Consider the following 72,089-nt stretch of genomic DNA (forward strand, 5'->3'; position numbering starts at 1 on the left):
GAGCTGACTACATGGTAAGAGGATGACTTTTTGGCGACAATTGGTTGAAGTAAGCAACTAATCATCAAAATCTAATACCATGATGTGATCGACCAATCTCATAGTCTAATCATGAGCAAATAGTTTGTTGAATCACATTATACGATGTATTACTTCATGGACCATAATTCGACTCACCAAGCATTGAGTAAGCCTCACCCAATACTTTGTGTTTGTATTTTTGACCGAAATGAGTGATTAAACCATTATTTTGAGTAATAAATATATAGATTTTGATTAAATATTTTTTTTATTATTTAGAGGAAATTTTTTTTTTAATATGATAAGGTACCAAATTTAAAATAAAGATTGACAATTAGAATAATTATAGTGACTGCAATTTTTATAATTATAGTTTTATTATGAATAGGCCTGGCTCAAAGACGGTCCACTCAGACCTACATAACAAGGTCTAAAAAGACAAAAAAATTATTCTAATTCTTCTTCCCTATTTCCCCGATTTCTCATAAAATACTATGACGCCTTCACTTTTTCTCTCAAAATTTCTATAATTTAATATCCAAAGAACAAAATATATTCTCTCCACTTATTACTCTCTTAAGGTATTTTAAATTGATTGAATTATTTCCTCTAATTGTGACTAACAACAAATAATGAGAGTAGATAAGGATTCTAACATTATATATGATAAGAATATTAAGAGATTATTACATATGTGATAAATTAAATATACATCTCAAAATATCTACTAACAAATAAATTGACTTCATTTTTTGTTGGTGAGAATAAATTGACTTCATTAGTCTCTATTATTACAAGTTACAACATGTCCATATATGCGGTGTCGTTAAATTTGGGATAATAGCAAACCACAGTTTTATAATGGTATTTTGCAACATCCACGGAGTATTAACACTAAAGTCAATATAACCCCACTTACAATTAGCTTAGTTAGTTTCCACGGAAAATTTTCTTTATTTAAGTATTTTCTTTATTTTAAAGATTTTTATTTGAAATAAAATAAGTGTTTTATGAAATAAATATGATTTGAATTGATGAACAAAAAATTTACTGTTTAACTATATTAAGAAGTGGATTTCGCGTGCAAAGCGTGTTTGATTTTTGAAACAGCGCGAGACGACAAGACCTATCGCCTGACGCTAGTGCTTGTCGTTTGGTGCTAACTCCTGTCGCTCGCGACATGAGGTTTTATTTGTGCATTGATATTCAACCAAAATTTAAAAAAAAAAAAAAAAAAAAAAAAAAAAAAAAAAAAAAAAAAAACCCAAAATTCTCAAATAAAGAAAATTCTAAAAATTTTGTTGTGAAATAAATTCGGATTTTAAAGTGTAAAATCTAGTTAAAATGTGTGTATGAGTTTAAGCACATAAAAGCTATAAAAATCAAGAAATTAAAGGGAGAGGAGAGAGAGTATTGAAGAGGGAGAAAATAAAGAGGTGAAATGAACATTACATATAAAATAAAGAACGTTACATATAAATTTCTTCAAAACATTGCATATTAATAAAAAGAACATTAAATTTGTCTCAATATTCTTTTATTTATATCTAATGTATTTCTGGGTGTACCATCACATGGTACGCCCCCTCTACCATGCTATTTTCATATATTAAGAATTAACTTCCAATTCCATATCATACTACTCCCTCCGCCTTTAAATTACATTATTCCTCTTTTTAGCATTAATTGCTCACATAATAGAGAGAAAGAGGAATGTAATTTAGGGACGGAGGGAGTACTACGATTTTATTCTTGACCAATCTAATACTTCGTATCAATTTCCTAACTAAACGCCCCCTTGAAAGTTGGGAAGGGGGTGGTAAAGTAAATATTATCCACTACCAAGTATGGGTACTTCTACCTAATACCACAATATAAATTTTTTTTTTTTTTTCCTTTCCTCTTCATCTTGTTCCTTCCTTAAACCCTTTCTTCACCTCCATGGATAGCTCCTATTGCCGGCCAAACCTCCGCCCACCACACAAACCCACCACACCAGCTACTACCTTGCTCAAAATCCAAAAACACGCAACTACCTCCTTTAAAAATCACCGAAAACCACCCAAAAAAACATAACCCAAAAACAAGAGACACAAACTTATGGCTCTAGCCATTAAAAACGGTGAGTTCTATATTGACAATCGTCTGAGTTCGATTGAAATTAACGACGATAATTGTTTGTGGGTGCTCAAATATTATAAATATATATACTGTTATTATTGGTTTGTATACTGTCACTCTTGATCTGTATACTGTTATTATAGTGTTGAATACTGTTGTTGAGAGCTGAGAGACTGCATTTTTACAACATAAATAAGTAATACATGAAATTACATTTTTGCCCCCGGTATTGGCCCAACAAGCCCATACCTGGTAGTGGTCTATCACTACTGGGGGTGGTAAGGGAATCCTTAGTAGGCTTATGCAAGCTAGCTAGGGGTGTTTCTTTTGTACTCTCTATCTATGATTTTACTTTAGTTATTCCATTTGATTTTTTTATAAATACTACACTTGTCTAATTGTCTTTAATTTATTGATCATTTTAAATGTTATATATATGTGAATTAAAAAAAAAAAAATAGTAAAAGCATCTAATTTGGCCAAACCTAATAGCGTTATTGAAAGTTCTCTTACCATCGAAAGATAAAAGACATTTTACTTGCCATGGATTAGAGGAAATGAAAACATTGTACTTTGTCGTACATTGTCAAAGTCTCATAGATGTAAATTGTAGAGTCCCTATATCTAGTATTCTCGTTTTCTTTTTTTTTGATAACTCGTATTCTCGTTTTCTTGTGCTGTTGCTCTATTCTCAATAGTATTTCCAACGGAGTATTGCACTGAATTTAGAGTTCCACATTTTCCAAACTTGGAACATAAATTAAAATAAATAAATAAATAAAAAGCAACATGTCCTTGCATGATCTATACGCTACAAAACTACGATGTTATAATAGTGCAACTACACTACTCTTGCTTGCAACTGTCAAATTAGATCCGTTTTGCAGGTTTATGTTTCCCATACTATTCTAAATTTATGTTACACTTTATTTAACAATGTCAACTTAAGTTAGCTGGAACTTCTCTAATTCTACAATTTCAATCTAACAACTTGGTTTTTTTGTATAGTAAAATAACACAAATTGACATAATACCACCAACCAGGCTATCATGTTTTGCATTACTTTATATTTCCCAACACTCTTTAAATTGTGACATCTCTTTTTCAACACTCTCACACTTCATCACATTCCACCTCCTCTAACATGGCTTCCTTCATTTGCTCTCTCCTCCTCATCATCTTCTACACAACCTCCTCGGCCTCGGCCTTGACCTCGACCTCGACCTCGACTGCCTTTCGGCCTAAGGCTTTAGTCCTTACAGTCTCAAAAGACCCCTCCACACTCCAATACACAACCAAAGTCATCCAAAGAACTCCCCCGGTACCCGTACTCTTAACACTAGACCTAAGCACACCTATCCCATGGGTGCTTTGCGGTAACCGTTACGTCTCCACCACGTACCGCCCCGCTTCTTGCGGCTCTCCTCAATGCATTCTTGCCAACACCAAAAGATGTAGGACATGCGGCCCTACCCCCTCTAAACCCGGGTGCAACAAAAATACATGTAGAACACTTTCCCTTAATAACCCCTTCACCAACGTCTCTCCACGTAGAGGCGGCGAGCTAGCTACCGATGTTATCCGTATCAACACCACTGATGGGTCTAACCCGGGCCAACTCGCCACCATGCCTAAGAACCTCTTCGTTTGCGCGCCCATGTCCTTGTTACAAGGCCTCGCGAAAGGAGTGTCCGGAGTTGCTGGCCTCGGAAACTCTAAAACATCTCTCCCTACTCAACTTTCCTCGTCTTTCCGTCTCCCTCGAAAATTCGCCTTGTGCTTACCTCCACTTAGAGAAAACGGTGTCGTATTCATTGGAAACGGGCCTTACAATTTCTTCCCTGGTGTAGATGCCACAACCTTGCTCTCTTACACTCCTATCATCGCTAACTCGGCCCGACCCAACAACTACTTCATAGGAGTACAAGGAATCAAAGTCGGAAATAAAAATGTAACACTTAATAACTCCTTACTATCTATAAATCGTAAAGGTAACGGTGGAACCATGTTAAGTGTCAATCACCCTTACACTCTTTTACAATCTTCTATTTACAAGGCGGTCACGGCCGTCTTTGACGGACAACTAAGGAACTCATCTTTTCCTGCTAAAAGAGTTCCTCCGGTTAAACCTTTCACGTTGTGCTACGACCCTAACTCGTTAAGTTACACGAGGATCGGGCCCGTGGTACCGGACATCGACCTCGTGTTACAAAGCGAGAAGGTGTTTTGGAGGATAGCCGCGACTAACTCTATGGTTAGGGCTAGTGATAAGGCGTATTGTCTTGGTATATTAGATGGAGGTAAAAACCCGAGGACGTCGATTTTGATAGGAGGGTTTCAAATTGAGGATAATTTGCTACAATTTGATATGGCTAAATCTAGGCTTGGATTTAGTTCTTCCTTGATTTATGATCGGTTGAGATGTTCTTTCTTCAACTTCACTTCTAATGCATTATAAAATTTATAAATAATAAGTCAAGAAATATGGCTTAGATTATGCTTGTTTTATTTTCTAGTAACATGATGAATCTAGAAGTTGGCAATTTATCACAAGAATGCAATAAAAAGTTGTGAATTTCATGAGAAGTAAGCAATATAACAAGTTTCATTTGAAGTGAGAAATACTATGTGCTTGATGTTTGGCCCTATAAAATGGCTTAAGATTAGGCTTCAAAAGAGCTTTATAATCGACTTAATTAAAGCTGACAAATGGGTTGAATCGTGCTAAGTTGATAAGTTAATGAGTTTAACCCCTGAATAGGATCTCATCCCTTAAATAATATAGGGCTCTCGATCTGACTATTGTAGCTTGTTGATTATTATGCATGTTAATTCCCATTTCAATCCAACAAGTTTAAAATCAAACAAACTCCTTGATTGCCTTTACTTAACCAACTTTACTTGTAAACAAAACACAATAACCACATAAGTACATAACCAATGCGAGTAGACAAATTAATATTTCCTCCGTGTTACTCATATTTTACTTTCAACGGTTTAATGTCAGCTCAAACGTTCTTTATTCATAAAGGTCTCTTCCAATTGATTTTCCACTCCCTCCATCCCTAAATAACAATCCTACTTTCCTTTATTATGTGAGGAATACATGCTAGAAATAGGAATGTAATTTAGAGACGGAGGGAGTACTTAATAATATAGACTTAGAATTTATACGTCAGTTTAAATATATAGATATTTACTCTCTCTTCAAATGTAGCCACCATATTAAAATTTAGGGGCTGCTATCAATTTTTATCGATGGTAAGCCCTAAATTCTTCTTTATTTTAATTTCTTTGGTCAATAAAGATCACCATCATTATAGTGATTATAGTCGGTCCCTCCGGGTTTAGTATTGTATGTTCGTTTGTTTTTAGTGTGTGTAGGGATACAAATTTGGAAGATTCGTCTTGTAAATTTGTGGAATTGTGGGTCTGTTAGTATAGGGGTGCAGATTTAGAAGATTCGTCTTACAAATTTGCAGATCTTGATAACCAAACAAGTTTTATTATCATTTTTGCGACTATACATCAATAGAGCTCCGTCAAGAACGATGCAAAGACATCTAAAATTATCCAGGAGAAGTTCAGAAGCGATGCCATTAGTTTAGGGGTGTTTAATTCTTGTATTGAGAATTTTGATCTCTTAAAAAATGATTGTAAGTGCCGAATGGCGATTATTATTTAATGAATCACCCTCCCTATTCCATTTAAAAAAAATTAAAAATTAAATATTAAAAAAGATTTATATCATGGAAATAATGTAATAACTTGGGGAATCGCACGGGCCTAAAACTAGTTTTAGTTTTACAAAAGGTCATAATCTTAAACCCCGTTAATACAGTACCAAAAAGGTATTCTTAGCGGCTAATTATTACTCTCCTTGTCCTTATTTTTTTGCTACGGTTTGAAAGACGTGTCTTCATTCTTCAAAATGCATATATCTTCGTAATTATATTGTAATATACGTAATGTTTATAAAAAATTGATGTCAATTTAATAAAATATACAATGTGACGATTCCAACAAGATTCCATATAAATATGTAAGGATATATTTGTAGGAGTTTATAGGTACTACGCAGCAGAAATAATATGATTCATATTCAATTAAGCACCTAATCTCAAAAATCACATGCATAACACACAAGACACATAATTATACCTTTGAAGCGTGAATTCCACGTAGCTATTCGACATGCAATTAAATCAGGGAGAGAATAGAGCCCCAAGTGTTGCTCCTCTACTTAGTCCACGAGATTCGAACGAGCCGTCCACCAATACTAGATTGGTCGAGTGATTGAGAAAAACCGCGATCACCACCTTTTCGGACAACCGACCACTGCACGAACCACCACCACCACGAGACACCACCGTGTGCCGAGGAGGAGGAGAGAGCCGTGTGATAGAGGACTTTGAGAGGGGTTTGGGTTTCGTGTTTGCTAATTTGGATTTGATCAAAAGATCAGTAAACTGCTTGCTTGCAAACCTAGGCACCTAGTCTATTTATAATCTCATTATAATTAGACTAGGCGAAAAAAGCATTTGCCCACCGGTTCAAAACCCCCTTTTGCCACCGGTTTTGAACCGGTGGTTTTTTGGGGGGTGGCAATGATATTTTAAAAAGCCACCGGTTCAAAACCAGTGGCAAAAACAAGTATTGCCACCGGTTAACCGGTGGCAAAACTAATAGTATTGCCACCAGTTTTTGATGTGAACCGGTGGCAATAATGCCCTAAAAAACAAAAAAAGATTTTTTTTTTTTTTTTTTTTTTTTGCATTTTTTCACTTAAAATGTAGCAGACAGGTATATAAATACATAATATACATAAACTACATATATATTCATCAATAATTAGTAATCGTACACTTTTTAAGAGTGAAAAAATCTAAATTTATAACTACAAATAAATTACTCATACAACAATTCCAATTTAAAAGAACTAAATTAATCAAATTTCACCAAACAAATGGTTAAAACATCAGTATTCTTCAAAGGATGGTAAAACTTATTCTGTAGAGCATCAATAGCAGCAGCATTTCCTATTTTCCTGATAAACAAAAGATGGTATACAATTAGTATGGATTAGGCTAATTGGCCTAATTTCTAAAACTAATTTTCTAAAAAAAAAAAAACAAAAAAACCACCATAACCCACCACCCACCACCTAGGAACACACAACCCCCTACCACCACCAACCGTCACCCCACACCACCCCAACACCACCAGCTCCAACCCCATCCCAAACCCTCGCCCAGAACACACGACCCCCCTACCACCACCAACCGTCACCCAACACCACCCCAACTCCACCAGCTCCAACCACAGACCCACCCAAACCGCATCCAAGCCACCAAGACCCATCACCGAAACCCATCACCCAAACCCACCACGACCCGTAACCGAACCCACAACCAAACCAAAACCCTACCCAACGCCACACCCACCACGACAGCAACCACAACAGCAACTAAAACCCCACCCACCGCCAAAACCACCACGACAGTAACCAAAAAACAAACGGAAATTTAAAAAAAAACCACAAAATGTTTTAACACCACCGCCGGCAACGAGATAGCTTTGAGATGAGAAAGGAGGAAAGAGAAGTGAGACGAGAGAGGGGTGAGATGAGAAAGGGTTTTTAGACGCGGTGACGAAGCTAAGCTTTGAGATGAGAAATCGCGTTTTTAGACGCGCAGGAGAGAGAAAGGGTGAGAAGAACAGGAGAGAGAGAGAGAGAGCAGTACGAGAGGGGAGGGAAGAGAGAGGCTAAGAGAGGATTTAGTTAGGGTTAGGGGTTTATAAAGGGGAGGGGGCGGTTTTTTTTATTAAACAAAGCCACTGGTTTTGAATCGGTGGAATTAATATTTTGACCACCGGTTCGGTTTGAACCGGTGGCAATACCCTTCCCACAAAATCCCGCCCATTTTTCTACTAGTATAGAGTGATGAGGCCCATGATGGGTCTCGTCCACTAATGCTCGATCTAGCCCCTTTGTGTGACCTTATAGGATCCGTCCAATTGGGCTTTGGCCTATTTTACTAGTCCAAAGATCGTAAGTACCTCTTGCTATAGCAAAACGACGACCCAAATGTCCGGACTTAATTATCTCCATAATTTGAACCAATTATATATCTAGTAATTGCACACGACGAAGACATAACTCCTTCAATTTTTTGTGTAGAACTACCCTAAAGATAGTCTATTTTATGAACAACTACACGTTTTTAAAAATATTGTTTAGAAAACCCATAAGATAGCAAAAGTTTGTCTAGCACTACCCATAAGCGGTTTTCGTCCAATTGAACCGTTTGTGGGGCCCACTCCTACGGTTTCCATCCATTAACTCCCCTCCTTAACTATATCTCTCTTCCTTCATTTACTTTTCCTCCATTTTCACTCCTTTTCTTTGACCTCCACCTTTCAACATTTTAATTTAACCTAAGTAAATCTCTAAATTCATCCCCTTTTCAGATGTTTATGTAATTTGTGGCCTTTAAATTATAGATTAGTGAGCATAATGTGGGAAACCCTACTTTTTAATGGCTTATATTAAAACCCTAATTTATTAATTGACGAAATAAGCAAACCCCTAACTAATCCAATTAAAGCCGCAAACCCTAAAAATTAAATTCCCCAAACACAATAGAAGTCCTAAACCCTAAATTGAATCTCTAACTATGTTAATATATTAATGAATTGAAGTAAATTAAAAACCCCTAAACCAATTAATTAGACAAAGAATTAAAACAATAGCTTAAATCATTACCCAGTTTAGTGAGAAATTGTGTTGAATTGCTCAGATTATTTTTTCTCTTGGATTTTTGGATGAGTTTGGAGGGAAAATAATTAAAGGAGGAGAGAATTGAGTCGAAGTCCGTAGGAGTAGGCCCCACAAATGACTCAATTGACAGAAATCGTTTATGAGTAGTGCTAGACAAATTTTTGTGATCATCTTACGGATAGTTTTAAACAATTTTTTAAAATAATGGGTAATTGTTCACAAAACAATTTATCTTTAGACTAGTTCTACACAAATTTTCCAATATGTAATCAATTATTGATTAATGAGAATTAATGATCAAAGTTTTAAGAGTTTAACCCAAGTATATACAATAGGAAAAAAAAAGATTGGAGGAATGGAGAAAGTAGATATTTGGGATATACTCGTGCCTTATACGGCAATTTGACAATTGTAAGGATCTATAAAATAGATAAGGAGTAGGTGAGTGAGTCCTCATTGACCTGAGCAATTTCGATCACCTAGCAGTCTTAGGCCCCGTTTTTTAGAGCTGCTGAGCCCTGCTCTGCTCTGCTCTATATTCAAATAATAATTAATAATAACAACAATAATAATTAATATTCAATAATAATAATTAATATTGTATTGATGATAATAATTTATTATTTTGAATAATTATAATAATTATTAATATTAAAAATAATTTTAATAATTATTAATTAATAATTAGTATTTATTAATCATAATAATAATTAAAAATAATAATATTTAATAATTCAAACTATTAAGAATTAATCTCTAATAATATTATTAATTGATAATTTCTAATACTTATAACAATTCTTTCAAAAAAATTAATAATAATAACAATTTCTTTTATAAACATTTGATATTAGAATCACAATGTGTAGAAATATTTAATGTGGGTATTGATTGTTAGTTCATTGAGTTAATTTATTTTTCTAATCTTTTCATACATTTTAAGAATTAAAAAAAGAGGTTGTTTTCAAGTAGTACTTTGTATATTATTATTATTTTTAGGGTTAAAAATATATGATTAAGACAAATTTATAAGTAAAATCATTATTACTCATTAAACCATTTTATTTTAAAGTTTTTGTGAAATAAATATAAGTAAACTGCTGTCTTTTAACTTTCTACGATTAACATATGTTAAATATGGTTCACATATATTTATATTTTCACTCACCTAAATCGTATATGCACTTAGTAGTAGTAGTAGTAGTAGTAGTAGTAACAATAATAATAATAATAATAATAGTAATACTAGTAGTAGTAGTAGTAGTAGTAGTAGTAGTAACAATAATAATAATAATAATAATAATAATAATAATAATAATAATAGTAATAATAGTAGTAGTAGTAGTAGTAGTAGTAGTAGTAGTAGTAGTAGTAACAATAATAATAATACTACCTCCGTTACATATTAGTTGCAACTTTGGAATATTTTATCTCTCACAAATATTGCCCAAAGTTGCAACTAATATGTAACGGAGGTAATAATAATAATAATAACAACAACAACAACAACAACAACAACAACATTAATAATAATAACATTAATAATAGTATTAATAATAATGTTGAAATCTGCTCTCCTCTGCTCGGCTTGGTTCGGCTTTCCTGAAATCTACTCTGCTCTACTCTGCTGAATTTAATCTGTTTAACTCTGCCCAGGAGCTCAAAAGAACAGGGCCTTAGTAGTTAGTACCATGGGTTATCAAATAAGTGGTACTTTATAAACATCCAATGATGATGTTCAACAAACTCTCAATGGTACAATTATAGTGTGATCTCCACCACTTCTTCGCTCTCATTTCACATGAATTTCAGTATGGAATATAGAGCACCGCATCACCTATCTCGATCTTACTTCCATATTCAACTTTTTTTTTTTTTTTTGAAAAGATCCAAGAGCATAAATTAGTATATTCAACATCTACTTCCCATATTATTTGCAATTTTTGTCAAAAATAGATGCAAAACATTATTTGCAATTTGTTTCAGAGTCTTTCATTGCACTTTTAATAGTTAAATTTCATCAATTTTGACCATTAGTCCACAACGTACTTCTCATTAATCAACAAACAAAATTGATATGTGATTTTTAGTTGGATTCATTTTAATTAATTTAAATAAGTATAATTATTAGTCATTTATAATTTTATATATAAAAAAAAAAAAAAAGATATCTACTCCATATGATTTAAAGATGAATCATGGAGACAATAACAAATCAAACATGATGCAGTATATGAGACGAAGGGGAAATAATTTTGGCACACCCTTAATTGATTTTGGCACATCTCTATGTGAGAGCACAGTTTTCAATGCTCTTCTCACGTAGGGGTGTGCCAAAATCAATTAAGGGTGTGCAAAAATCAATTTTCGAGACAAAGACAATCCAATTGACTAAACAATTAAAATCAGTGGTCCGCATATAAGTACTCTGGGTATATAACTAGATAGGGTGATACACAAGATTACAAGAGGTGTGATAAAGGATTTTGATACGCACCTTCATTCGGTCATTCCCTAGGCGTATTCTGTGACATGCAATTGCAAACACGTATGTAACTTGGGAAAAGAGTGTTGCGAAGAGAATCGAAACGTGGCTCTATTCCAAAATTACCAATATTTCTGTAATCCGTACTACATTCAGGCACTAACTTCGAGTATGACTCATTACTTGATTTACTTCCACATAAGACTACATATAAAAAAAAATAATAAAAAAACCTACCTTGTATTGAACTCGTATTTAGTTATTTACACTTCAAAATCTACCTCATACGTAGTATATTTTTTGGAAAATTCTCTGCCTGTAATACCTTGAATCTTCAATAATTTTACTAATGTTTCTTGGTATAAAATCGTGGTAAAAAGTAAGTACCACTTACTTTAGTACCAAAATACTAGTTTATTACTCGTAGTACTAGCAAATGCAATAAGCTTTGTTGGTATCATCAATAGACTTCTTTATTGATTTTAATTTAAGATGATCTTATGTAAACACAAGTTAATATAAACAGACGCACAATTTATTATCAATGGAAGATCCTACTGTCTTAGAGTCATTTCAAGGTGATAGAGGCCTCTTTGATTCAAACACTTATTGGTATCCAACACAAGAGATGGATATAGTTAGAACAATAAGCATGTAGTGTTACAATTTTTTAAAGGGAAAACATTCAAGTTATTAACACTTTAATTTTGAAAAATTAAAGTCTTTATATAAGAATATTATTTATGTCAAGGCACACTAAAGACACAAATTTTTTATTAAAGCTAACTTTCACTACCTTAATATGTCTACAGGCACCTTGAGGGGCAATCGCCCTGAACCCCAAGAGGAAGGGGCCCAAAACTCAACTTTCTGTAGTTAGGTCATTACAAAATTATGCTTACATAATCTAGTAGTAATGTTTAGCTCAACTGGTTGGATAAGTATGCTATTTCATGAAGTTTTAAGGGGTTTTAATTTATTCTTGTTGTGGACAATTTTTTTTCTGGGTATAAACAAATTCTAAAGTTGTAACTAATAATTCGGATGTTGTATATTAATTTAGTTAAAGCTAATATTTTATAGACATTATTGTTTCACATATGGGGCTCTTATAGTCTTATACTGCGTACATTATTTCTCCTTGTATCTATAATTAACCCTATATATCTATTTAATATTAGATTTGATCTTAACCTAAAATCAAGATGAAACTCAACCATTTCTTAAGAAATAAAAAATCATTTGTTGGAAGATTGTGAACCAATTACTCAAATCGAGTACCATCATACAGTTTCTCTAATAGTTTACCCCACTAATTGTCCACCAGCCGTTTTATAAATATACTCGTTCTCAGCTCCTCACATCTGCCATATGCCAAACTAATTTTGTCGGGAAGAATATGCTTTTTTGTGAGTTTTGTCACATAAACTTCTCCAAAAGACACCATTCACTAACTATGTCACGTTTTTAATTCCATCTTTTATTTATATTTTTTTTCTTTTTTTTTGAATTAAGGTGCAATATGGAAAGGCATATAAAGATATTGTTGCTTTAAGCTAGTGGTTTGAGCCGCTTTCACTCTTCGTAAGATAAAGGTATATGTTTATAACGTTTATTGGGTTGAAGGCAACCTAATTATTTTAAATTAAAATTGACTTGTTCAAAGTCTCAAGTCAAGTGAAAATTAATTATTTAGGGGATGTATGTATACATTTTTTTTTTCTATTAGAGCCTTAGAGGACCAACAACGATTAGTGGAAGAATTTTTAGGTTTTTTATACATCACTTAATGCTTTTAAAGGTGTGATATGATTGATCATTAGGTTCGTTGGTTGAAATCTTCATAGGTAATATTCAATACTTGAGATTTAATTATATCTACTACTTGCCTAAAAAAAAAGCCACTTTTAAAGGTCCAAAATAATAAACACCATGCTTTTTTGAATTTAGTATGTAACTAGTTTAGATCTCGCAAAAATTCTTGGGTGGACCTGGTCCACAATAAATTTATTGTGGACCTTAGGGACTCACGTGCCACATACCACTGCAGCCCATCTACTACTAACTTATTTCACAGCCCAGTCCACTAACTTATTTCACAAGCCATTTCTTCTGCCACAACCTACTTATTTCACGTGTTCATTTGTATCTCAATAATTGCAGTTCGTCGCCATTAACAACTAAAATAGAGCTCGAATTTTCATCTCTCTCCTTCTAATTCTACGCAATTCTAGGTTTAATTTTCTACTTAATCAATCAATTTCTTCAAATTTCATGGAGAATTCTTCTATACAATCAATTGAAATGGATCTAAATCGAAGTATACAGGACACTATAGAAAACTTCGATATTAATGTCATCAATTTCGATCTGAATGAAGCTGTTGAAGATGAAGAACAAGCTATTATTGAAGCTGAGGATTATAATGAAGTTCATGACGAAAATCAATCTCTAATGAAACCTCAAGGTATTATACGATATATTTATATGCAATTCATATAAGAATTTGATAATGTGAATTAAACGATAATGCAATTGTTTGATAATTTAGGTTTTAATTTGATAATTTGAATTAGGCGATTATATTATGCAATTGTGAATTAAGCGATTATGCATATTTAATTTATGTTGATTGAAAATTAAGTAATTATGCGTAATGTATGTTTATTGAATTATGCGTAATTGTGAATTAAGCAGTTATGCGTAATTGTGAAAGTTAAGCGATTAAGTGTAATTGATGTTGATTGAAATTAAGCGATTATGCATAATTAAGCAACTTTTAAGTAATATAGTTGCCTTTAGTAATAGTATAGTAATCTATTTTTAAAAATAAATACATTGTACTTATATGATGCTTGTTAAAGCTTTTCTGACATGCAAAGCCACTTTTAAGTAACATAGTTGCCTTTAGTGATAGTATAGTGATCTCTTTTTTAAAAAAACAGGTGCAAGTAATAATGATGAGATTAGTGGTTGGTTAGTAGGAGAAACTCGAGCAACACTTGCGGAAATACATGAATTGTATTGTCAACATGCTGCTGCAGTTGGTTTTAGTGTTAGAAAAGCAAAACAAACAAGCAAAATTGGAACTAAAGATATCATCACCAAAAAGTTCTTTGTATGCTCTGCAGCAGGATTAAGAAATTCTGGTAAAAAAAAAGGAAAAAATTGCAGAAGAACTCTTGACAGAGGAAAGTTCTTCAGTTAAAAAAAAAAAACAAGACAAAGTAGGAGAGTTCCAATAACAAGGACAAATTGTAATGCTTTGATAATAGCAAAATTGAATGAGGAAGGGCAATTTGAGATAGTTCAGCATGTGTTGGTGCACAATCATCCACTCACTAGACCACAATGGAACCATTTCCACCGTTCAGAGCGTGCAATGACTGAATTAAAGGGCAAGTAATTGAGGCCATGCAAGAATCTGGACTAAGACCTATGGAATCCTTTAATTACATGTCAAATGAAGCTGGTGGAGAAGATGCTATTGGTCATACAGTGAAAGACCACGTGAATTATTGTTATAAACTGAAAATAAAGGCCATTGAAGGAGGAGATTCTCAAGTAGTTTGTGACAAACTACAGGAAGCTTATTCTGAGGACCCTAACTTCTTTTTCAGAGTAAGGTTGGATTCAGATGGAAGGGTTTGTAACTTGTTTTGGAGAGATTCCATGATGCTTGAAGATTATAAAATATATGGGGATGTCACTGTATTTGACACCACATATAGGACTAATCGTTACAACCTCATCTGTGCACCTTTTGTAGGAATAAACAACCACTGGAAGAACACTATGTTTGCTTGTTCTTTTATGGGAGACGAGACCACAGATTCATTTGTGTGGTTATTTGAGACCTTCAAAAAGGCAATGGGTGGTAAATGTCCTGTATCACTGTTTACAGACTAAGATGCAGCCATGGCAACAGCAATACCAAAGGTAATTTCTAATTTTGAAGGAACTTTTTGAATACCACTACATCTAAATATGTTTGTACTAAAATTATATAGTTACCTATATTTTAAATGCAATAACCAATTTTGAAACTATAGTAACCGTATAAAAATGTGCAGGTATTTCCAAATACTAGACATAGATTATGTCTATGGCACTTGATTCAAAATGCTGTAACAAGATTTGGAGTTTTGAAGAGTGATGATACATTCAAAGCTGCTTTCATGAAATGCTTGAGTGGTTGTATTAATGAAGCTCAGTTTGAAGTATGTTGGGATTCAATGATGACAAAGTACAAACTGAAAAACAATAGTTGGTTCAAAAGGTTATACTCACTGAAGCACAAGTGGTCAACAGCTCTAAGTAAGGACTTTTTCTCCGCGGGAATCTTGTCATCACATAGAAGTGAGAGCACAAATCATGCAGTGGGATTCAAAGCAAACAAGAAAACAAGTTTGACAGAATTCTACAACATATTTCAGAACACAGTGAAGACTTGGAGAAGGAATGAGGATTTTTATGAGTTCAATAGCATAAAATCAATTCCTACTTCAAGCTATCCAATGTTTGCCTTACTAAAACATGCTGCTGAGGTTTATACACATACATTATTCAGGGACTTTGAAGAAGAATTCAACCTAGCCATTGGATCACAAACTAAACTGCTATTCATTAATGGAGACAAAATGGTTTACCAAGTGTACCTTGAAGGCAGAGATGGCACAACTCAAGCAGTAACTTATGATCCTGTTAACCAAACAATTCAATGTCCATGCAAGAATTTTGAAGAGTCAGGTTGGTTATGCTTCCATAGCCTTAGAATCTTACACATGCATTCTGTTGAAAAAATCCCAGAGCAATACATATCTATCAGGTGGACTAAAGTGGCTAAGGATAAATTTTGGGAGAGTATTGAGGCAGAGCAAAGGAAGAAGGGGACATTAAACAACTTCACACCCTGGAGGCTACACATAGTGAGGAAGTATTATAGTTTAATCCTTCAGAGCCACAAGTTTGAAAAAGCAAGGAAAGTGTTAGAAGAAAGCTATGCAAAAGATTCAAGTGCAATTGATGAGATTATTTCTGCTATGAAGTCAACTGACAACCATTCTGAGAACACTACAGGTGTAGAAGAAAATTCAGAAGCAACTTCGTCTAATGTGGTTCAAGTACTAGACCCAGCTCGTGCAAAAACTAAAGGAGGCCAATCAAATAAAAGGATTCCAGGAAGCTATGACTACATGAAAAAGGGGAAGAGGAGGAAACATAGAGAATTTGGTGCCAAAACACCAAATTTTAATAATAAGTATATGCTTTGATAGTTTTAAGACACCAAATATTAATATTTTTTATCATAGTAACCTGAATTGTTACATGGTTACCTTTTATTTGTAATTTCATTCTTGGAAACTTTATATCTTTTAAATACTTATATAGTTTCTTTTTTTTAAGATATAGTGTCTTTTTTTATGATATAGTGTCTTTTATGATTGACATAGTGTCCTTTGTTATAGTATTATGTCTTTTGATTTGATCTTAATTGTACTTATTGCTTTTCAAAGAAACAAGGAATAAAGCACATGAGTACTGTAACACCTTATACACAAACCTTTTTTCTCTAAACTTGTTGTTAATTGGTAGTTTGCGGTCCTACACAGAAGGCTCCTTTTAGTTGTTTAAGCTGTTTCAATGTTTCCTGTGATCAACAGATAACAAATCAAGAAATTGAAATGCTTAAATCTTAAATACTGATTATTATGATATAGTATCTTTTATGATTAACATAGTAACCTTTAATTTTGAGGTATATACTTCTTGGAATAGTAATCTTTTTTTATAATATAGTGATCTTTATTTTAATATAGTAATCTTTATATAATACCCTTATATATATTGTTAGTTTATTACCATTAGTTAACATAGTCCATAATTTTGACTTAGTTACCTTTATATTTAGAATAGTAACCTTATTAATAAAATAGTGACTTTATTTTAACATATAGTGACCTATGGTAATGAAGTGACATATTAAACCAACTAAAGACCTTATAAATGATATAGTGACTTTATTTTAACATATAGTGATCTATGGTAAATGTGACCTTTTTGAAACAAACAATGACCTTATAAATAATATAGTGACTTTATTTTAACATATAGTGACATAAGATAACAGAGATCTTTAATAATTGAATTAAACAAACAATATACCATTTTCATAATATATTGGCAAAAGCTTGTTTACACAAAATGAATATTTTTCCATTCTTCATTCAATAACCTACACAAAAGTTGAATGAATACTAATTAGCTATACATTCTTCAAAGTACTTTGCTTAGTTTAAAAAATTATGATAACAACTAAGTTTAAAAATCAGTTTCACAATGTTAAGCCTTTCCTTGGTTAGTTTCAGAAAATTATGATATCTTAAGCCTTTCCTTTCTTCTTCTTGTCTACAGTCTGCTTCTTCTTATTCTTCCTCTGCTCAATCTCTTTCTTCCTTCTTTCTTCAACCTCTTTTGAAAGATGCTGCCTATCAGGTTTGAATTCAGCCACCTTACCAATTACATTTGATCTAGCTTCATTCATATCAGATAATAGTAAAGATGCAGCAATTTGAACCCGGAGAATCTTCCTATTTGAAGCCTAAAAAAATATATAATCGATATAAGATATTGTGATATTAATTAAAAGAAATAAAAGAAATAAGTTAAAAGGAATAGAATCATAACTGTTTTTAAAATTTCACATTTAAACTCATCAGCTCCATTGAATAAAAGCATACTCATCATAGTATAAACACCAGAATCTGAATTATCTTTGCTAGATCTCCAATTCAAAGTAGGAAACTCCAAAGCATAGTCAACCATAGCTCCAGATTGAGTAAGTCTTTGATCAAAGAAGGTACTGATCATATCACACTACCAAAAAATCATATAATCAGATCACAGTCACATTTGTCCAAATCCTAATTACTAAAACTCACTGTAAAAACCTTTAGACAAGAATATAGTGAAAATATGGAAGAGTGAGAAAGTAATACCAAGAGACTAGATAACTTTTTGAAGAAGTTACGACCATTCTCATCATAATTCAGATTATCAATAAACTGAATTTTTCCTTGAGTCAAATTCACCACAAATAAGCAATAATGATTGCCACTTAGACAAGGTAAAAATATCTGCAACAAAGATATCATAATTAGCAAAATTATTTTTCTTCCCTCAAATTCTCTTATTTGAAATTATTTTTCTGTACACAGGTTCTTTGAGTAGTTAAGTGTTACATATAGGAGTTAATACATACCAAAACACACATAATTAAGGTCACAAACCAAGCTTGCAACTGTTTACAAGATCAGCCAAAATCAAATCAATAGCTAAAGGGCGAAGAGTTGGATAAGTGCATTTCTAAAATCGTCCCCTTCTATTCATAGAGAATATATCTGAAAGTCAGAAAGTATGCCAGTGATGGCACCCACTGATACTCTTCAATTCAAAACCATTCATTCATTCTGAAAATGTCAAACTAAAAATGGCACCCTTTATCAACTGATAATTAAGGTCACAAAAAATTTATAATGTAGACTTTCTAAGAGTAATTTTACAATATGCACTCTCATTTAAATAAAGGTAACTACAACATAAAAAAAAGGAACTATATTATCATAGCATCAAAAAAAGAAAGTATTACCAGCTCCACTTCTGACAAATCAAAATCATGAGCTATTTTCATCCACTCCTCCAATTCTTGATATACATTGTCCACTAGTTGTGAATTGTCATCACTGCAGGCAGCTTCTACTATTGTAACCTTCATAACATTTAAACAAATACAAAAATAAGTGAAAAGTAAACACATGTATAAACATTGAAATAATAAAAAAAAACTCACACTAATTGAAGAACCAAAGTACAATTTTCGAGGTCCATCCTTAACAAATTTCTGATTTTCATTGAGAAGCAACGCCCAGCAATCCAAAATACTACTGCTCATGATTTCAAAAGGCTCTCCTAATGTGTAAAACTCTTGCCTTTGAATCAAATGATTTTCATGAAAGCATACCAATAGTTCACTGTGTCAAAGAATATAAAATAAGAATTAAAAAAGTGTTTCATAAATAAATAAAAAAATAAAAGAAAAACAATGTAATCAAGTAAAAGCTTACTTACTTAGGAGGCAAACAAGAATCATTGATAATGCAATAGTCAACAATCTCTAAGACTAATGGATCCAATAGCTTCATTTCCTTGTTATTTGACTTCAAAAAGTGTGAAATAACAATAAGCCTTTCATCAGATTTCCAATTTAAAGAAATCGAACACCTGGACCCTCCATTTGTAATAATATTTTCAAAGCCAATCACAGGTAAAGTTCCCCTAATTTCCTCCCTCCCTTCATTTGTCTTGTTTTGCTCAAATGCAGAAACTTGATCCAACACCTCGAGCATTTTTGTCACCCAAATAGCAAGTTTAGAGATCTCATCAATCACAGATTGAACTTGAGGATCCAAAAAAAAACGATCATCCTGAGAATCATTAACACCGGTAGCATTTTGAATCTCATTGTGGCGTGAAAGAAGAATCTCCTTTATCTTGTCATTGTAAAAACAAGATATCACATTCATATCTCTTTTCATGAACAAAAATTGTTCATGAACAGGCTGCAAAGAGATTAAAAAAATCATGTATAAATATTGAAATCAAATCCAATAATTCAAAAAAAAAAAAAAGGAATAAAAGTCAGAAATTCCTTACATCAATAGCAGATGAATGAATCTCCTGATCTGACATAGAACCTGGTGGGAGATTAAACTGTATTGTACCATCATTACCCTCCCTAACATGTTCAACATTTCCCACACTTCCTGCTGTAGTACATACGGGAGCATCCTGTAAATTCAGCTTACGACTAACAGGATACACATCACAGAGCAAAATCCCTGAACCAAAACTTTTCGACAACTTTTCCTTCTTAATTCTGTCCCTAATCAACTCATCATTCCAATGTTGAATTAAGGGTAAAGAAGTACTTAATTCAACATTCCTAAATCTCAACCTATGAAAGTAAATAATCTCCAACATCAAAATACAACCACAACAGTTTTGAATTTCTCCTTTTTGGTAACTTTTAACACCTTCACACAGTTTTTCAAGAACATATTTACACCAATTCAAATTTTTAATTTGTTCAACATCATCAATTGCCTTAGAAATCCTAAGATCAGCAGTTCGGTTAGAAGTAGGAGCCAGAAAAGAGGATACTACATGCATAACAAAGAGTTGCTTAAACTCATCACCACCTTGATCTAAAGTAGGTATCCTATCCTCTAACAAATTAAGTGGAATTTGGTCATTTTCATCTGCCAACCCAAAATTCAACCTCCAATTATGTTTGAAAACAAAGTCAGGATTACTTTTATTAGCAGATCGAGGTATCTCCTCAACATTATTAGGGTTTAAAGGAAGGCAAAATACGTCATAAACATCATATTCAGTGACCACAAACTCCTTACTATTGTCTATTGAAAACATGCAGCTACCATAGTCAAAACAGTCAATTAGCCACCTATACATACTAGTAGGATTCCTTTTCAATTTCAATGATAACAACCCTCCAAAGCCGATTTCATTCACAGAAAGTTTTTGAGCATCAGTAAAGTTAGACATCAAGTCAACCAATTGCAAAGGCCTACATTTAGTTTTAAATGGTCGCAATCTGCAAAATAGAAATAATAACGCAAAGTCACACAAACATGCACGTTGAATCTAATTTTTTCAGAACACTACAAAGTAAACAAAGTTACTTACATAGGTACATCACCACCAGCTTCAACTGCATTTGTTCTTGTCCTTTGCCTCTTAACACGTACAAGAGCAGTAGCGCGAACGCTAGATTCAGGTTCATCTTCTCGAGTTCTCTTTTGCCGAGACGAAGGTGAACCAGTTGCCTGATGCTCATGAAGCTCTCTGGAAACATCTTGTTCAGGAGCATTCTTTTTCTTTTTAGCTCTAGTTTTCTTCTTTAATCCTTTGACAACATTTGTATACAAAAGAAATCAAAATGTATATTATAGTAACCTTTAACAATTTTTATAATTATTATATAAAGCACAATTAACAAATCATACATGAAACATATTGCTATCAAAATTACATTCAAACCTCACAAAAAACTAGATCGAGAACAACACATTAACAATAGTTCAATTAAACAAAAACAATAATTAATCAACTCAAATTTACACAAATCTTAATCGAGAACAACACATTAACAATAAAATTGAATGAAAAATAGGAAACAATAAAATTGAAAGAAAATAAAAATCGAAAATAGCAAAACCCTAGATCTTCACCACAAAACAAAATTAAAACAAAAATTCATACAAATAGTTGAAATTAGAGAAAAACAACAAATAACCAGTTCAAATTAACACAAATAATCATCGACAACAACACATTATCAATAAAATTGAATCACAAAACAAAAAACAATCAAAATTGAACGAAAATTCATACAAAATTGATCCAAATAATTTCAGTTAAAGAAAACAACAATTAATCAACTAAATATTGCAGTAAAAAAGAAATAAACGAAGATTACCTGAAGGTTGTGGTTCGTCGACTTTTGTAGCAGAAGAACGGAGGCCGCGTTTTCGTTGAAATGTACCACCTCCTCTGGTTCTCGCCATTGATGAGCTCGAGCTGAGGAGAGAGAAAATGGAAGAAGGGAAGAGAGAGAAAATGTCAGAGTAATTGGCAAAATAAAGGAAAGAATTAAATTGGTAATTTGGAGCAATTAATATGTAAGAAAATAGGAAAGGAGAGGAGTTTGTCTGGCATTTTTTAATTTATATTGACATCAACTTTATAAGAAATTATTTGTATAAAAATTTTATTTATTAAATTGATATTTTTATACATTCTTCTTTTTGTTGATTTTTTTTCCACTTTTAGATTGTTTTAACATAGAAAAGGTAAATTTGTTGTTATTAATAGCTAATGAAATATCATGTACATATCTTGATCAGAGGTTTTTCAGTGCGGTAGGGTTACTTGTAGGGTGTTACTTGTATTATGGGGTTACTTATATGGGTTACTTGTATTCTGAGGTTACTTGCATGCGTTATTTGTAGGTATTACTTGTATTATGGGGTTACTTGTATTCTGAGGTTACTTGTATGCGTTACTTGTAAGTGTTACTTGTATTATGGGGTTACTTGTATTTTGGGGTTACTTGTATAGGTTACTAGTATGTGTTACTTGTACTCTGAGTAATTCTTACAAGTAACCCCAGACCAAAATCACATACCAAACCAGTAACACCCTATAAGTAACCCCTGACCAAAACCAGTAACACTCATACAAGTAACCCCAGAAGGCTAGAATACAAGTAACCCCTGATAAAACCAGTTACCAACCCCCTACAAGTAACCCCTACCGCACCATGTAGCCAGCCGCATAAAAAATTTTGTGTATCTTGATTTATTTATTAAATGAAAAAGATACTATTAGAATTTTCCATAAAAATAATCATTTAAGATACAATAAGATTTAGTAACAATATTATAATAAAAATAGAAATTTGGAAAGAAAAAAAAGGCTTTTTAATCACATAATGACACATGTCATTTAAGGTTCGCCTTTAGTACAGGTTTATAGTTTAAAGATTGATGTCATTTTAGGGTAATCAATCACTTAATGTATTTAGAGCAACTCTAATGGCAAGCTAATTATCAAATTAGCTTGCCATGCCACCTAAGATTGCAAAGCTATTATTCCTTCTAGCTAATTCATACCACAATGGTTAGACACTTAGACTAATTAACACTTAGATTTTCAGCTCTATTTTTTAAATAATTAGTATTTTATTAGAAACAATAAATTTCTAAGCTAATTAGCTTAGCTAAGCTAATTTGCTTGGCATTAGCTTGACCAAGCTAATTATTAAATATACTCCAATGGTTGTGCTATTAGCTGAAATCATTAAAATTACAAGCTAGTCCCTAAAAGCAACCATTGGAGTTGCTCTATTTACTATGTATTTAAAGCTATTGATGGTAAGAGTTGAATAAATTTTATTTTAAATTTTTTTGAGTGGTTTCTTAACAATTTTGTGTAAAAATATTATGTGCTTTATTTTTTAAGGGGTTGTTTGTTTCCTACTCCGTGTTATATCATATTTTATTATATTATTTATGATAAAATAAGTTTTAAACAATCAATTATAGTAATTTTTGAAATTTCAAACAACTAAGTTGAGCAAATATAATTAAAAAAATAGGTGAAAATAACTTTTAATTTAAAAAATTTTAAGTTTAATAATATGAATAATTTATTTCAATAAAAATATATCAATTCAGAAGAAAACAAAAGTTTCAATTCAACAAAAAATAAGTTGAATAGAGCAAAACCTAAGTTTAAACGAAGTATATCCCAAGTTTAGGTACAATAATTTCACTAAGGGCCTGAATTAATACAATCTTTTCACTAATAAGATGAATTAAATCGGCCTGAATTAATACAATCTTTTTACTAAGGGCATGTTCACATTTATTGAACAGGCTGAACTGAACTAATTGGAGTTTAACTAAACTGAATAGAGTTGAAATATATATTTTATGAGAGAAGGAAAAATTGAACTGAAATGAACTGATTGGAGCTGAACTGGACAGAATTGAACTGGAATTAAGCCGAAGAGAACAACCCTAAGTGTCCAACTTTAGCAATTTAAACCTATCTACTCACTTGAAATTCTCTAATTTGTCTCATATGAAATCTTAAGAAATTATAATGTAAATGAAATATAGTATTTTAATGGTTTTTATATAATCCCTCTTTCTAAATAATTGACACGTTGTTATCACGAAATTGTGAAATAGGTATTAATATAAAGTTTTATTATATTAACTTTTTAAATTTTTTTACTAATATTAGATTATACTCCCTTCGTCTCCTTTTGATAGTCCCTTATGGTCAAATTTTAGTCCCAAAATGTTTACCCTATTTGCTTTTTCCAACAACCATTAATATTAATTTTTTACCAAAATTCCATCAAATTTGCAACAATATTTGTGCAAATTTAAATTTCCTATGTAAATTTTGTTTCCCCAAATACTTTTATTACTTTCTCTCTCGACTTTTTTGCATTCCCAATGTCAATTTACTTTTTCAATGTACTTTTACTATTTTTATTTGTGTAATTGTGTTTATTAATTCCCGTGAAAAATGCCCATAAGGGACTATCAGAAGGGAACGGAGGGAGTATATATCTAAAGTTAAATTAATACATTGACAAAAGTATCATATTTGACCGTGTCAATTATTTAGGAGAGGAAAAAATACTTCAAAATTTAATCGTATGGGATCTTATTAAATTCGTATTAATTTTAAATATATATATATACATATATATATATATATATATACATATATATATATATATATATATATATATATATATATACATATATATATATATATACATTGGGTTTTTCTACACAGTAACCCTGATTTTTTTCACTTTTCTACGTTGTGCCCCAACATATATGACTTTCAACACGGTAACCCCAATATACTTTTTGTTTCCATACGGTAACCTTGCCGTTATCCTACCGTTAAGAAATTCCGTTAGTGGGGCCCACTCTCCATTTATTAATATTATTTTTATCGAATTGGTATTCCGTCAAAGGTTTCGGGGGCTATTTTGGTCCTTAAGGGTCCAAATTAAGCTCAGATTTGGCAAAAAAAAATTGGGACATTTCTTAATAAGCAAAACGAGGCATCTACGTTATTTTTTTGCCAAAATCTGAACTCAATTTGGACCCTAAGGGCCAAAATATCCCCCGAAACCTTTGACGGAATACCAATTCGATAAAAATAATATTAATAAATGGAGGGTGGGCCCCACTAACGGAATTTTTTAACGGCGGGATAACGGCAAGGTTACCGTATGGAAACAAAAAGTATATTGGGGTTACCGTGTAGAAAGTCATATATGTTGGGGCACAACGTAGAAAAGTGAAAAAACAGGGTTACTGTGTAGAAAAACCCTTTTTTTTTTTTTGAAAGAAGTCCTAAAGGACATTAAATTTCGTTAATAATAGCCATACGGTATCTACAATTGACAATTAACGATAATGAAAACGAATTCAACAAAATCAAACAAGAATTAATCAGGGAAGGGCTAAGAATCCAAATACATAAATATAACAATTCGGCACATTCTCGGTTCGTTGTCTCATACAATTTTTTGAGTGGATCCGCCGCCGCTTCGCAATTTTGTGAGAAAGTAAATTCTTGTGTTGATTCCGTAATCCGAGCCATACAATAGTAGCCCCGCACAACCAGAGACCACATTAAGCGCAAATAAAACCTTGTCTTTCGAAGGAGTCTGAAAAACCTTATCTTTCGAAGGAGATCGAAAAAACCTTGTCTTTCGAAGGAGATAAACCCTTTCTTTCGAGGGAGACATTATTGTAACCTACGAAACAAAAAACTTAAAAGAAAATAAAAATTGGGGCTTTCCACCGGTGAAATCCGATGGAAGCACTTTCAAAATTGTCAATGGAGGCTAAAGTTTAGGAGAGAGGAGGTTAGGGGTTTTTTTTTAGCCTAACATTTTTTTTTTGAAGGGAATTTTTTTTTTATTTTTTTTATTTTTTTTTTCCTAACATTATATACATACAGTAGCATTATCTTTTTTCATACATAACTTTAAAAAATTTAATTACTCCCTCCGTTTCTTATTTCTTGCAACAAAGGAGGGTAGCGCGGTTCCCAAGTCAAAACTTTTTAAGCATACTTAATAAAATATAAGGGCATGTAAATGATGTAATTAAGGAGGAGAGAGGGTGAATAAATTATCCAACTAAAAAAGCAATTAAGCAACCAAAGTCAAGCACCACCACCGATGAATGCACGCCACCCACAACCATCGCCCAAACCACCAGTCTACCACCCAGACCCGTGCCACTAAACCCACGAAACCACAAAAACCACCCCTCTACCCCTGCAAAACTAACGACACCACCAGATCTAAACCCACCGACACCACCGACACCAACTAAACCACTAGATCTAGTACCACCAAAACCACCCAAATGCACGCCCCAAACCTACGAAACCACCAAAACCCTTCATCTATCATTGCGAAACCACCGAAACCACCGATACCACCACAACTACGACCAACAAACCCACCCAACGAAACCACCGACACCACCAAAACCAGCAAACCCACCAAAGAACCCACCGAACCCACCTAGCACAAACCACAGACGACCCACCAAAAAGAAAAAAAAAACACCAATCCCGACAAACCACCAAATCCACAAAGAATGGTGAACCACCAAACCCGATGAACCACCAATCCCGACACCACTGATGACCCACCAAAGCCACTAACAATCAGAGTTGAAGAAAATCCACCAAACTAGTGATTTGATTATTATGAGAGATGAGAGATGCATGAAGAAGATGAAATGAGAGATGGAGGAGGAGAGAGAAAGACTATGAGTTTGATTTTTGGGTCTGATTTTTGGGTCTGATTTCATTGATAAGTAATCTAGATTAGAATTATAATGGGTTGTAATTATGTGTAGCATTATGTGTTAACAATTTTTTAGTAAGGGTATATTGGTCATTTTGACAGCAAAAAGTTTCCAAATAAGGAAAAATATGAGTTTGTTGCAAGAAATGTGAACCACCCCAAAATGGCAAATGTTGCAAGAAATAAGAAACGGAGGAAGTATAAAATTGCATTGAGAACCATGTTGATATCAATGGGACAAGCATTTGAAAATAGAGAGAGTATCACATTTATGTGCTATCTATATTATTATTAAAACTCCAAGACAAGGAGTGTCATTTTGCCATTTGTTCTTTCTTTTTTGTTATTTCGCCACGTCACTTTAAATTTTTGCCACGTCACTTTTGCTATTGTGGTTAAATATGCTTGATTTAGTTAACACCTTAGAATAATGATCAATTGAAATATTGATTTCAACTTAAAAGAAAGAGAAGATGTTACTTGCAAATCAATAGACTAGCCATTATTAGTAATTAGTTTTGTCATAATTGAATAATTAAAATGTTTTTAAATTGCTTTGACCCATTTAATTTGTAATATATGTAACTAATATGTATTCAATATATTTATCCCTATAAATTAACTATCCAAGGAAATGATACACTAAACATTCTAAACCACTTGGAGAAACATTTTATTACTGGGTCAGTATTGTGTTAGGTGAGTATATGTTTACTCTACCTTACATGGCATGCAATAGATATATTTTGCATACTTAACTCATATTTTTTACACATTTAATAAATCACCCTAAATTAATTATGGCCTGATGATGGTGTAATATGTAGGATTTGCTATAAGTAGCATTTTGGTTTGATGATTGTGTAATATGTAGGATTTGCTATATATTAATACGAGATTCCATTGGTTGATTTTCTTTATATATAATTCACTCAAAAGTTAGTGCGTGTAATTTTTTTTATTATTCACTATTTATGCTCAGGGGTTGAATATTGGTTTGATGATTCATTTGTGCGTCCAATTTGAAAATGATATTACATCTTTTTTTAAAAAAAAACGATATAATCATATAATGCATGTAATTATTTGTCATGTAATTGAATATGAAGAAGAGAAACAAGCCCGGGGCATTGCCCGAGTCACTAACTAGTTAAATCATTAAAACTCCTTAGCTACATGTTAATACTCCTATTATAGAATTTACAATCTTGATATTCTTTTGCGCATATATATACAGTATGTCAAATATTTATGGCAATTTCTTAACTACATATCATCTTCCTTTAAAACTTCCCATTTACAAAACCATTTAGAATATGCCAAAAGTATATTCTTTCACATTTAATTTGTACTCCCTCCGTCCCTAAATTACATTCCTCTTTGAAAATTTACACGGGAATTAAGGAGGGAAGAATAAGACAAATAACAATAATTAGATAGTGCAATGGGAAGTACAAAGATAGATTAGTTATTACACATGACATGTCATCAATCCTTTGCAAAAAAAAAGGACCAATCACATGCTCCTAATTGAAAACTTTTAACCAATCATATTCATTGTAATTTGGCACAAGGATTATGAGTGAGGTTAGGTAAGGATGAGTGAGAAAACAATAAATATAAAGCAGAAAAAGAGAGTTGATTTACTAAAAAACTTACCAAAAATAAAAAGGAGGAATGTAATTTTAGAATACCAAAAATAGAAAAGAGGAATGTAATTTAGGGACTGAAGGAGTAATTAGTATGTGACTTTAAGTTAAAATAATGAGAATTGATTACACTAATAATTCACATTTTCAATTTTAGATAAGTTAACTATTTGAGATACCCAATCTTATTTTTTAACTTTGGAGGACAAATAAAACAATAATTATCTAACTTGTCTAGATACATTGAATGTAACTAGACGTTATTTGATTTCAAGTACATTTTTTATTTTTTGTTAGCATGTCTTGTTTTAGACAAGAATTTGGTACATTTACCCCAAACAACTAGTGGTATGTTAAAATTGTTAAGATTGAAGAATTTAAAGCAGTAAAAATCTGGAGCAATAGCTCATCTATTACTAAATGGGATTCCATGAACAAATTTCTAGCTTTAGGTTAGAACGTTCCACTCCATAGTCTCATACTTACTCCATGTAATTAATGATGTGTTTTTATTAAGGGCATGTTCTCTTACATTGAAATTTAGTTCAGTTCAGTTCAGTTCAGCCAGCTCAGCTCCGCTCCTAATTTCGTTCTCTTATAAAATATTTATTTCAGTTCAGTTCAGTTCAGCTCAGTCAATGAGAACATGCCCTAAGATTAACATAGCATACCCTAGCCTTTCACAAAAAAAAAAAAAAAAAAAAAAAAAAAAAAAAAAAAAAAAAAAAAAGAAACATAGCATACCCTAAACAAATTTTTAGATGGGTTAATTGGTTCAGATGATATGGAATGGGTGTGCGATTGAATATGGGAGATTGAATCGAAATTTGTTTATCTTCCGTATTTTCTAATTCTGATGAAAAATTAAGTGAATCAAATACGCTTGCTATTAATTGCAATGACGGTATATGCTGATTTAAGGGATTAAGCATTTTGCTTTTCAAAAAAAAAACAGGGATTAAGCATTTTAATATTACAATTAAGATAATAATTGTAGGTTTGTGGCATCTTTTTTACTGTTTCTAGTATTCTAGGTGGATTGGTGGACGCCGCACCAATACAAATCATACTCCGCACCAATAATTCCATTTATCTCTAATCACTCTTTTAAGAAACCAATCAAACCAGGCCAATTAGCAAAGATTTCACCTTTTGACTTTATTAGAGCAAAGAGATAAACAGTAACATTTTAATGAGAGGATAGTAATATATCATGGATTTACCATAATTCTCTGCTAAATAATCAATAAAAATCCATGCTATTTTTTTGAAAAAGATACGAGTAACAACCTTTTTTTTTTTACAATCACGAGTAACAACTTATTCCGTACATTTAATATTAGAGAATAAATATCCAAGAGTTAAAGATCTATACTCTTGATATTTTGTTCTTTTTCATACATAGTTCATCATATATTTATGGAAATTTTTTCACCACATATATATCCTTAAAAACATCGCAATTTACAAATAAACCCTTTTCGAGTTTAGAATATGCCAAAAGCATATTCATTCACACGTTTAATTAGTGTGTGACTATTGTCACTAACCCATACCCAAAATTGTAAAACCCCACCAAAATTTTTTTAAAAAAAAAATTAGAAAAAAATATTAAAAAATTTACAAAAATTAGGAAAAAAAAAAAAAAACTCATGAAGATTGAGCACCCATTTGTTGAACAACCATAGCAGAGGAACTCAATTGAGAGCAACTAGATTGCAATTTGAGCAAAGAAGAACTAAACCCAAGCATTGAACTTCCCAAATCAAATTCCAACAAATTATCTTCCAATTGATGACCACCCAAAATCATTGAACTCCCATTTAAATCAATCCCACCATCCAAAAACCCTAGACAAATAATCTCATCATTTATCTTCACCATTGAATTATGCCCATAAATCCTCCATTTCACCATCTCACTCTGTAAAATCAGATCAATTACTGGACTTACTCTGAACCCTTCAACACCAAAGCAAGCCTCAAATCCTCCTTCAGGTGGGACTCTTAGTAGATTCGGGTTCAACGCCTCGGCTTCGGTTACGAAAGCTTGAACTAGTTCTTGGTAGATTCTTGTCTCCATCTTCGAGTAAGGGTTGACGGTACTAATTTTGATGGTCGATAGTGTGTCCTCGTCGTCGAGTGCGAGTTTCTTGTTCTGGACTTTGATTGATTTGAGATTGATATTGTAAGACGAATCACCTTCGTTCTCGAAAAATGGAGTATAACTCATTGACTTGAATACCTCAGCTTCATCATTCCCAGTTAAGATCATCCCATTGTTCTCAGACAAACAAAGGGAGAATTTCTTAGGGTATTCCATTATATGAGAGATCTGAGAAACCGGGCCAATCCGGGTTTTTCCAAGCCCGAAAACACCCTTTGACCCGGTTGGTAACCCGGATAAGATCTTCGAGGGCGCACATGACAATAAGAATGAATCGACCATTAATACTCTGTCATAGAATGAGATGACGCTATCGACGAGCTCCCCCGTTGCGGAACCACCCGTAGCGGGGTTCCGCAGCGGGAGGGAGCACGCCTGATTAGCAGATGGTGAAGTTGGGCAGGGGTTTGATGCGGCGGAGGTGCACTGGATTGATCGGCAGTTGACGGCGGTTGGTTGAGGGGAAGACGAGCAGTCAACCCATAAAAGAGGGGAGTTGAGATCTACAACGAGGTCAGCGGGTGCGAGGTGTGAGCCGTGGTGAATTCGGGTCAAGTAGTGGTTGGTTGATTTGTGTTTGTTGAGAGGAAGGATGAGAGTTGAGGAGAGAGAAAGTGGGAGGAGTAGAGAGAGGATTAAGAGAGAGAAAGTGTAGGAAGCCATTGAAAGTTTGATGAGGAGAGAGAAAGTTGTTGAAGGAGTAAAAGAAGAAGAAAAGAAGTGTTATTTGCGTTGGAGAGGCGCCGCGGAAAAGTAAGGTTAAGGTAGGAAAGATGAGAGATGTGGACCGTTGGATGAGGGAGGTGAAAAGGGTAAGGTGGACGGTTGATATGAGGATAAGTGTTGCGCTGTTTCTTTTTTATTCTTTTGTTAAAAAGAAAGGTTTTATCGGGTCGAAATCTCTTACAAGTCCTTTTAATCTTAATTAGTAAGTATATAAAATTGTTTAAAAGTGAGGGAAAGGATATCCTAAAGACCTAAGGTATCTCCGTTTCCAAAAAAAATAAAAAAAAAACCTAAAGTATCTCTAGTGGCCTTTGATAGGGTAGATGGATTATAAATGTGAAGATAAAAGTGTTATAAATAACGGTTAATTTTTTTTGGGTTTTTCTAAAGTATGTCCCTCTAATTATTTGATTTCTAAGCTGTACCAATGCTTTTTCAAAGTTATAGGTTATGCCCTCCACCTCACGATATTTTATCAACAATACTCTTTGACAGTCATATGCGTTAATGAAAGTTAAGTTATTTTATCAATAATGGTGTCGTGGCGTTAGTAATTAGACACGTGTTCCGTTCTAATTGGTTTAAACACTTTTAAAAAATTTAAAACATCAGAAAATAAAATAATAAAAAAAGGTTATTGTTAACGTCAAAGGCTATGGTTAATAAAAATTAGTGAAGTTGAGGGTATAACTTAAACGTTTGAAAAAGTATGGACACGGCTTAGAAACCGAAAAAGTTTGAGGGCATAACTATTTCATGACAATTTTTTTTTTTTTTTTTTTTGACAAAAAGGTTAATTTTTGGATCAAGTTAAAATTACTCCTTTGTCCCTATTTGATTTTTCGGATTGTTTTTGGATAAGTGTTGCGGTGTTGCTGAGTAGGAAACTGGGAAAAAAAAGGTGAATACGCGAGTACACGACGATGTTTTGAATGCGGTTGGTGTACAAATCCTGTGTACTGTACATAGAATTGTGTGTACAACGTGGTCATGATTTGACTTATTCAATGATATGCGTTTCCGGTGGGGAGAATGGATTGGTTGAGATAATTGGGCAGCTTATCGGATGTGTGAGTGTGACACATATGTCTATGTAGTCAGAGACTTGTTAGAGTGCTTATCCTCTTAGAAAAGAAAAGGAGAAAAAAAAAGGATATTTGAGAGTACTTATCCAATTCATTCAAAATTTTTGGATCACTATATTATTACTCTTAATTATTTTGATAAATATTGGACAAAGATTGATAACTAGAAGTCTAGTTGGTCTAGCACCTCAAAATCTGGGTGATTAAATTTAGTCCATGTACAATTGGTGACTCGTTGTTGCGGGATCAAACACGCGGTTCCCCCTATCAAATGTAGCCTTAATTACCATTGCACTAATGATCAATTAGGGCTTGTTCACATTTACTTAATTTCAGTTCAGTTCAGTTCAGCTCCAATCAGTCCAGTTCAGTTCAGTTCAGTTCCAATCAGTTCAGTTCAGTTCAGTTCAGGTCTTAATTTCCCTCTCACATAAAATATTCATTTCAGTTCAGTTCAGTTCCAATCAGTTCAGTTCAGTTCAGCTCAGTTCAGTAAATATGAACAGGCCCTTAGTAAAGTTACTGATTTTATGATAGTATTAATTGAAACAATTCTAACAAAACCTCATATACATATGTTTTTTTTATATATTATTCACTAAAGACGATCAAAAGAGAGGTGATGAATAGTACAAAAGTATAAAATATTACAATCATTTTGAATCTTGTTTAATTTGTCTTAATGATTAACTTATTAAAATAAAATTGTGATGGAGTATATATTTTACTAAAATTTGCACCCAAAAAAAAATAATACTAATATGCAATTTAAATTATTTATGGTCAAAGTAATCGATGGCAAAGTGTACAGTCAAAGTGAGAAGATCATTTTGCAATAGAGGGTGTACATACAACATATCTTTGCTATTAAAAATAAATATCTTTTTTTGACTAAGGGCCTGTTCTCATTGACTGAACTCAGCTGAACTGAACTGAACTCAGCTGAACTGAACTAAATATTTTATAAGAGAAGGAAATTAGGAGCTGAGCTGAACTTAACTGAACTGAATTGAGCTGAACTGAACTGAACTGAACTCAGCTGAACTGAATTGAACTGAATTTCAACGTAAGAGAACAGACCCTAAGTACATATAACAAGGCATTAGTTTGACCAATAATATATTTATTGTCAAGAAATATAAATTGTAAAAATTTGATATTTGAAAATATACGTTGAAACAATTTTATTATATTGTTGAAAATATATTTATTGGCTAGATAATACTTGATTTTATAAATTATTGATATTTGAGATATAGAAATTTCTAGAAAAATATAACTCAGCAGTCAATTATATTAATCTATAATATATAATTAATACAGAGTACTAAAATAGCAATTGCTAACATTATTCTAGCCTAAAATTAGACACATGTCATATTGTCATTAAAAACTTCTCGTCCAAAACTATAAATGATGTCATCATTTTATGTTTTTTTTTATTATTTTATTAAACTACTGGTCAACTATATTATTATTTAGTACCAATATCCGTAAAACAATCTACTCTTGTAACAAACCCAATTTTCCCTCTACGGATATACCACTATAATACATATAATTATACCGTAGAGATAGACTTGGTCATATTACCACCGCATGATTACGCAAGGCTACTCAAAACTTACTATAATTATACATATAATTTTTTGTTTCATTCTTTCACATAATCTCTCTTTCTTTTTTAATCTAATCTCTTTCTATTTCATTCTTTTTTTTTTTTTTTCTAAATTCTTATTTTCTCTCTCCTCTATTCTTTGATTTTTTTTCCATTAATTTTTTACATTGATTTGATGCATTTAACGTGATGAAAATTGTCGATATTTGCCAAGAGATCAATCTAGGTTAGTTATTATGAATTCATTGTGATCAATATTGATTTATTTTATGACTTTGAGATAAATTTGTGGATGAAATCATTGTTTTAATATCAATTGAATTTGTTGAAGCTAATCCGATCGATTTCAATCTATTATGATCGATTTCATTCCATTATGATCGATTAATTGATATATTTGATTGTTCTCATTAATTTGATTGTTCTTATTAATTTGTATGAATTTTTATTAATTGTTTCAATATTAGTTATATGTACCACGTCTATACTTTTAAAAATTTGGTAAAAAAAATCTAGACGATTACAAATTTTGAACATTTAGTAAAAAAATCCGAACTGAACATCGAAAATTTTGAACATTTTGTAAAAATATCTGAACAATCGCAATGTACCACGCCTATACTTTTGAACATTTAGTAAAAAGAATCTAAACAATTGCAAATTTTGAACATTTAGTAAAAAAATTCAAACTAAACATCAAAATTTTTGAACAATTAGTAACTATAGGGAATATTTCAAGCACTATGATCCCAAGCTTGAACCCCACTGTGATCATACACTAAAGTATGGTGGCGTTCCAAAGGGAAGAAAGCTAGAGCAAAAGAGTCGCCAACAAGTTTTAGGAACTTGTAAACCCAAAAACGATCCAAGAGATCGTCAACTCCATAAGGTCTTGAACCAAATAGGGTTCGGGGATGAGGGTACGAATCCAATCTACAAAAGAAAGGGCCGGCCCTATAAAATAGGCCTCTACTTTGTTCTGCTCGTATTCATGTGCGCTTTTTGACTAACATGCAAACAATATATTTAATCCTAACCTGTTTATCTATGTTGGTTGAATATTAATGCACAAATATATCTATTATAATAAAAACGTACAGAAGATAAAAACGTGTTTTTAAAGATAATAATAATAATAAAAATGACGATAAAATAATAATATTTTATTCCAAATAAAAGTCCACCTTAAAATAAATAATTATTAAATCTAATAATATCAGAATTAAAAGAAACCTTCTAGAAATTTCTAGAAAGTTATAATTAATCCTAATAATTTTAGGAATAATAATTAACATTGGGCCCTTCCCTAGATCATTGGGCCGCATGTAAATAATTAACCGGGCCCAGTTTAGTATTCTGGCCATAACTTCCTCAATATTCATCGGAATTGGGCTTATAATATATCGTTGGAAAGGTCTCTTCGAGCCCCATCCAACTACACTATTATTGGACCTTAATTATGGACCAAACTAAATTGGTTTGGCTATTTTAAAATAAATAGAGTTATTTTTAAAAACAGAGAGAAGAGAATTTTAAATAAAACTAAACCGCAACACTTGACTCTTCCACACTTTCACCTCATTCGATTATGGTTCGACGTGAAAGGCATTCATCAATGGGTTTGGTTTTGGGGAGACACAAATGGGTGTCTATAGAAGCCCCCACTTTGATTGAGTTTGGAGAAACTTAGGTTTCGAAAACAAAAGTCAAAGTGGCGATAGGGACGGAGAATGATTCAGAACGTTCTGCGATCCCAAATCATTCTTATAACGCCGATACCTGCAAACTAATCATTAGTTAAAACAGATAAAAGAGTTAAGAAACGTGTATCTTGCACCGTCGAGCACACGTCTCTAGAGGTAACCATTTTGTTGTTGCTTTTATTGTTTGTGACAACCTCCACAGTATCTTGAATGCCATCATTGAAGGTAACATTATGTCGTCATCCTCAATACCTCTTGGTGACAATCCTCCACAGTATTTCAGGAACACCGTCGAAAATAACTGTATGTCGTCATCTTCAGGGTTGTGGCTGTACGTCGCCACGACAGTACGTCGCCGCTATAGACATTCTCTTCTTTATCTTGAAGATTACTTTACTTTATTGATTCTTGATATTGCTATTGATGCTTCGGGTGATGACAATCCTCTTTTCTTTAGGAACAGTTGTCAACATATCTTTTGTATGACAATCCGATTTAGGGAAAGTTATCAATGTTTCGTAACAATCCATCCTTGGAAATGTTGCCACGATGAAGCGACAATCCGTATCTCGGAAATTTGCCACAATCCAATTTTTGGGAAAAGTTGCCAATGTTTCGTAACAATCTGTCATAAGAACCTTGCTACGATCGACAATCCACGTCTTGGAACATAACTCTTGAAAGCAATCCACCTTGGAAATTTTCCAATGCTGTGCGACAATCCTCTTAGGAAAATATTGCCACTATTGACAATCCTCGTCTTGGAACATTTGCAAAGAAGAGACAATCGACAATCCGCTTCGGGAAAATTTGCCAAACAGGAATAAATGACAATCCACGTTGAGGAACCTTTGCCGGAATTTATGATGAAGAGAAGCCTACGACAATCTTTTGGGAAATTTTGCCATAGGGAACTAGATATATGACAATCCAATCTCGGAAAAAATGCCAAGGTTTTGATGAATATATGACAATCCGAACTTGGAAAAATTGCCAAACAGGGAAGGAGCACGACAATCCATACTTGGAAATTTTGCCAGAGGTGACAATCCAATCTTGGAAAAATTGTCGTGGAAGCTGTAGGGAATATTTCAAGCATTACGATCCCAAACTTGAACCCCACTGTGATCATACAATAAAGTACGGTGGCGTTCCAAAGGGAAAGAAAAAGAGCAAAAAGAGTCGCCAACAAGTTTTAGGAACTTGTAAACCCAAAAGACAATCCAAAAGGACCATCAACTACTCCATAAGGTCTTGAACCAAACAGGGTCCGGGGATGAGGGTATGAATCCAATCTACAAAAGAAAGGACCCGCCCTATAAAATAGGCCTCTACTTTGTTCTGCTCGTATTCATGCGCGCTTTTCGAATAACATACAAACATTATATTAAACCTACCCTGTTTAATCTATGTTGGTTGAATATTAATGCACAAATAAGACTATTATTGGCGATCACTTGAGTTAAAATCACATTAGCCTAAACCAAATTATTAATTATCTTATTAAGCGTGATTTCAAGTACAAATTCCCTTTAACAACCATAAAAGGGTGTGATCAAGCAATAACAATAAAATATAATCAAGCAACATAATAAATAAATCAATAACAATAAAATATAATCAAGCAACATAATAAATAAATCAATAACAATAATGATAATAGCATGATAAGGCATAATAAAGCTCAATAATAATAGCAAGATCCTAGGCATGCTACTAACAAGATTAATAACAAACCCTAGCATGTCACTAAACAATAAAGATCAAAGCTTTAAACCTAACATGGTACTAACATGATAACATGATATTAGAAAAGATTAAAGGCACCCTAAACATGATACTAGAAAGCATAAAATAACATCCTAACATGATACTAGGAATTAAATACAATAATAAGCATGCTTTCTACATTAAAAGAGAGTAATAAGATTACATACTTTGAAGCCTCGTACCTCTTTCTAATAACAAAATACACAAATTAGTAAACTTCAATGAAAATAATAAAGAATTATTAAAGAATTAAATTGAAATCAAGTTAAATAAAGTTTTGACTAGTTTTGGACCAAACCCTTAGAAAATATCAAACCTTTCACGTCTAGGGCGAAGGCAACTTCGAACTTGGCTAAGAGACTCTAAGTCTTGTGAATGCGGAATATTGTATTTTGTAAAAAGGTAGTTTAGAAAGAGAGGGAAAGAAAAGAATTAAGTAATTCTTGAGAGGGAATAGAGAGAATTGAGTAAGAATTGATAAAAGCTGATGATTGTTGATAGTTGATGAGAATTGATAGAGAGAATTGATGAAAGTTGATGATTAAAAACAGAGGTCGAGGACCCTATTTATAAGGAAACAGTCCAGAAAATCATAGAATTTGATAAGGAATAAAACTCCACTCTGTCGCTAAAAACTGACCTTGTCGCCGGAAATTTATCCTGTCGCCAGGCGACAGACAGTTTTTGCGGATTTTGTTTTTCACATATCTTTTGATCTAGAAGTCTAAATAAGTCATATAATATGTCGTTGGAAAGCTCTTGAAGTCTACTTTCTAATGAAATTGGAATCAGATTAAAATATTTTGTATATAAAAAGATATGGCCGAAATAGTGAAAGGGTGTCAGTTTTGTATAGAGTTTCGTATATCTTTAATATCTTTTTCGTAATAGCTCGGATTTAATATTATAATATATCATTGGAAAGATAATTTCAAGATCTATCCAACCAAATAAAATTTAGATAAAAAATATGAGGCACGAAAATAATATCTCACTATCTTTGAACATCTTTAAATCCGAATAGAATTAGGAAAGTTTTAAAAAAGGAAAGTTTATATTCAAATCAAATTCCATGATTTTATCTTTTCAAAAAAGGATAATTAAGATATTTTAGAAACTTATAGAAGATTCTAATCAATCCTAATTAGTTTAGGAATAGGATTAAACCTTTGGACCCTCCTCATGATCATTGGGTCGTAGGTAAAATCCGGTTTGGGCCCAGTTTAGTATTTTGGCCATAACTTTCTCATTATTCATCGGAATTGGGCTTATAATATATCGTTGGAAAGGTCTTTTCAAGCCCCATCCAACTACACCATTATTGGACCCTTATCATGGACCAAAATAAACTGAATTGGACGTTTTCATAAAATAGAATTGGTTTTCGAAAACAGAAAGAAGGATTTTAATAAAAACTAACCGCAACATTTGACTTTTCACACTTTCACCTCATTCGATTATGGTTCGACGCGAAAGGCATTCATCACTGGGTTTGGTTTTGGGGAGACACAATTTGGTGTCTACAGAAGCAGATACGCGACAATCCACATTTGGAAATATTGTCAGTTGGGGATGACAATCCAATCTTGGAACATTTGTCGTATAAGTGACACGCTTTTGAACCAATGCTTTGGTGTTTGTGATGAGCCAATAATTAGGCTCTTTAAGCTAAGTGAGACTATTTTTAATTTTGTCAGGTCAATCACTTATTGTGATTGTAATCGAGCCGACTACTTAATCATGTCAAATTGCTTATAGGGGCTAAGTGGCGTACCAAGGAACCCAAAATTGTTGTATAAGATCCGCATAATTTAATATGGGGGACCATACATTCTGTCGCTGAACTGGCGCATGCCAGAAACTCTTGTCGCTGCGATATTACTCTGTCGCCAGGCGACAGATTTTGTCTCCAGACGACAGTCTTGTTGTCTGGCACTGGAGTTCTTACTTGCTGGAATGTACTTGCCTTTATATTTTGGACTATAGGACTTTGCTTATTATTAGTATTTGTTTGTTATCTTAGGGTTGACCTAAGACTTAGTGTTGCTTGACTCATTGACTTGACATGACTCGACTCAAAGCCTTTGACACATGTATTAGACTCTACTCGATGTGATATGACACGACATGACTCAATGTACATGACTCATGTGTGACGTGCGACTCGAAAAATCAAAAAAACAAAAATTTTCCGTCATTTTCGTGGAGGGTACCGACTTTCTCCCGAAAAAGAAAGACGCGAAAAAGAATCGAAGTGTTTGATGGTGCATGTTGAATGAGCTTAGTCAAGTATATACATTTGATGCTATCTCTCAAGGTGCAAGGATTAATCGATCCTAGACAATCTTAGTTGAAAGTATTTAGGTAACCTAGGCACGGAGGCTAAGTACTTCATACTTCCTGATACAATGATGATTATGAGTGATGTTGATATGACAAAGCATGCTTTAGGGATGTCAACGGGGCAGGGCGAGGCGGGTTTTGGCATTTCCATCCCCATCCCCGCCTCCCATTTTCATCCCCATCCCCACCCCCATCCCCACGGCGGGTCTGGAAACTTTCCCCATCCCCGCCCCGGCGGGTCTAACTTCAAAACCACCCCCGCCCCATCCCCATGTGGATATCCATCCCCGTTTTAGCCCCACATAATCCCCGCCCCATACCCACCAAATCCCCACCCCATACCCACCAAATCCCCACCTGAAATCCACCACAAATAATATATTTAAATCAATTCCAAAAACAAAAAAAAAATTCTATACTACAGCAGCGTACAGCTCAAATACAAAGAAAGCAGTACATACTTCACATATTGAAAAAAAAAAAATAACAGTAACTCAAATTGTCCAAAGTCCAAAATTAAAAATACTACAAGTTTACAAATATTAAAAAACATAATAAGAAATCCATTATTCGGTGCAAACTCCACTTGTTCCGGAATCGATATCCCATGTTTCAAATTCTTCCTCTAATTCACCCACTAATTTAGCATACTCATCATTCTTGAATTCTCCACAATCTGCAAATACAACAATGTGACTTAATTAAATAATAATAATAATAATAATAATAATAATAATAGTGATTAAATAAAATGTTATTTTAGCTATCTACCTTTAAGAGTAGCCCATATCCAATTTTGAGTACACATTAAAGCTTCGACTGCTTCCGGTAAAAGCCAACTACGATAAGGATTAAGAACCCGACCACTTGTGCTAAATGCGGACTTCGATGCAACAGTAGAAACAGGAATGCTCAATATGTCTCGTGCTATTTGCTGAAGAATGGGATATGTGCCTCCATTTGTCTTCCACCAATTAAGAATATCAAAATCTTGGACTAGAGGCACATTAGCAGCATCTAAATACTTATCCAATTAAGAAATTTCATTGCTTGGATCCTTATCTTGTTGCAAAAATTCTGCAAATTCTTGCATAAAGGCCTCTTCATTGGCTTTGCTACTACTACCCAAATCAAAAGGTTGTTGGCTACTACTATCTTGAGTTTTACCGATCTTAGAGCCATATTCTTCAACCAATCTTCGTAGAAGATCACTAATTCTACCAACCTCAATTTCAAAGTCATGCTCATCAAAAAATTTTGCAAAATAAAACCGAATAAGAGCCATTTTGTATCTAGGATCTAGTATTGTTGCCACTCCCATTAAACCATTCACATTAGCCCAATATTTGTTATATTTCAGCAACATAATGTCAGCCATTTTCCTTACATAATCATGAGGAGATAAAATTGAAGGAATTATGTCTTCGATAAGTGCAATTACTAGATATATCAAGGATCACTATTATGGAGATAATAAGTTCATTCTATTGGGGCGTCATCCTCTGTTGCTAGACTATGAGAGATGATCTTTGGGCTAGTCAAATAGCCCAAAGCCCTTTAGAATGGATCCTATATTGGTCACACAACAAGGGTATTGGGTTAAGCAAGTAAGAGGCCCATTAATGGGCCTCATGAGCAATTAACTAATCATGAATTGGATTGGGCTAGCATAGTTAGATTGGAATTAGGTTTTGGGCTTTTGACATGGGCTCTTATTTAGAGATGAGATCTATAAATAAGATTCATGCCTAGGGTTTGTAAGAAGTAGTCATAATTCACACACTGTGAATTTTGACATCAAGGCAACCAATCCCAAAACCCTAATCCTCTCTCTAACTCACGGCCCTCATCCTCCCCTCACGTCCGTACGGCCGGCCACCCCTTGGTGGCGCGTGTGGTGGTTATCGTGGTGGTTCTTGGTTAGTATGTCTCTCTTCTCCGTTGAAGGTTGATTGAAGCGTTCAGTCACGACTAACTAGCATTAGTGGAGGTCTTAACTTGTGCCCGTGGACCAAGTAGAGGAATCACGCTTGGGGTTCTTTATCTCCCTTTGTTCTTGCTCGATCGCACGTGGAATCACGCTCCAAAGGTACAATTATTTGTGCTTTATGTGTTATGCATTAGATCCTTGGATTAGGTACTGTATGAATATGATTCATGTTTATTTCCGCTGCGTAGTACCTATAAACACCTACAAAAAGCCAACCAGAAATAGCAATTCTCAAAGCACAAATTTTAGGAAAATAAAGATTGGCAGTGGGGTAATTTGTTCCTGAAAAGTTAAGGGTAGTTTTACTAAACACTTCTAAATGTTCACATATTTTCTCAACTTTTTCCCAATCTTCAGGTGTCAGTGGATTCTTATATAAATTATTTCTTGCACTTAAAACAACAAACACTTCTCTATAAAAAATAGCAATAGAAAGCATTTCATAAGTAGAATTCCACCGAGTTTTGCAATCAAGTGCTAACTTTCTAGTACACTCAGGAGCTATTTGCTTAGCAACTTGTTCAAACTTTTGTACTCTCTTATCAGAAGCAGTCCAAAACACAACACTATCCCTAATCCTTTGAACACCATTTGATACCACAGCACTTAAACCATCTTGAACAATCAAATTTAAAATGTGAGCACAACAACGCATATGAAAAAAATCACCTCGCAATAAAAGTGAGCTATATGGAAACACTCCTTTCAAAATTTCCATCATTGCATCATTAGTCGAACAATTATCCACAGTTATAGAAGACAACCTAAGATCAAGATTCCATGATTGAATGCTTTCTTTCAATGCATCAGCAAGGACTTCGGCAGTATAAGGGGCAGGGACATATAAAAACCTATCAACACCATTGAAATTGACAAATAAAAACCTATCATCATCACTTATAATTACTATGATATTTTCCAGGGAACATCAATATAAAGGTATGTTTTCATTTTAAATCTCACACAAAAAACTATAACAATACAAAGGCAACCAAAAAAATAAACAAGTTATAAGTAACTAGAAAACAATACCTTATGATCCGACTTTGCAACTTCCATGTATTATCAATGAAATGTGAGGTGACCGCCATATAACCTTTTCTCTGGTTGTCAGCAGTCCACATGTCAGTAGTTAAGGCAATCTTGCCCTTTGCTTTCCTCAACAAGGTTGCAACATTCTCCTTCTCAAGCTCATATCTTTTCATAATATCTTTTCTTGTTGTGTTGCGAGATGGCACTTTAAATCCAGGTTGGAGTGTCTTGCTATACTTTCTAAAACCCATATGTTCAACCATGCTAATTGGATACTCATGCAAAATAATCATCTCCGCCAAGTCTCTTCTTCCATCTTCTTGGTGGAATTCATAAGGGGCCAATGTCATCGTTTCATTCTTATCATTCAAGTTTTTTTGTGTACCAAACAATCTTGATTGTCGAATATCTTGACATACTCTCTTTGGACATATTTTTAAATGATCTTTCAAATGCGTAGTTCCTGCTTTCGACCCACCAGCAAGTAGCTTATAGCAATGGTTGCACTCAGCTTTTACTGCATCACCAACCCTCTTTCTCTTAAAGTCAGACCACACTGCTGAAGTATGCCTACTAGTTATTGGTAGGACAGAAGGATCGGAATTAGTCTCCATGGGACTTTCATCGTCATCCAATGTAATTGGAGTATTACTAGCTGAAGTGGGAACACTAGCATTATTGTCATTCTTTGATGTCATTCTCCCCTAAAAACAAATTGCAGTAATTTAATGGTCAATTCATGAACAAATTAAACTACTACTTTCAACAAGCCAACACATAATCCTTTAGTGTACTTAAAAAAAGATATCCTACAAGTATCTGACCCTTGAACCTCCCAATTTCCCATACAAATACAAATTATCAACATATACTTTGAAATTATCAACATCTATGGTTAACAGTAGACATAATTGAACATACAAGTACAAATTATTCTATATCATGCAACTAGACAGATCAAATACAAATTATACAAATACTCTTGTCTCTTGAACCCCCATTATCGTCATACAAATACAAATACAAAATAAAATGCAAATAGACACATGCAACTCAAAAAACAAGTAATCAAACATAATAGCAAATTATTCAGGTAATTAATCAAATTATTTTTCATAAAAAAAAAATGGTTTTGTTACCTAGGACATACTCACAGACGCAAATCAATTTAGTGAACTCATACATAATCAAACTTGTAGTTTTAAGCATCCAAAATCTTAATGGCTTCTTAATTTCTTAGTTGATTAGTTAATTTATTTTTCATAAGATAAAATGATAAGGGAAAAAATAATTGGGGGAAAAAAAAGAGAGAGAGTTTGAGAGATTACCTGGACGAAATTCTGGTCAGATTCTTCGTTTACCAGCCACGAGATTCACAGCCTCAAAGGTGGAAGTAAGGTGACAGCCTGAGAGGAGTAGATCTGTAGATGATGGAGGAGAAAGTGAGAAACGGAGGAGAAAGTGAGCCTGAGTGTGTGACGGCTAGGGTTGAAAGTTTGAGAATGAGAAATTGAGAGTGTGTGGGCTTTTTTTCCAGAAACTTCATTAATTAGTTTTTTTTTATTTTATTTTATATACATAATAAATAAATTAATGATATATGTACATATGGGTCGGGTATAATGCGGGTATGGGGCGGGTATGAGATGGGTCAGGCGGGGCTGGGGCGGGTATGGGGTGGGTCAGGCGAGGCGGGGCGGGTTTTGCCTAAAATCCACCCCCGCCCCATCACCCATGGCGGGTATGGATTTTAGACCCATCCCCGCCCCGCGACCCGCCAAAGCTATACCCATCCCCGCCCCATCGGCGCGGGGATGGGGCGGGTCTCCTACTAGACCCGCCCCACTGACATCCCTAGCATGCTTCAACGTTATGTTAAGACTTCATGACAAAGGGTTCCTAATTGGAAGTCTATTTGGTCATGTATCTATGATGTGTGTGAAAGTGACACTAAGGTTAGGTTGCAAAGGCTAACAGTGTATGGAAACGTATTATTTGATAAGAGTCAAATAATGATGACTCTTAGGCTAGGTAGGCTAATGATGTAAGGATCAAGCCCCCAAGTCTAGCTCTAAGTAAATAGGGATAAGCATAGGAGATCCCTTGATATGATCATGGTGTAAGTGTGTGAATGTGAAAATGAATGCATTTTTATTACGGCCGCACCTCAATGTGAGGTTGCCTACGTATCCCGTTAGGAATCAGGCCAAACGTAGCTCTAGCCGAACCTCGCACAAGTGTGTGTATACCTCAAAAAGGTCTTTTTAAGGGTTGTAACGTGGTTAGGCTAAAGGTTAGAGAAGAAGGGGATAAAGGCTCAAGACCCTAGATAAGCCCCCAAGGTGTGCAACCTTGCTTTTGAATCTTTGAATTTTCATGCTTGAGGTTTTCTCAATTTTGAGCTCTCTTTCTTTTTTTTTGTTTATTTTTTGCTCTTCTCTTTTTTTTTGCTTTTGCATTTTTTTTATTTTTATAAGTGTGGGCAATCCCGATCATGCGGTCTATCACTCACTTGGCATTCATGTTTCTCAGGCACGGTACCGAGCACTCGATAAGAGACGCAATCTGAGACATGTTCTTATCAAAGATATTTTCATATCAAAGGCATTGGAACACTTGCCCTTTTGTACACTCTTTTTTTATTTTTATTTTATTCTTTTGAGATCACTCAAGCTTTTGTATTTAGAATTTGCATAAGTTGTACACCATCCCACCCCGAGGTTAAGTAGATGTGTGTTGAAGAAAAATGAAAGGTCTATCGTTGGACGAGGCTCAAAGTGTTTTATAAAAAAAAAGGATTATATATTTAAAGGGTGAAGACGGTATGGGCAAGCCCCAGTTTCTCTTCTTGAGAAACATGGAGTGTATCTCTAGTGGCATTTTGGTTATTATTTGCATTGGGAAAAGCAATTTATACTAATTTATTTGCTGACTGTGATTTCCACTCAGAAAGGTGAAGATTCTGTTAATTCACGCTGTGCAACACTCGGTCACCATTTGTAATTAACACGCTATTCTTCTTCTTCCTCCTTTTCTCACATCAAGCTCCATTAAAGTAGCTCGAGCTTTCATCCTCACCCATCTGCCACCAACACCACCATTTCCGGCGGCTATGCCGCCGAATTTAAACGAAAATCCTTAGATAAAGGGGAGAAAAAAGGGAAAAATCAACCTCAAAGGGTAAGGGTGTCAACTTCCTCCATTGAAGTAGCCTTAGAGCTTCTGAAACTCCATTGAAGATGCTCCTCGGATTCTCGGTGTTATTCACAGAAAATTCGAAACTTTTGCTACGTATATTTTAATTCAGCTATTGTGCTTGACATTGCAACCACCAACAACCTTGCATATCTACAATTCTAGAATTATAAGTTCAATAAATGATGAGAAGAAGAGTATTAGTAAAATAGGAAGAAGATTCTACATTTTTTTGTTGAGGTTGGAGTAAATGGGACTACTGGAACTTCGAAGGAAGTTGTCGTACTTAAATAACGCCGTCAACAAAACTTTGTTAGCCCAATTCACCTCTATTCTATGTGATATATAGAAAGACAATCGTACCCCCAATAACTAGGCCTTAAAATACAAAACTACCCCCTTGAGATGCATTTCATGTTTATCAAGAAGAGAAACAGGGATTTACCCAGACGGTATAATGGGCTACAAGGGGTGCCTCAAATCATTGGTATACCTTGTGCTTAGTTCGACCTTGATTTTTTTTTATTTTTATTTTTTATTTTTTTTTTGAATAATGCAATGCAATGATCATATGCAAGAAATTAAAATGCTCATTTTATTAAAAGGGAAAAAGAAAAAACCTACAAAGTAAATCTAAGGAAAATGCAAAGTGCCTATGCTAGACTTATTGGGGAAAAGAATAAAAAAGAAATAGAAAAAAAGAGGTCATGGAATCTTGTCGTTGAAGTTCGCCTTGTGTCGATGGCTTTATCATCACCCAGTCTTCTGGTTAGCTGAAGGTAATGGGATCTTGTTTGCTTCTATGAGATCTTGAATGAGATTTTGAAATCTGTAACATTCATCCGTAGTATGACCATTTCCTTGATGATACTTGCAATAAGAATTGGGATTCCACCTCGAAGATCGTTTTTCAGGCGTTGGATCTTCAGTAGGACCAATGGGTTTGATTAATCCTTGACCATAGAGACGATCGAAAGCAACATCATAGGTCATTCCAATGGGTGTGAGCTCTCTTTTGGGTTTCTTCTTAGATCCTTGATTATCCATGGCTAAGACATCGTTATGATCAAAGGTACCAACATTGTTACTAGAGTGGGCGTTTTTGGAAGAAGAAGGATTGTCGCTCTTCTTTCCTCTCCAGCCACTGCAGTTACCATTGTTAGTAGCTTTTTGCTTTGCAAGGTCATCTTCGATGTCTATGCCTATGTCGTAGACTGCCTTGAAAGTGTTTAAGTTGTGTTGATATCTCAAATGTTTCGAATACTTCTCTTGTAAATTCTTGATAAACAACCTCACAGACTCCTTCTCAGTAGGGACTTTAATCATTTTAGCGGAAGTTTCCCTCCACTTGTTGAAAAAAGAAGTGAAACTTTCATTTTCTTTTTGTCTTAGCATCTCAAGCTGTCTATGGTCAATTTCAACTTGAATGTTACATTTATATCTATCGATGAAAGCATTTTTTATTTCTTCCCAATTGGAGATCTTCTCTTTGTCCAGAGAAAAGTACCATTTTTGACACACAGCTTCTAAAGACAAAGGAAATACAGAATGAAAGGCTTTCTTGTCTATTCCCTTAATATTCATTATGGTTTCAAAAGCTCTTAAATAAAAATAAGGGTTGTCCATAGGTTTGAATTTCGGGATGTCGTTGGCATTGAACTTCTGTGGAAGAAGATCCTTATCCACCGAGACCCCTTGTGAACTAATGCCTTGGAACTTATAATCATTAGATAGTTTACTCAAACTTTCCTGGATGAGGTCCATTTGCTGTTGTTTCACAGGGTCATTCATTTGCAGGGTTAAGTTTTTCAATATTTCAGCCAAGTTGGCTACCTCTCCCTTGACTTCATTAAGTTCTTCTTGACTAGCCATTATCTTCTTAGCTTTCCTTTTCCTACCGATTGGTTTGTCAAAAAGTAAGACTTGAACGAAAGTTTTGTCCTTGATTAAACGCCCTTCTCTCCTTGACCAAGTACTGTAGAAAGGGAAATTAGGGATAAGTTTTATACTACTTATTTTGACTCAAGCTTTATTCAACATGCAGTAGATGGGAAGAATGAGGAGAATGATGAATGGAGAAATATTGAAGGATTAGGAATAGAATGGACCCCCAACTCGAATGACGGAAAAACGGCTCATGCATGAACCTAAGACATGGTCATGGTGACATATGCAAAATGTGTGCTAAAGCTAATGAGTGTAGGTGACATGCTTTGACTCTAGTGCATGACCATGGGACTTGAAGTGCCTAGACTCAATTAAAGACTTGGACATGGTTTGAACCATTAATAAACTGATGAACCTGATTAATATACTGTTTAATTAGACTCGTTGTGATGACTCGAGCAAAAAACTAGACTGTCGCTAAAACGACAGAACTGTCGCCAGGCGACAGACACTAAACAGAGGCGCCACAGCCCAAATTTCTGCGCCATTGCTGGAACATTAATCTGGACTGTTTCCAGTAATTTTACTCTAAATGGACATGCCTAAAGTCGTACTAAGTCAAGTTGATTAATTTATTAGCCTTTAATTAATTCGAAATTAATTAATTGATTAATTAGACAAAGTCCTTTTAGTCATTAGTCAATTTATTTAGTCTTAAACACAAGTCAAACAAACGGTTAACACATATATAGTATGCACAAACAAGGATGCACAAGTAGTTCACATAGTCACAATATGATGCAATGAGTTTGTAACCTAACCATGGCTCTAGTTCTCTAAAGTTCAAGGATATGGGTTAAGTTAAAGAGGGTCCATGGTTATGAGTCCGGATGCATCGCGCGGAAGCCTAACCGTGAAGGGTTGGTGCGTATGGATGGGATCCCGCAAGTTAAAAACTTGCTTCCATGGTTTGGTGGATTCACAATTTGCATGTACCCGTTGTTGCCAGGAGCGTTCAATTGGGTAGGTGAAGCGTGAACCCCCAGAGGGTTATGTCCATATGTAGAACACATATGGGTTTCAGAAAAGTGAGAAAAGAACTCAATCAGGAAGTAGAATCGAGCCAACAGTACTAGAAATGATCACAACAAGAAGGCAGAGTTCTAGCTCGGTATTGGAAGAACTTGGCGCCATACTACAGGGACTGTCGCCGCAAAAGAACCCCTGTCGCCAAGCGACAGAACTGTCGCCAGGCGACATAAGCTCTTTACAGGCGACAAGCCCTGTTTTCTAGACGCTAGTTCCTACATGCCTTAGCACGTATCTGTGTTCTTAGAATTTTCCAGATTTCGCTGCGTTATTTCGATTCTAGTTGTGAAAGAAATTTCTCAAATTTCCTACGTGTAAAAATCCTATGTTTTGACTCATTGGTCTATCTAATGAGAACCTTTTAATGCATATGACAATAATGTTAATCAAATTACGCACATGAAATACTTATAATTTTTCGAGTCTCATCCGCTCATTCTAAATAATTGCCAAAATAAATTTCAGGAATATAAATAGAAATCCTCCCCAGCGGAGTCGCCAAAAAACTGTAGGGAATATTTCTAGCACTATGATCCCAAGCTTAAACCCCACTGCGATCATACACTAAAGTATGGTGGCGTTCCAAAGGGAAGAAAGCTAGAGCAAAAGAGTCGCCAACAAGTTTTAGGAACTTGTAAACCCAAAAACGATCCAAGAGATTGTCAACTCCATAAGGTCTTGAACCAAATAGGGTTCGGGGATGAGGGTACGAATCCAATCTACAAAAGAAAGGGCCCGCCCTATAAAATAGGCCTCTACTTTGTTCTGCTCGTATTCATGTGTGCTTTTTGACTAACATGCAAACAATATATTTAATCCTAACCTGTTTATCTATGTTGGTTGAATATTAATGCACAAATATATCTATTATTGACGATCACTTGAGTTAAAATCACATTAGCCTAAACCAAATTATTCATTATCTTATTAAGCGTGATTTCAAGTACAAATTCCCTTTAAACAAGCATAAAAGGTGTGATCAAGCAATAACAATAAAATATAATATCAAGAAACATAATAATAATCATCATAATATGATCATAATAAGGCATAATAAAGCTTAATAATAGCAAGATCCTAGGCATGATACTAACAAGATTAATAACAAACCCTAGCATGTCACTAAGCAATAAAGATCAAAGCTTTAAACCTAGCATGGTACTAACATGATATTATAATATTAGAAAAGAGTAAAGGCACCCTAAACATGATACTAGAAAGCATTAAAAACATCCTAGCATGATACTAGGAATTAAATACATCCTAACATGATACTAGGAATTATAAAACAATAATAAACATGCTTTCTACATTGTGAAAGAAATAGAGAGTAAGCTAATCTACTTACTTTGAAGCCTCGTACCTCTTTCTAATAACAAAATACACAAGTTAGTAAACTTCAATGAAAAATAATAAAGAACAATTAAATAATTAAATTAAAATCAAATTAAATAAAGTTTTGACTAGATTTGGACCAAACCCTCAGAAAATATTAAACCTTGCACGTCTAGGGCAAAGGCAACTTCGAACTTGGCTAGATGATTCTAAGTCTTGCGAATGCGGAATATTGTGTTTGTAAAAGCTAGTTTAGAAAGAGAGAGAGAAATCAAGTAAGCCTTGATGAGAGTTGATGAATAAAAACGGAGTTTTGAGGCCCTATTTATAAGAAAATAGTCCGGAAAAGTATGGAATTTGATAAGGAATAAAACTACACGCTGTCGCCAGGAATTCACTCTGTCGCGAGGCGACAGTCTGACTTAGACGCGTTTTTCCACGCGGAATCCGATCTTTAATCAACTTGATCTACGGAATCCGTACAGAAGATAAAAACGTGTTTTTAAAGATAATAATAATAAAAATAAAAATGACGATAAAATAATAATATTTTATTCCAAATAAAAGTCCACCTTAAAATAAATAATTATTAAATCTATTAATATCAGAATTAAAAGAAACCTTCTAGAAATTTCTAGAAAGTTATAATTAATCCTAATAATTTTAGGAATAATAATTAACATTGGGCCCTCCCCTAGATCATTGGGCCGCATGTAAATAATTAACCGGGCCCAGTTTAGTATTCTGGCCATAACTTCTTCAATATTCATCGGAATTGAGCTTATAACATATCGTTGGAAAGGTCTCTTCGAGCCCCATCCAACTACACTATTATTGGACCTTAATTATGGACCAAACTAAACTGGTTTGGCTATTTTAAAATAAATAGAGTTAATTTTTAAAACAGGGAGAAGAGAATTTTAAATAAAACTAAACCGCAACACTTGACTCTTCCACACTTTCACCTCATTCGATTATGGTTCGACGTGAAAGGCATTCATCAATGGGTTTGGTTTTGGGGAGACACAAATGGGTGTCTTTAGTAACAGTATCTAAACAATCGCAATGTACCATGCCTATACTTTTGAACATTTAGTAAAAAAAATCTGAACGATTGCAAATTTTGAACATTTAGTAAAAAAAAAAATTTGAACTGAACATCGAAAATTTTGAAGATTTATTAAAAATACATGAACAGTCACAATGTATCACGCCTTTACTTTTGAACATTAAGGCCCTGTTTGGTAGTAGCGTTTGAGGCAGCGGTTTTGAACATTTATTAAAAATACATGAACAATAACAATGTATCACGCCTTTACTTTTGAACATTAAGGCCCTGTTTGGTAGTAGCGTTTGAGGCAGCGGTTAGCGTTCGGACTAGTCAAAACAGTACTAGAAAAAATTTGAGAGTGTTTGGTAAGATAGCGATTCTAGTAGCGGTTAGCGATAGAGGTAGCGTTTAGGTAGCTTTTCTCAAACGTTAAAATAGTAGCGTTTAGAAGTAGCGGGTAGCGTTTGACAATTTTTTATTACTTTTAAAACAATAATTATATCCCCGTAAAAAAAAAAAACAATAATTATATCAATTTTGATATATTTTGGTATTATAACCGCTACTTTTGCCGAAAACTCAGACTATCAACCGTTACCTTGATAGCTAACTTCTACCCACTACTAATTGACCGCTACTCGCTACCTTAACAGCGACCCGCTACTCGACCGCTAAAAGCTACCCGCTACCGTTACTTTTGCCAAACAAGACCTAAGTAAAAAAATCTGAACTATTTCAAATTTTGAACTTTTAGTAAAAAAAATCTGAACATCGCAAATTTTGAACATTTAGTAAAAATATCCGAACAATTTCAATGTACCACTGCACACCTTAAAATCGATCGAATTAGCTTCAACAATTCATCTTCATCTCTACTAGTAGAATAATTTGTCGGGTCTCTAAAAAATTGTGAAAAATGTTTTTAAATTATACACAAATTGCAAAAATCTAACTAATGAAGAAATTTAATTAACGGTTAATGGCAAATTCAAAGAAATTTAAAGAAATTTTAGGTTTAGAAATTTTATTTACCTTTATGCACGTGTTTCTTGCTTTTCTTCCATGGCGATTTGCGAATTTGCAGAGGAGAGAGAAGTTTTTCAGCAATTGAAAGAGGAATGTTCACAATAAATCTTTTGTGAGTTTTTTGTTTGAAATAATATGTTTGTTGGAGTGGAAAGAAAGAAAATTCGAGAGTTTAGGCCGCCAAAAATGAGATTTGTATTGTATTTGGACTGGTGGTCCACCTATTTTAGATGAACCAGGGTCTACAATGGACCAATTGGTTTTATTAGTTAGTAGGCCCATTGTTTAACCATTGCTAAGGATGCCAATGAGGCGAGTGAAAGCCCCATCCCCACCAAAATTGGGTTTAAGTTTGGTGGTCCCGCCCCGCAATAAGATAAAGTTTAATCAATTTTTTACTTTTATTATTATATGGCATAATACACCTAAATTTATTTGTATTGATTAGGATGTATTATTGTCCTCTATTTTTCTAATAAATAAGGAACTAATTAAAACTTATAATTTTTGTTATCCTTTTAAAAATTGTTTCTAAAGGTGTGATGTGATTAATGGGTAGTGGGCCCGAGTAAAGCGAGGATGAGCAAGGATGGACACCGAGGTGGGTGATAAAACGGAGATGGTTTTACTTCTATACCCAGTAGGGCGGAGATGGAGATAAAAGTATGAGACGGAGATAAGGATAAGAATTAAAAAAAAAAACCTGCCCCACCCAATGGCATCCTTGTGTGAGTTTTACATAGTTAGGTTGTAAGTTGGGCTTGTAAGTACAGTACTCTGTAAGCACTAGTAAGTTTTTTTTTTATTTTTTATTTTATTTTATTTTTATTCTAGGTAGGGTTGTCATTTACTAATAATATAAAAAGAATTTTTTTTTTAACAATAACCACCAAATATAATTCCCGATGCAGTAAACCACCAACTAATTAAAAGTCAAAAGTTTTTTTATGTAGTAATGCAATAACAGTTATGTATTTGTTAATATAACATGACAAATTCGTAAATATTTTGAAAATTAAAAACGATACCACTAAATTATAAAATGTACCATTAACAGAGGAATAATACTATAAATGGCTTTAATGATTGTAAAGATTGTTACCATGGTATACTTTGAAGCTAAAATTTGTAATGTTAGGTTGTGATATCATGTCATTAGTAGTGTTAGTGTAGTAGTATTATACTTGTAAATGGTTAGATGTCAATTCGAATAACCGGACGGATATTGGGTTGATCAATGACGGGTCAGGTCTGTTTGGGTCGGGTATATACAGTTCAAAATTACCCTTTTAACCCGATTCGGGTCATATTTGTTTGGGTTAAATACAGGTGAAGATTTGTCGAGTCCAGATCGGCTTTGGGCCGGGTCAACTTGTAGGCGTCGTTCGAAGTGTGCCTACGTAAAAGCATGGTGTGAATATGCTTGGCACTCATAGGAAGTGGGAATTGAAATTACGATTAGGGACAACTAAAGTAGGAAGCCGCCAACAAGTTTTTAAGGAACTTGTAAACCGTTCACGGATCATAAAAGGCAACCACGATTAAGGGACAACGATAGGCAACAACGATTGACCCGTGAAGGTTACACCCCATTCATAATCCATGAGATTACTAACTCCATATGGTTCGGAACCACGAAAGGGGGATCAGGGATGATGGTACGAAGTGAGTCATGGAGTCACATTCGCCCGTATTGGCCTCTACTCTATTCTTAAAATGAAAAGTATTCCTGTGATCTCAAAGGCATACAAACAAAATATTCAATTTGCTCCAAACTATTATAAAGCTAAATTGGTTGAATATTAATGCAACATATAGTTCTACAATATCGTGATCACTTCATTAATAACAAGATTAAAAGAACCTAAACCGGTTATCCAAATTATCTTATTAGGCGTGATTTTCAATTACATATTCCCTTTAAACATGCAATATGGTGATCATAATAATAATAGAATAAACATTAATATTGGAAGCAATTTAACAATAATAGCGTCAGTCAAATCAAATAATAATAAACCCTAATCATGATAATAGCAACAAGAAATGATAACAAGAGTAATTAAGTGATTAATTACTCACTTTTCGCGTTTCCTTGAAATTTCTACATCATGAATAAATTGTTAGTAACTTCAATAAAAATATTAATCAAATTGAATTTAAATAAACTAAAAAGTAGAGTTGATTTGGTCCAAACCCTCAGTTAATTATACCTTTCACGCCTTGGTTTAAGGACGGAACCTCGGGTTAAATATGGACTCCTTGGAGTGCCTATTTGCTTAAGGGAAGAATAGTGTTTAAGAATATAGGTTTAAGGCTTAGAATACGAGAGAGAAAAAGAGAGAATGATTTTTGGTGTAAAAGAGAGGAAGAGGGAATAATTTTGTGATCAAGCTTGTTGATCATTGGAAAAGGGGTGATATAACCTCTATTTATAGAGAAAAGAAGGGTCGAAGAATTAGGATAAGATCCGAATGAAATCGGAATAAAACTCGATAGACAACAATTTTTGCGGTTTTTGTTTTTATCATATCTCTTGATCTAGAGATCGGAATAAGATAAATAAGATATCGTTGGAAAGCTCTTGAAGTCTACTCCCTCCGTCCCTAAATTACATTCCTCCTTTCTATTTTCGGTAAGTTTTTTTAAGTAAATCAACTCTCTTTTTCTGTTTTATATTTAATGCTTTCTCACTCATCCTTATCTAATCTCACTCATAATCCTTGTGCCAAATTACAATGAATATGATTGGTTAAAATTTTTTAATTAGGAGCATGTGATTGGTCCTTTTTTTTTTTGCAAAGGATTGATGACTTGTCATAAGTAATAACTAATCTATTTTTGTACTTCCCATTGCATTATCTAATTATTGTTATTGTCTTATTCTTCCCTCTTTAATTCCCGTGTAAATTTCCAAAGAGGAATGTAATTTAGGGACGGAGGGAGTACTTTCTAACCCAATTAGAATCAGATTAAAATATTTTGTAGAATAGAAGATATGACCGAAATAGTGGGACGGTGTCAGTTTTGGATAGAGTTTCGTATTTCGCTCATATCTTTTTCGTTATAGCTCGGAATCAATATTATAATATATAATTGGAAAGATAATTTCAAGAGCTATCCAACCATATAAGAATTAGATAAAAATTATGAAGCACGAAAATAATATCTGACAATCTTTGAACGTCTTTCAATTCGAATAGAATTAGGACTTTCAAAAAGAAAAGTTTTATTCAATTTCAAATGCTTTAATCTTATCTTTTCAAAAAGGATACTTAAGATTCATAGAAGCTTCTAATTAATCCTAATTGGATTAGGAATGGGATTTAAGCCTTTGGACCCTCCACATGATCATTGGGTCGTAGATAAGGTGGGCTTAGGTTGGATTTAGACTCAGTTTAGTATTTTGGCCATAACTTATTCGTTATTACTCAGATTTGGGCTTATAATATATCGTTGGAAAGCTCTTTTAAAGCCCGATCCAAATATTTAATCATTGGACCCAGATTATGGACCAAAATAAACTGGTCTAAACGTTTTTATAAAAAGGACACGAAATAAATGATTTTAATGGACACGAAATGAATTATTTTGGGTTTAAAGGCACGAAATGAGGAAAATAAGTAATGGTTTGGTGAAATGGGTTAGGAATTGGGTTGGTTCATGAAATGTATTGGGAATGAACATGGATTTAAGCACTCTAAAGATTACATACTCAACCCGACCAATAATGGCGGTGAAAAGTTGTTCATCATCGGGTTTGGTTTTGGGGTGACATTTTTAGGTGTCTACACAACTTCAGATGGTTCATATTCGATTCGAATAACTTTAGATCGGATTCAAAATGGGTTTGATCGAGTTAAATTCGGGTCAGTTGACTTTGGTTGGGTTGGTTCCAGTTTGGTTAATTTTGGTTCTATTAAGTTCGGTTTAATTACTAAGGTTGACTAAGTGGTATTTGCTCAATTCCGATTCAGATACTTTTCGTGTTTGGCCAAATATTGGTTGAGGTGACCAAATTTAATATTCAAATAAGTACATTTTTAAAACTAGAGTATTTATTGAGGTTTTTTTTATATTTATTTTATATTTATTTTATTTATTTATTTTTTAATCTTGTTATTGGGTCGATAGCAAGTCATTCATGTGTCATTTTTCATATCCTGTCATTAATATGTTTAAGTTAAAAAAAGGGTATAAATAGGCTGGGTTTAAAATTATGGTCGGTTGCAATCATGTCAAGTCAATCTCAGATCGAGTTAAAATCGAGTTGGGTTAATATCAGTTCAAATCAAAATAGATCAGATTGAATTCGGTATTTTTCAGGTCAATTTCAGTTCGGATTGAGTTCAATTCGGGTCAAACCAGTTCGGTATGAGTTTAAGTCGGGTCTAATTGATTTCAGGTTGAGTTCAAATCAGGTCAAATCAGTGTTGGGTTAAGTTTAAATCTGGTCGAATTCAAATTCGGGTTGAGTTTAGTTCAATTATAGATCGGATTTGGATTTTTAGTTTCTCCAATAAAATCGAATTAGTTACTGTAATACACCGTATTTTTAAGCCATTTACTAGTTATTAATTTTATGGATTTTTCCGAAATATTTTATTATACAAAAATATTTATTTAAGTCCATATATGATTTTACAAAAATATAATTTTAATACGCGTTATAATTATATGAGTCAACTCAAAGTTGTCGGAATTTCAGCCTTCAGTATTTTACTTCTGAGTCAAACTACCAAGTACCAAACTATTCCTCCTCCCGTAATCAAGGTCAACCCGTACTACTTACAACATTTATTAGGCCGGCTGCATTTATTGGGTCAGTAGCATTTATTAGGCCGGGTGCATTTATTGGGTCAGCAACATTTATTGGGTCAACTGCATTTATTAGGCCAGCAGCATAGTAGCATTTATTAGGTTGGCCGCATTAATTGGGTTGGCAGCATTTATGAAATCGGTTGGAATAGTGCCCGAGTTGGAGATATATATAGCCATGAAACACGAGCTATTCCATCACTTCTCCTACTTCTCTTCTTACTTTCCTTCTCCTTTCTCCTTCCTCCTCCATTTTCACCACCTTTTTAAGCTTTCATTTTGTAGTCTTGAGCTCCTCACGAGCACCTCCTCGCCGCCACCCTATTACCACCATTTGGCCACCACCTTGCCGCCACCTCCTTCCTTGCGTTGCACCGTAAGTAAGCCATATATTTCTCATTTTAGTACTACTACTAAGTACTAGTAATACTACTACTACTATTACTCTCAACTTCTACTACTACTACTACTACTACTACCACTACTAAGCACTAGTAGTAGTACTACTACAACTAAATCTACGTATTACTACTACTTCCTATATTATTATTATTATTATTATCATTATTATTATTATTAATATCATTACCATTGTTATTAATATGACTACTACTACTCACATGTACTACTACTACTCACATATATACTACTACTACTTACGTAGCATTACTACTACCTTATTATTATTATTATTATTATTATTATTATTATGAATTATTAAAGATTATTTTATAGATACAAGTGTTAATTTTATAAAAGGGTTATAATAATAAGTTGTTCATACACAACTAGTCAAAGTCGGTATTTTAAGTCGTCGTGTCTATGGGTTGAAAAGTATTTGATTAGGATTATTGGTTTATTGTAGGAAGTATTTCCGGTTCGTAACTAGGAACCCCGTGTTTGTTTTGCAAAGATCAAGGTACGTACACGTGGCTAGATCTTTTATAAAGTGACTTTTACATGAAACGTGATTTACATGTTAAGTGATTTCGAACCATGTTTAGATGATTGTGAAATATATTTCAGTGAAACATGTTTTAATCGTTTAATCTCAAATGTTTAAATGTTTTATATGGTTGATTATAAACTTGTATTGATATTCAAGAAGGAAGTTTTATTGTTTAAATTATCCCGAGTATGGGATATTGGAAAGTTTATTTATTAGGATTTATTCCTTGGATCTTTGGATTTTTAACTTCCATTACGCGGAGTAAGTTGAAGACTATGGGCTTTGTATGACCTAGTCTTTCCCCTTGATAGCACTATGTAAAGGAGTTACTAACTTGGGGGGTGTGCACACTTAGGTGGTAAAATGATTTACGAAAATGAGGATTGATCCATCTTATTCGGAATTATCTTTGGAAAGTTATTTATTTCGGAAATTGGTTCTTTGACAAGTTTTTATATATGAATTTCTATTCATCAATGGTTTGGATAAAGTATGATTTATTAAAGTTAAATCTCTTCGAAAGCATGTTTAATTCAGTAAATTAATTTTACATGACTAGCATTTGTATGTACTTAGCATTTTGGCTAATACGTATTTGTTTTGTTTTGGCTTGGCCCTACTTATCATTTTGATGAGTAGATAGGTGATGGCGGTCGGACAACGTGAACTATGTGCTGCATTGGGAACGATGGGCGGTGATCACCTAGTTTAACTTAATAAACATAGCATTAGTAGTATAGTTACTTTGAAAGTATATCAAACTATTATTACTACTATTATTATCATTAATGAAAGTTAAGTACTATTTCCGCTACAAAACTCTGTTAAGCCTTACGTAATCACGTGGCGGTAATACTCCCATGTTACTCCCTAAAGTTGGATTACTAATGTTAATATTAGAGAGTAATTTGGGGGTGTTACAGTTACAGTTCAAAACAAATGTTATTATCGGGTGGATTTGATTTTCACACTTCTATTACTAAATAATTGTAGTGAATTAGTGGTACACTAAAATTTAAAAATCAAAGGCCTTGTTTGAGAAAACGCTGAAAGGTGAAGCTGATTGAGTTAGCTGATTTTGACTAGCTGATTTTATTAACTGATTTGACTAACTTATTATATAAACTGATTATATAAAAGTGTTTAGTAAATAGCTGATAGCTTAAAGGTGATTGAGTATATATTAAGTATATATTTAAGTAAAAACTACTTTCTATTTTAATACGAAGAAAGATTAATAATGGGGATTATTGGATTGACAATGAGCTCTGTCTAAGGCTGGATTTGGGCTCTGGGCAACGTCGACCCTAACCTCTCCTACCTGGGATCTCATTGGTCCAATTAATCCACATTATGAATCAAGTATTCAACTTATAACTATATATAATATTTTTGAAATTAAAAGAATTTGAAACGTATTCAAAAGGTGATTTTGAACTTTATGTGAATTATGTGCATATGGACTAAGCGAACGTCCAAGTTATGTTTTAGAATATAAAGGTTCGAATTAAATTTCGAATTGCATTAAGATTGATAGTCTTTTGGGAATTATTATATTCCACGGTATATTAGTGAAGGTTCATGAATTATTATTCGATAGTTATTCCTAAATTGGAAATGGATTGGAAGGTGAATTTCGCTCTTATGTGATGAATTATATGGTAAAGTGTTTGTTGATTTGTATGTTATAATTGTATGCAAATTATGATAAATCTTGTGATGATTTATTTTGAGATGTTACATAGAGTTGCTTCTAAAATGGCAATTTAGACTTGCTAGTTAATTTGATGAAACGTCTAGTACTCAAGATATTTTGTGAACAATAAAGTTATCACATCGCTGATTGAGTCTTTGTTGGATAGATGAACAATTTGTTTGTAAATTCATGTGTCTAATTACCACATTATTCAGGATCATGTCTCTAAGGCAACGAATTAAGAAAGGGAGTAAGTCCAAAGTCAGTTCTGTCATCAAAAGGCTAACCAAAATAACCAAAAACATAGCCGGTATTGTCTCGAACCAGGGAAAAGCCCATAATGACCTTGATGCTTTTGGGGAAGTTTTTAAGAGAGTAGCTGCGGCCAAACCACCCACTTACCTTGGCAAGCTAGACCCAGCAAGCTTAGAAAATTGGGTGAGAGAGTTTGATAAACTTTTTTATGCTATTAATTGTCCTGAGGAATTAAAAGTCAATAATGCTGTTTATTACCTCAAAGAGGAAGCCGATTTATGGTGGAGTCAAAGGAGGAATGACTTACTGAGTATTCCTAACTTTGGGTGGGCTGAATTTAAGGAAGCTTTAATAGAGAAGTATTACCCTTCCTACTTGAGGAAACAAAAGTGTATGGAGTTTACGAACCTTAGGATGGGGAACATGACAATTAATGAGTATTATAGCAAGTTCATTGAGTTGATGAGATTTGCACCTGAGGTAGTACCAACTGAAGCACTTAAGGCACAAAGGTTTGAGCAAGGTTTGACTTTGACCCTTCAAGGAAAATTAGGAGGAGTGACCTTTGAAACCTTAGATGAGGTTTATGGGAGAGCAGCGCACCTTTATGGGATCAAGGGGAGAGAGCTAGAGGGAAACTTTTCCGGAGAAAAGAGGAAGCCTAGTGGGACTTTTAATGGGAGTGAGAAGAAACCCAAGGTTGAGGGGAACCCGAGTGGGAATTTCAATGGAAAAAGGGACAACAGGGGTAATTTTGAAAGAGGGAATGGGAACCGAGGGAATGGAGACAAACCCAAGAGAACCTATTTTTGCAAGAGAAGTACAAAGAACCACCCAGGAAGGGATTGTGAGGGAAACCTAGTGACTTGCCGCTACTGTCAAAAGCTAGGTCACCGTGAGTATGAGTGTTACAAGAAGGTCTCTGATGAGCAGTCGGGTAAACCCCAAGATGAGAAGAACCAACCTAAGCCAGCTCAACCCAATGGATTCATTCCTAAGCCAACACCCAACCACAGTAGAGCCGCTCCCAAGGGTCGTGTGTTCGTGATGAACAGCCGTTAGGCTGCAACTGCTTCTGATGTGGTAATTGGCAATTTCTTTATTTGTTCTATGTCTACTAAAGTCTTGTTTGATTCAGGGGCGTCTCACTCTTTTGTTTCTAGAACTTTAGTAGATAGACTCAAGTTAGAGAGTCCGGTGTCTATTTCCTTAGATATTGCTATCCCATCAGGGGAAGTGGTGAGTTGTACTAAGATGCATCAGGGTGTACCTATTGTCATTTCAAAAGTAGAATTTCCGTCCGACTTAATCGAGCTTGACTTACAAGATCTCGATGTTATTTTGGGGATGGACTGGTTGGGCAAGTACAAGGCCCAAATTGATTGCGAGGCCCAAAAGGTCACGTTGTGTGGCCCGGGCAAAGTTAGGGTAACCTATCGAAGGGAGGGAAAGAAATCCGGGTTAAAGATCATATGTGCTTTGCAACTTAAGAAGTGTGTAGCAAAAGGATATCCACTGTATTTGTGTAGTGTCAAGAGGATAGAAAAAGGAGATAGAGATGATGGGAAAAATATTCCAGTAGTAAATGAATTTCTCGATGTCTTTCCTGAGGAGATTCCAGGGATGCCGCCTGTGAGGGATATCGAATTTACCATAGACTTAGTGCCAGGGACAGGACCTATTTCAAAGGATCCATATAGGATGGCCCCGGCTGAGATGAAAGAGCTGAAGACTCAGTTAGACGACTTGTTGGAGAAGGGCTATATTCGACCTAGCTCATCACCATGGGGTGCACCAGTTTTGTTCGTAAAGAAGAAGGATGGAAGCTTGAGGTTGTGCATAGATTACCGCGAGTTGAACAATGTGACAAAACTAGAATAAATACCCGCTGCCTAGGATTGATGATTTGTTCGACCAGTTGAAAGGGGCGGGAATATTTTCAAAGATTGATTTGAGGTCAGGATATCACCAGTTGAGGATAGCAGAGTCGGACATTGCAAAAAGTGCTTTTAGGACTCGTTATGGTCACTATGAATTCACGGTAATGCCATTTGGGTTAACCAATGCACCCGCTGTTTTCATGGATTTAATGCACCGAATTTTCAGGCCATACTTGGATAAGTTTGTTGTGGTGTTTATCGATGATATTTTGGTGTACTCGAGGAACCCGGAAGAGCATGAGGATCATTTGAGGGTGGTATTATCAACCTTGAGAGAGCATCAATTGTACGCCAAACTCTCAAAGTGTGAGTTTTGGTTAGAAGAGGTAGCTTTCCTAGGTCATGTGATTTCTAAGGAAGGAGTATCGGTGGATCCAACAAAGGTAAAGGCTGTAAGTGAATGGCCGAACCCGAGGAGTGTGTTAGATGTTCGGAGTTTTCTTGGGTTAGCATATTATTATAGGAGATTTGTTAGGGATTTTTCGAAAATTGCAAGGCCTATGACAAGGTTGATGAGGAAAGAATGTAAGTACGAGTGGACTCCAGAGTGTGAGGAGGCTTTTCAGACATTGAAAGAGAAGTTGACTACGGCACCTGTGTTAGCCCTGCCTGATGGAAGTGAGCAGTATGAAGTGTATAGTGACGCGTCAAAGTTCGGATTAGGTTGTGTGTTGATGCAGAATCGAAAGGTGATTGCTTATGCTTCGAGACAATTAAAGCCTTTTGAGGTGAATTACCCGACCCATGACTTGGAGTTAGCCGCAATTGTGTTTGCATTGAAGATTTGGAGACACTACTTGCATGTACGGAGTGACATGTAGGATTTTCACCGATCACAAGAGTTTGAAATGCATACACTCAAAAGGAGTTGAACATGAGACAACGGCGATGGTTGGAGTTGATTAAGGATTACGATTTGGAGATTCAGTATCATGAAGGGAAAGCGAATGTTATAGCTGATGCATTAAGTAGGAAGTCAAGTCATGTAGTTAATGCGATGATTTTACCAGATCAATTGTGTGTGGAATTCCAAAAGATGAATTTGGAGGTATTGGAATAAGGAGAAGTTAAGAAGATTTTGAGTGCCTTGTTGAGCAGACCGTCAATCTATGATGAGATTCGGGAAAGTCAACCTGGAGATGAAAAGTTGAGCAAGATTAAAGAAAAGATCGAAGAAGGGCAAGTATTGGACTTTTCAGTAGCCGATGATGGAAGCATGAGGTTTAAAGGGAGATGGTGTGTTCCTCAGAATTGAAGTGATCTTAAGCAAAAGTTGATGGAGGAAGCTCATAGTTCTCTTTATTCAATGCATCCCGGAGGGGACAAGTTGTATAAGGACATGAAAAAGACATTCTGGTGGCCGAATATGAAAAGGGAAGTGGCAGAATTTGTGGCTAGATGTTTGACTTGTCAAAAGGTCAAAATTGAGCATAAGAGACCCCAAGGAACAGTTCAATCCTTGGAGGTGCCTAGTTGGAAGTGGGATTCGATCTCTATGGATTTCGTGGGAGCCTTACCCAAAACTCGAGCAGGAAATGATACAATTTAGGTCATAGTGGATCGATTAACGAAATGTGCAACGTTTATACCCATGAGGAGTACATGGTCGATGGATCAATTGGGAAGAGCGTATGTGAAATTTGTGGTGAAATACCACGGTGTGCCGAAGGACATCATCTCGGATAGAGACTCAAGGTTCTTATCCAACTTCTGGCAGAGTTTACAAAAGGCTATGGGGACTAAGTTGTTGATGAGCACTGCATTCCACCCCGCAACCGATGGTCAAACAGAGAGAACAATACAGACATTAGAGGATATGTTGAGATCATGTGTTATGGAGTACCAGGGTTCGTGGGAAGATCATTTGGACTTGATAGAATTTTCCTACAACAACAGTTATCATGCAAGCATTGGGATGGCACCGTTCGAGGCTTTGTATGGGCGGAAGTGTAGAAGCCCGATATGTTGGAACGACATAAGAGAGACTGTTACACTTGGGCCGGAAATGATCGAAGAAACGGTGAAACAAGTAAAGATGATTCAAGAGAAAATTAGAGCCGCACAAGATCGTCAAAAGAGCTATGCGGATTTGAAAAGGAGAGACGAGGAATACGAAGTAGGAGAGAAAGTTTTATTGAAAATATCTCCGATGAAGGGAGTAATGAGGTTTGGGAAGAGAGGAAAGCTAAGCCCGAAGTACATTGGACCCTACGAGATCATCCAAAAGGTGGGAAAGGTAGCATACAAGTTGGATTTGCCTAATGAGCTAGAAAGAGTTCACAATGTGTTCCATGTGAGCCAAATTCGGAAATACATACCAGATGTTTCCCATGTTTTACAGCCTGAAACCATCGAGATGGACGAGAACTTGACTTATGAGGAAAGACCTGTGAAGATTCTGGATAGTAAAGTAAGAAGCACTAGGAACAAGGATGTTAAGATAGTCAAGGTTCTATGGTCAAACCATAAAACCGAGGAAGCTACTTGGGAAGCCGAAGTAGATATGAGGAAAAGATATCCAGAGTTGTTTTCTGAGGTTAGTAGTCGAGTTACGGGGGCGTAACTCCTTTTAAGGGGGGTAGAATGCGATAGAGTTTCGCGCTTTTGCCCTATTTGGTTAGTTTTGAGTCATCTTGAGTTACTATGTGTTGTGCCTGAGGCATAGTTGAGTCATTTCGAGTCATTATAAGTTGTGCATGAGTCAATTTATATTAACTTGGATTATTTAACCAACTTTTTACTCAAGTTTCGAGGTCGAAACTTCTTTTAAGGGGGGTAGACTGTAATACCCCGTATTTTTAAGCCATTTACTAGTTATTAATTATGGATTTTTCCGAAATATTTTATTATACAAAAATATTTATTTAAGTCCATATATGATTTTACAAAAATATAATTTTAATACGCGTTATAATTATATGAGTCAACTCAAAGTTGTCGGAATTTCAGCCTTCAGTATTTTACTTCCGAGTCAAACTACCAAGTACCAAACTATTCCTCCTCCCGTAATCAAGGTCAACCCGTACTACTTACAACATTTATTAGGCCGGCTGCATTTATTGGGTCAGCAGCATTTATTAGGCCGGGTGCATTTATTGGGTCAGCTGCATTTATTGGGTCAGCTGCATTTATTAGGCCAGCAGCATTTATTAGGCCAGCAACATTTATTAGGTTGGCCGCATTAATTGGGTTGGCAGCATTTATGAAATCGGTTGGAATAGTGCCCGAGTTGGGGCTATATATAGCCATGAAACACGAGCTATTCCATCATATCTCCTACTTCTCTTCTTACTTTCCTTCTCCTTTCTCCTTCCTCCTCCATTTTCACCACCTTTTTAAGCTTTCATTTTGTAGTCTTGAGCTCCTCACAAGCACCTCCTCGCCGCCACCCTATTACCACCATTTGGCCACCACCTTGCCGCCACCTCCTTCCTTGCGTTGCACCGTAAGTAAGCCATATATTTCTCATTTTAGTACTACTACTAAGTACTAGTAATACTACTACTACTATTACTCTCAACTTCTACTACTACTACTACTACTACTACTACTACTACTACTACTAAGCACTAGTAGTACTACTACTACAACTAAATCTACGTATTACTACTACTTCCTATATTATTATTATTATTATCATTATTATTATTATTAATATCATTACCATTGTTATTAATATGACTACTACTACTCACATGTACTACTACTACTCACATATATACTACTACTACTTACGTAGCATTACTACTACCTTATTATTATTATTATTATTATTATTATTATGAATTATTAAAGATTATTTTATAGATACAAGTGTTAATTTTATAAAAGGGTTATAATAATAAGTTGTTCATGCACAACTAGTCAAAGTCGGTATTTTAAGTCGTCGTGTCTATTGGTTGAAAAGTATTTTATTAGGATTATTGGTTTATTGTAGGAAGTATTTCTGGTTCGTAACTAGGAACCCCGTGTTTGTTTTGCAAAGATCAAGGTACGTACACGTGGCTAGATCTTTTATAAAGTGACTTTTACATGAAACGTGATTTACATGTTAAGTGATTTCGAACCATGTTTAGATGATTGTGAAATATATTTCAGTGAAACATGTTTTAATCGTTTAATCTCAAATGTTTAAATGTTTTATATAGTTGATTATAAACTTGTATTGATATTCAAGAAGGAAGTTTTATTCTTTAAATTATCCCGAGCATGGGATATTGGAAAGTTTATTTATCAGGATTTATTCCTTGGATCTTTGGATTTTTAACTTCCATTACGCGGATTAAGTTGAAGACTATGGGCTTTGTATGACCTAGTCTTTCCCCTTGATAGCACTATGTAAAGGAGTTACTAGCTTGGGGGGTGTGCACACTTAGGTGGTAAAATGATTTACGAAAATGAGGATTGATCCATCATATTCGGAATTATCTTTGGAAAGTTGTTTATTTCGAAAATTGGTTCTTTGACAAGTTTTTATATATGAATTTCTATTCATCAATGGTTTGGATAAAGTATGATTTATTAAAGTTGAATCTCTTCGAAAGCATGTTTAATTCATTAAATTGATTTTACATGACTAGCATTTGTATGTACTTAGCATTTTGGCTAATACGTATTTGTTTTGTTTTGGCTTTGCCCTACTTATCATTTTAATGAGTAGATAGGTGATGGCGGTCGGACAACGTGAACTATGTGCTGCATTGGGAACGATGGACGGTGATCACCTAGTTTAACTTAATAAACATATCATTAGTAGTATAGTTACTTTGAAAGTATATCAAACTATTATTACTACTATTATTATCATTAATGAAAGTTAAGTACTATTTCCGCTGCAAAACTCTGTTAAGCCTTACGTAATCACGTGGCGGTAATACTCCCATGTTACTCCCTAAAGTTGGATTACTATTGTTAATATTAGAGAGTAATTTGGGGGTGTTACAGTTACAGTTCAAAACAAATGTTATTATCGGGTGGATTTGATTTTCACACTTCTATTACTAAATAATTGTAGTGAATTAGTGGTACACTAAAATTTAAAAATCAAAGGCCTTGTTTGAGAAAACGCTGAAAGGTGAAGCTGATTGAGTTAGCTGATTTTGACTAGCTGATTTTATTAACTGATTTGACTAACTTATTGTATAAACTGATTATATAAAAGTGTTTGGTAAATAGCTGATAGCTTAAAGATGATTGAGTATGTAAAATGACCAATAAGCTAATTGTGGGGTAGGTAGTTTAGATAGGATTTTAAATTAAATGATGTTATAAGTGTCATCTCACAATAATTAATGAATAAGCTAATTGAAAAAGCTCCTATAATGAGCTTTTTCAAAAAGAGCTTATTTAATGGAATAAGCTCTTTCAATAAGCTTACTACCAAACACCTATATTAGCTTGTTTGACTAGTCAATCAACTAAAGTTAGTTAAATAAGCTAATATACCCCCAATAACCTTACTACCAAACAGGGCCAAAGTAACAAACTGTGGTTCAATCACCTTAGACTATTGCATTAATTACCATCATACCCTTATTATGTATCAACAAATACATAACAGTACTCTCTTAGCAATTCCTCCAGGCTTTGCATCATTAAAATGGGCCAAGACTTATACTCGTTTGAAGATTCTAGTATGGAATACCCAACGTAACAAACTAACAAGTGGTCTTCAAAACAAAATTCTCGGACGAATAACAATTTTTCATTCAGGAGATCCTGCTTTTCAGTTTTCAATTCTCAATTTTCGCGTTACTTGTTTGCACACGCACAGGTCAGTCGCTCTCCTCTATTCCCGAAAATTCATCTAAAAATTTCATCATAACTTTCAATCTAAATGTAAGTGTTGTTAGAATCATGTTATTTGCATATCTGATTATTGTTATATATTAATGATTATTAATGTTTGGATTTGAGTAATTTGCGATCAATTTTGTTTAATTTATTATATGATTGAATAATTATGTTATTTTGTGTGTGAGAGGTAATATTGTTCGATTCATAAAATGGATTGTTTTCTTGGAATTTTTTCGGTTTATACAATGATGATGAATTAATGAATTATGGTTGAAATTAGCTATTTTTGCGATAAAAAGGTTTGATGTAATTGATCAATTGGAATAAAATGTTGTTTAATGTAATTGATTAATGCACAGTAATATATTTGAATTTTATTATTTCATTATCTGGGGAATGAAAATGGGTTATGCAGCAATGCACAATCTCAAATCAAGAATCTAATTAGTAGGAGTAGTTTGCCAATGAGCTATTCATGTTAGTGATTTTTTGCGCTCTAATTATTCAAATACTCGCTTCGTCTCTAAATGTTTTTCGTGTTCCAATGCAAGGTTTTCTCTAATTACACATAAATGAAAATTACGAAACTTTGACACGAATCAAACAAGACCCAGGAGACTATGAATTTTCTTATTTGTAAATTATAATAGGAATAATTTAGAAGATTCTTTCAAATTGTGCATAGTTGCAAGATTCTAAATGGCTAGAACTTTTTGATACAGAGGGAGTAGCGTATATTGGCATTTTGTTACCTGACCAAATCGCAAATTGTGCTGTTTTGAAATGAAAGAAATTTGATTTTCTTTTGAAATGAAAGAAAATCAGTATATTTTTGTATGGACATTTTTATATGGAGCATATGTGAATTCAGTGTATGAAAACCTGCTATACTTTAAGCATGGTTGTCTTTGTAGCATTCGGAATTTTAAAGTAATGGCGACCCTAATTGCTACTTTTGTTGATCCAATTAGCAACTCGAGTATCCACATTCCACCGTTGTAGGGCTATATATATCAAAATGTTGAGCCAAACTAGTTTCCTTGGAACTTTTTGTGGGGACATTGATATCGGTAGTCATGAGTTTGTGGATCAAACTACTATATTGTACTAAGTTTTGTACAAGTATATGATTATTAACTTCATAAAATGACTGGTCAGGCAATCTTGAAGGAGTGAATTGAGACGGATCATTAGAATTACTTGTATTCTTGTAATGAATCGTATGGATGAGAGCTATAAGGATAGGGTAAAGGCACTTTGGCGAGCTTTCTGTGCCATAAAATTTGTAAACGATGACAATGAACCGTGTCAAATTGAAGAGGTAACATTCATGATTCATGTTATTGAACTTGCTTCTCGTGATAAAGGTTTCAAATTGTTGGATTCAATTAAATTTAAACTTACACGGTGTTTTCTAGGGTCTCTTCGTGGGGTCTGCTGCTGCAGCAAACAACAAAGCGGCATTGAAACAGCATAATATTACTCACATCTTGACTGTGGCTGGTTATATTCCCCCTGCTCATCGAAAAGACTTCACGTATAAAATCATTGAAGGTAATTTTCCCCCAGAAAATTCGTCTAAGTTTAAGGACACTGTAGCCTGTAGCCCAGTACCTGCATAATTGCATATATTGCTGCATGGAATAGAAATTACACTATGTATTGTTATCTTTTGCTACTGAAACAACAAGAAAGCAATTTAAGATAAAGGTTGCATTGCTTCTCCTTCAACTTAGACTAATTTAGATGAGATGTTCTAATCGCTGCTGCATTAAGCTGAACGCCTTGCTTTGATCTATTTATAGTGGAGACAAAAAAATGATATCACTGGTGACTACAGCAGATCATTGCTTCATGACTTTTGCTAAGGGTATGGAAATTGAAGGTCCTCAGACTTCCAGGTGTATCTGACTTTCATGGAAGCTGTTAATAAATCTCACCAATATGACCTTTTGGATTTTTGGTACCCATGTATCTAACTTGAATTTGATGTTCCTTGATTCAACTTTAAGTAAAATTCTTATATACTTGCAAATCATCCCTCTGTATGCCTATAGATGGCTATGTAACTTAAGCTTCTCATTTCCGATTATGTTATTGTTTGTTCGAATTGTTCCTTAGATTAGCTTTGTGTCTCATCCAAAATTGCTTTCATGTATATTACGAATAAGTTATGCTGATTTATGGTCCGAATATTAATGTCCAATATGCTAATATCTTTGAATTTTATTAGCATAATGATCTCGTTGTCTTACCTTTTCTTTCAATTTGGTATTGAGGCAGTGGTGGACACAGTATGGACCGATCTTGCTCAGTACTTTGATGAATGTATTGATTTTATTGATGAAGCTAAAAGGTCAGGTGGTGGAGTATTGGTTCACTGCTTTGCAGGGAAATCCAGAAGGTAGGCTAAATCGCATGTTTTCCAGTGAATCATGGTATTGAAACTGATTGATGAAATCAGGTGTCATATTTGTTTTTTTTGAAATCCGGATGGTTGATCTAAACACATGAGTTGAGTGGAACTCTGAGTACAGGGTATTTAAAAAAAAAAAAAAAAAAGTGATTTAATTGACAAGCTGTTTCTATATTGTCGGATGTTGGTTGATTTGTGTGAATTGGGAGTTGAGCACATATTTAAAATTATCCCCTGGAACTATAAATGAGTGCAACATTTTTAATCTTGTTCAGTCAGATTGTTATCATGCTATGTTGCTGTATCAAATTGTAAGTGGAGGGAGGAGGGCTTCATGTTTCAGACCATGTGATCCTTGTTGCTGCTACTGAAAGCGGATTTAATACTATTTCTTTCTTTCTTGATGCCATGTAGTGTGACTATTATTCTTGCGTATCTGATCAAAAAGCACGGCATGACTCTATCTCAAGCTCTTGAATACGTGAGAAGCAAAAGACGACAGGCATCACCTAATGCTGGCTTCTTACAGCAACTCCAGAAGTATGAACAATCACTGCGAGGTGTGTAGTTCGTGCTTCATTTTATGTTCCCGTTTTCTTTGTTTCAATCTGGACCATTTTTTCTTCCTCCCTTTTCAGTTTTCGAGACTAAAGGTTCAATTACTCAGGTGGGCTATCTGTGTTAACAGCAACTTATATAATTGCAATTTTGAGCCAACATCTCCCCCTCGTATCTTTTATACAATTTTGAAAAGCAGCATCTGTCCAAATTCCTTGGCAAGGACATATAGGGATGCTACATTTTCCATTGCAAGTCATTTGTGAAGAAACAGTCTTGTTCGTAATTGTGAGACTATCATGTTTCTGTGTTAATTGTAGTCAGTTGATTGAATCTGTACCAGGAAAGAGATAGATTGATTGTTCAATCTTATACGATTCTGTTTTAGTTTATTTTGCAAGGCTTTGCTATTAATTGTTCTAAGTAGGTGATCTGAACTGTTAAGATTATTGCTTTAAGTCTAACGATGTCAAAAATAATTGCAGCCAATGAATCTCCCAAATGAGGGTTCCAGAGAATTTATGAGTGACTTCTTGCTTGAAGATGGCATCATTGAGAATTTCGAGACCAGAAGTGTATGTATTGAAATTCTTGCACACCATCTATTATTTGATATTTCTACTTGTATAGTGCTTCAATTGCTGAATTCGGTTATATTGAAATTTCAATTTATTATGAACTATGTTTACTAGTTTTATTTACTACCTCTGGTCCAATTTACTCGTAACAAAGGAATATTTTATGTCTCACAAATAATACCACTTTGTTGCGAGTAAATTGGACCGGAGGTAGTATTTTATTTTTTTAACGTGTGTTAGATTATATGGAGACAATGGAGTGCTAAGCTTCTTGTGATTATCACGCAGTCCAACAAAACTACTCTCTTCCTGAAGTTGTTCACAAACATCTTGCAATTGTAACCCAAATTTAATATTCGATTGATATCTTCCAATAAGTTAAAATAAATAAGGTATTGTTTCTGTCTGAATTTGATTTCCCCAAGAACTCGGACCTGAGATTCTGATACTCCTATCGGCAAGCTGAGAACCTACACAATGAGAAGAAGTTAGCTAACCCCGGGG

General features: G+C 34.2%; 5 protein-coding genes and 3 pseudogenes across 5 annotated transcripts in view; 5 read left to right on the top strand and 3 right to left on the bottom strand.

Moving 5' to 3' along the window:
* The first annotated feature begins 2,699 nt into the window (after positions 1-2,699).
* LOC145607211 (putative aspartic proteinase GIP2 pseudogene) lies at positions 2,700-4,611 on the top strand (annotated as a pseudogene).
* Positions 4,612-14,823: 10,212 nt separating this feature from the next.
* Positions 14,824-15,318, top strand: LOC145607212 (protein FAR1-RELATED SEQUENCE 5 pseudogene; annotated as a pseudogene).
* Positions 15,319-15,327: 9 nt separating this feature from the next.
* On the top strand, positions 15,328-16,682 carry LOC145607214 (protein FAR1-RELATED SEQUENCE 5-like). Its single transcript, XM_081662940.1, has 2 exons — positions 15,328-15,348; positions 15,483-16,682. Exons 1-2 carry the CDS (start codon positions 15,328-15,330, stop codon positions 16,680-16,682), a joined length of 1,221 nt encoding a protein of 406 aa, XP_081519066.1.
* Positions 16,683-17,791: 1,109 nt separating this feature from the next.
* On the bottom strand, positions 17,792-19,747 carry LOC145607215 (uncharacterized). Its single transcript, XM_081662941.1, has 4 exons — positions 19,058-19,747; positions 18,408-18,545; positions 18,097-18,285; positions 17,792-18,010 (listed from the first exon to the last, which is right to left on the bottom strand). Exons 1-4 carry the CDS (start codon positions 19,358-19,360, stop codon positions 17,792-17,794), a joined length of 849 nt encoding a protein of 282 aa, XP_081519067.1. The 5' UTR covers positions 19,361-19,747.
* Positions 19,748-29,977: 10,230 nt separating this feature from the next.
* On the bottom strand, positions 29,978-31,457 carry LOC145609023 (putative aspartic proteinase GIP2). The gene has a single exon (XM_081664598.1). It carries the CDS (start codon positions 31,390-31,392, stop codon positions 30,214-30,216), a length of 1,179 nt encoding a protein of 392 aa, XP_081520724.1. The 5' UTR covers positions 31,393-31,457; the 3' UTR covers positions 29,978-30,213.
* An 8,630-nt stretch (positions 31,458-40,087) lies between these two features.
* LOC145607216 (zinc finger BED domain-containing protein RICESLEEPER 2-like) lies at positions 40,088-43,997 on the bottom strand. Its single transcript, XM_081662942.1, has 9 exons — positions 43,977-43,997; positions 43,821-43,931; positions 42,997-43,700; positions 42,156-42,815; positions 41,025-41,356; positions 40,746-40,970; positions 40,556-40,650; positions 40,418-40,434; positions 40,088-40,331 (listed from the first exon to the last, which is right to left on the bottom strand). Exons 1-9 carry the CDS (start codon positions 43,995-43,997, stop codon positions 40,088-40,090), a joined length of 2,409 nt encoding a protein of 802 aa, XP_081519068.1.
* Positions 43,998-60,261: 16,264 nt separating this feature from the next.
* On the top strand, positions 60,262-64,800 carry LOC145607217 (uncharacterized; annotated as a pseudogene).
* Positions 64,801-67,836: 3,036 nt separating this feature from the next.
* The window catches only part of LOC145608626 (dual specificity protein phosphatase 1-like), a 5,057-nt gene continuing 804 nt past the window's right edge, over positions 67,837-72,089 (top strand). The window contains exons 1-6 of the mRNA XM_081664239.1: positions 67,837-68,010; positions 69,192-69,354; positions 69,452-69,587; positions 70,317-70,437; positions 70,864-71,009; positions 71,493-71,582. Coding sequence (XP_081520365.1) covers positions 69,247-69,354; positions 69,452-69,587; positions 70,317-70,437; positions 70,864-71,009; positions 71,493-71,512 — 531 coding nt within the window. The 5' untranslated portion in view covers positions 67,837-68,010; positions 69,192-69,246 and the 3' untranslated portion in view covers positions 71,513-71,582. The remainder of the gene's footprint in view (positions 68,011-69,191; positions 69,355-69,451; positions 69,588-70,316; positions 70,438-70,863; positions 71,010-71,492; positions 71,583-72,089) is intronic.

Source organism: Chenopodium album, chromosome 23, assembly GCF_948465745.1.
Source record: "Chenopodium album chromosome 23, dcCheAlbu1.1, whole genome shotgun sequence".
Classification (NCBI taxonomy): domain Eukaryota; kingdom Viridiplantae; phylum Streptophyta; class Magnoliopsida; order Caryophyllales; family Amaranthaceae; genus Chenopodium; species Chenopodium album.

Excerpts from the sequence above, each read along its gene's own strand:
- LOC145607214 (XM_081662940.1), top strand. The coding sequence starts at position 15,328 with ATGGCAACAGCAATACCAAAG. Across the intron at positions 15,349-15,482 it reads TGGCAACAGCAATACCAAAG|GTATTTCCAAATACTAGACA; the intron begins GTAATTTCTAAT and ends AAAAATGTGCAG.
- LOC145607215 (XM_081662941.1), bottom strand. The coding sequence starts at position 19,360 with ATGAGCAGTAGTATTTTGGATTGCTGGGCGTTGCTTCTCAATGAAAAT. Across the intron at positions 18,546-19,057 it reads ATTTGTCAGAAGTGGAGCTG|ATATTTTTACCTTGTCTAAG; the intron begins GTAATACTTTCT and ends TCTTTGTTGCAG. Across the intron at positions 18,286-18,407 it reads AAAAGTTATCTAGTCTCTTG|TGTGATATGATCAGTACCTT; the intron begins GTATTACTTTCT and ends ATTTTTTGGTAG.
- LOC145609023 (XM_081664598.1), bottom strand. The coding sequence starts at position 31,392 with ATGGCTTCCTACACTTTCTCTCTCTTAATCCTCTCTCTACTCCTCCCA.
- LOC145607216 (XM_081662942.1), bottom strand. The coding sequence starts at position 43,997 with ATGGGGGTTCAAGAGACAAGA. Across the intron at positions 43,701-43,820 it reads GGAAATTGGGAGGTTCAAGG|GGGAGAATGACATCAAAGAA; the intron begins GTCAGATACTTG and ends ATTTGTTTTTAG. Across the intron at positions 40,651-40,745 it reads GATATGGGCTACTCTTAAAG|ATTGTGGAGAATTCAAGAAT; the intron begins GTAGATAGCTAA and ends TTGTATTTGCAG.